The sequence below is a fragment of the Neolamprologus multifasciatus genome, chromosome 15, assembly GCF_963576455.1.
Source record: "Neolamprologus multifasciatus chromosome 15, fNeoMul1.2, whole genome shotgun sequence".
Lineage (NCBI taxonomy): Eukaryota > Metazoa > Chordata > Actinopteri > Cichliformes > Cichlidae > Neolamprologus > Neolamprologus multifasciatus.
The window spans coordinates 29,829,326-29,901,414 of NC_140453.1; the positions used below are offsets into that span (position 1 = coordinate 29,829,326).

The 72,089-nt window shown below is 43.4% G+C and overlaps 1 protein-coding gene, 2 long non-coding RNA genes and 1 pseudogene across 4 annotated transcripts in view; 3 read left to right on the top strand and 1 right to left on the bottom strand.

The window, feature by feature from the left end:
* The window catches only part of ttll7 (tubulin tyrosine ligase-like family, member 7), a 91,599-nt gene extending 81,286 nt beyond the window's left edge, over positions 1–10,313 (top strand). The window contains 4 exon segments of the mRNA XM_085132035.1: positions 824–997; positions 2,172–2,275; positions 5,726–5,830; positions 6,607–10,313. Of these exon segments, the coding sequence (XP_084988161.1) occupies positions 824–997; positions 2,172–2,275; positions 5,726–5,808 (361 nt within the window). The 3' untranslated portion in view covers positions 5,809–5,830; positions 6,607–10,313.
* A 6,173-nt stretch (positions 10,314–16,486) lies between these two features.
* On the top strand, positions 16,487–17,028 carry LOC146502412 (uncharacterized). Its single transcript, XR_014869559.1, has 2 exons — positions 16,487–16,698; positions 16,742–17,028. It is a non-coding gene; the product is annotated as an uncharacterized LOC146502412 (long non-coding RNA).
* LOC146502413 (uncharacterized) lies at positions 16,869–25,952 on the bottom strand (annotated as a pseudogene). Its single transcript, XR_014869558.1, has 2 exons — positions 24,043–25,952; positions 16,869–23,642 (listed from the first exon to the last, which is right to left on the bottom strand). The product of XR_014869558.1 is annotated as an uncharacterized LOC146502413 (transcript).
* A 1,423-nt stretch (positions 25,953–27,375) lies between these two features.
* On the top strand, positions 27,376–37,788 carry LOC146502414 (uncharacterized). The gene is made up of 2 exons (XR_014869394.1): positions 27,376–28,290; positions 28,419–37,788. It is a non-coding gene; the product is annotated as an uncharacterized LOC146502414 (long non-coding RNA).
* Positions 37,789–72,089: the final 34,301 nt, after the last annotated feature.

Genomic DNA, 72,089 nt, shown 5'->3' on the forward strand with positions numbered 1-72,089 from the left:
AACCCTAGCCTCAGCCGCCCCCATCATGCTGCACCCCGTCCAGCTTTTGTCTGATCACAGCCTGCCCAGGATCATCCAGCTAGCTTGCTAGCCTATTGTCTGGCCCCTCCCTACAGCGGGCCACGGCCCCAACATGGATGAACCCAACAGGGGGCCCTGATATCACATGGAGACAGCGAAGCGGCGCACCTCGGATAGCACACGCCAAATCCAAGGGGAAGCGCTCCCCCCGCAACCTCCTCTCTGTCTGTTGTTTGATATTTTATCTGAGGGACTTAACAACAATCAAACAGCCTCGCAGCTATTGTTGCTGATGAATTCAACAGGCTTTGAAAACGACTTTGAGGAAGAGAATGGAAACGCACACTGTTTTGAACCCTTTCAGAGGAGCCACCCCCCACCTCCCAAGAAGTGAAACGGGGTAGACATCAAAAGTACCCCCCGGGGTTGTGTTTCTCAGTTGCTGAGGCTCTCTCACAGTCAGGGGTATGTCCGGGGATGTAAAGGGGGTTAACTGTACCAGGATTTGTTTTATCCCCCCTCAGTGTGTCTGTCTTCCTGCATGTCTGCGCTGTGCACGCACGCGTATGTGGTTATCATGCATACACTAAACACTGTACATTAAAACGATACTTTTTAGACGCCATTGACATCCAGCTGGTAATTTTGTGCCTGGAGGGAGACCGAATCTCTCGACAAAGACTTACAGGGAACTAATTTAACAACAGCGCTGTCATTACGTTGTGCAAGCAACATTGACTTCATAATGATGAGTTAAAGCGAAAAAGAAGAATTTAAATATATATATATATGTGTTCTGCAGTTCGTCTTGGGAGACCATCTTCAGCAAGAGCAGCGAGGTGGTGTCGCCCCAGGAGCTGCAGTGCTGTCGCAGGCTGGTCCAGCTGTGCCGAGACTGCCTGTTGGTCGTCTACAAGTTTGTCTCCGAGTCTCGCGGTTCTTTGACCGGACTCAGCCCGGAGTGGGATGACACCAGGTGAGATGGACACCCGAGCATTTCAGCTGTATTTTTGAACGATTCTTCTAGCTTCCCGCTGCCATAGAGCTAATTATCCATCCTCCATCCTGTATAAGATCTGTTCAGATGTCATAGGTATCCTCGTGCACAATGTTGAGATTAACTCCTGCAAAGAAAATTGAATTCAACTGTTTAAAAAAATGGTAATGGATTGGTCCAGGAGGCATATTTAGAAATGGGTCTCGAATTCATTATTATTACAGTTAATTACCAGCAATAGTTTAGCCATAATGGTATCGCAACAAATTAAAGGAATTAGACATGATTTGCTCTGCACATCTCTCCACTGGGCTTCTGAACAAAGATACTTATTTCAGTGTCTTCCTCCAACATTTAGGTGTAGCTGGAAACTTGTTAAAGCACCTATTAATAAACTTACAACTCTGACAAAAACCCACTGAAACAAAACTGATTAAAGACACAGACAGAGAAGAATTTCCAGCCCTATCACCGTTATACCTCCGTCAGAAAACATTTCCTCTCTCGCCTCCGCAGAGCCTTAAAGACATCATCTTCATTAGGAGACCCTGATAAAAACAAACAAGCCTCATTCTGTTTTTTAAGGTTGATCCCCGCAGGAGACAGCAGCTTGGGTTTGTAATGAGTGAACTTTTAAATCACATATGCTTTGGGCTGGCAGACAGGGAGGGAGCTGGGTCGGCAGTGGGAGAGAGGGAGTGTGCTGTTAACAGGAAATAATGGCCCACAGATTAGCGCTCAGGTTAGCCCGGGGCCCCTCGAGGCCTGCTTAATTCAATTAGACCCCAGATGAGCCTGTGCAGCAAATGACCTTACGAGAGAGAGCTCCTTATTTCCTGGGGCCTCACTTTACATGATTCATAACTCTTGCGCATATTTTAACAGGCTATCACTTTGCACCTACTGTATAAAAACCTCAGCTGTTAAAAAAGTATTAAGGGTTTGTGTATGGTTGAAGAGCCGGCTTAGCTTTTGACTATGCTGCTGTTGCCGCTCATGTTTTTCCTTAACTCAGATGTGATAACGCGATGAAATAACTAACAAAGCTCCATCGAGCCCAGTGTGTCCGTATGCTCACTGTAGGTTTCCACTAAGCACGCGTTGGTGTGTCTCTCCCTATTTCTTGTGTCTATATATGTCTGTGTAAAAAAAGCTTCCCATTTGCTGCTGGACCAACCTCTACCCATGGCTCCACGCCTGCTGCTGTCGCTGCCGCTTCCTCCTCCTCCTCCTCCGTCTCTTCGCCCCTCGATGCAGGTCTCTGCTTGGTTTAGTTCTGCTAAACCCCCGCCCCCCCCTCCCTTTCCCCACCATCTTCCAGCACTGTCCCTACTCACTGCTTTCCGCTGCCTCCACCACCCTCACAGCTGTAACACAGGCTTGATCCCACTTGCCCAGAGATGGTTGTTTTGGCCGCACAACCAACAGTCTAGCATGGTCTCCTCTTCTGTCCCTCACTAGCATTTGATAAATAAGCTGAGATTAATCGATACGGCAAAAGAACAGGATGTGTTTTAAATGCTCAAACAGACCAAAATGTGTTCAGAGGGAAAGAGGTGCATTCAGACTGTTTGGAGCTCTGCCGGTCAACCCCGCAACCATTCGGCCAGCTTGCAGCGCATCATCCTTTTTTAACTACATGCTTTACAACTGCGCCTTTCACTCAGTGCTTTTTATCAAGAGCATCTCACCCCGAGTGTATTTTCAGTACGAGTGGCCTCGGCGGGAGCCGAGCGTCTCACCTGCACCGCATCAGTGCCACGATCAACCCTAAGCACCCCTCTCTTCTTGTCACAAGAAGGCAGAAATTGGCTCGGCTTCACATCGCGTGGCTCGCAGTTTCACGGCACAAGTGGCTCGCATCTCTCCATCAGGCATGCAGGGGACAGTTGCAACCCACCACCACTTCAGATAGCTGAGAAGCAATTAGGATTATTTTGTCATTGATGCATAAGCTTTTTATGAGAGGGTAAATCGTGTGTGTGAGAGCGCGTGGGTGTGCATGCACGTGTCATGTGACTGTTACACAACGATCATCAGTCCCTCTTCAGTAACTCGCACTCCACTAACCTCCAACTACTTTTCCTTTGCTCTGTTCCCGTCCAGCTGCACAGGAAATGTGGAGGATATGTCACTGTTTGACTGAGTCTGTTTTTAAAGCAACACCTTCCACAAAAAGTGAAATTCACACTAAACTTTGGAAGCTGCTTGTTTTTGTTTTCTTGGTGATGCGACATCAGCTGCGTCTTTGCATGACAGACAGATTGTGGATTTTGCTTCTGTCCATGTCTTAAATGAATATTTGCATCATTAAGGACACATGTAATGACCTTTACACCTAAACATCAGAATGTGGTTAAAGGTTGCTTTAATTGAGACTTTTAAATAAACACATTGTTACTAATTACTTTACAATAATAAACTGAAGCTTTCAGAACTTTTCAGGCCTGAATTAGAAAAATTAAAGACACTCATCCACCTGCTGTTGTCAAAGACTGCAACACTGCAGTGTAATAAGACCATATTCATTATTGACACTCATAATTCTTATTCCTCAGAGGCTTTTAAGGACATGTTTTTCATAGAAGGATCCATTTGTAAATCTTATAGATAGCGATGATGGTCTCAAACAGTTTGCAACATTTAAATGAATTTTGTGCTGTAAATTCAACCCACTGTCTCGTGTGCGTGCACACACATACACCAGCCTTCGTCACACATCAGCGTCGATCGGGTCCACGGGGTCTCCATTGTTGACCACACCTGCCTGCTCAAGTTCAAGCATCCTCCCCGTGAGAAGCGCCCCGATCAGGTGTGTCAACAGCCTGCCGGGGTTATAGGCAAGTCCTTCGTCCTGTGTGGGCAGATGAGAAGAAGTAGCCAAACAGCCCCGCTAATGACTTTCTTGTTAAGCTTGGAATTGCTGTCAATACCCAAAGACAATTTTCCCATGATGACAAAAGTTTCAGATCCTATTAACTTTCATTTGTCTGAAAACGGTGGCAGTAACTAGGGTTAATTGGGGTGTGGAGCTGAACGAGGGCTGCAGATAACCTTCGAGCCTCTTTTGTACCTCTTATTTCTGATTGCATCAGCTATCGCAGCGGTCTCCTTCTCCTTCCTCAGTCACGGTGTTTTGTTTCGTCGGGGCCTCTGTCGTTTCACTGTGGCAGTCGAATTTTGATGGACTTAAGATCGGCCTGTCAGGAGGAACTGCACTAGATTGTTGCATTGCATGTATGGATTGGTGCATAGAGTGTGTGCCTGTCAATGGATGAATTGAAGTAAAGCACAAGTGCATGAATGAGCTGCAACCCTCTGGCTTTCAAGCATGCACGTTGTTGCCAAGACCTTCTTAACAATCAAACAGAGGACAAACCTGGAAGAAGCTGAACGAGGGTCCAATTAAATGCAGCCTGCAGAGATGACAGCCATTTGGACATGAGAAGAGCCCCCCCTCATCTCACCCCATCTCACCCCTTGCCAGTATCACCACAGCGATTCTTTTTATGAGCTGAATATTCTCAAAGTGACTAGCCGAGGATCTCAGAGAACACACACTTGGCCCCTAATGAATGTTCAGTATTCAATTTTCTCATCTTTTTTTCCTCCCTCGTGTCTTTTCTTGGAGTTTACAGCAAAAACTTTGGAAACGAAAGGAAGCATGACACTGCAAAGCTACAGAATTCCCGGTGGACATCGGGTGAATCTTTACATGTTTTAAGGTGTCGAGCGCAGAGATGAGAAACATAAGTAAAGCAGGAGTTAATCCAAAGGGTGGCACCCAACGCCGTGCTGTAAAATCGTTAGAAGGCTCTTTTAAGAGCGCACTTTGAGCTACCTGCTGGGAAAGGATGTGAAAGGCCGAGAGCAGAGCGTATCCTGCAAACCTCTCTGGGGTTTAAGTGGAGAACTTTGAGATGAAGTGTCGGACTGAGCCATTGTTCAGCCGAGTCCAGTCACAGATGAAGATGATGTGCTGGAGGGATACCTGCGGCCCACTTGAAGCCGTTTCAAGGACACTCTCATTGGAGTAAATCAAGTTAATTTGAATCCGTCCTAACTCTCCTGGGTCTGGGGCTGTGTTGAAACAGATGCCCTCAGCGACATGCTTTTTTTTTTTCCTCCCCTTTTCCGGTCGACTTCAGAAGAAGCTGCTCAGCTAATTTATCCAAGAGCTATTTCACAAGAAACGAGGGCTGTCAGAGAAAAAGTGTGCTATCGCTGCACTGGCTTAAAAGGAGATATTATTTCTTCGCTCTGTAATCCTCAGCGCCAGTGGCTCCCTTTTGATTAGATTGTCACATCTTAAGAGCTTCCATGGGGACCGTTCCCTTTGACCATTGTGCTCATTTAACTAAACGAATATTAGATGTATTTTTATTATTAGCTTAGGATTTTTGCCACGGATATAGCAATAAGATCGCATAATGTCTAATATCGCAATATGAATGTGTGCTGGGAAAGCCCATAAATGTAAATCGTGTTCTCAGCGATCAGTCTAGAAGAATCCAAGCATCCCGTCTCATGTCTTCTGAACGCTACCCTAACATTTGCATAACCTTCAGTTAACCTTGTCCAGGATCCCGATCATCTCATCTGACATTTCTCTGACAACCATACCTGACTCATTTCCCTTAACTAAGGAAGATGGAAGCAGGGTTCAGCCCTCGCCTTGACTCAACCTGACACTGGTCTCATTCTCAGGTACTGGAACGCTGTTAGCAGGAGCTGCCTCACTGCTCTGTCTCGGTGGAAGGTGTCATAGAAAAGTCTTAGAAAGGTACTGACGTCTGTGCCTCGGAATGATAGGTGAGGATTTTATGTTCATGATACCAAATAATGTAAGGATCAAAGCTGAAAACCCCCAAAAACAGTTGTACTGAGAGAAAAGACAGTCGGTATGAGGTCCGTGATTTATTACTGTACGAGCAGATGCATAATTACTGCATATAACCTAATTAAACAGGACCGCAGCTAAGAGCTCTGTGTGTATGATACTTTAGATTTGGTACATTACACAAAACTGGAGCTGGAAAGATTAAAAGATTCGAACATAAATCATTATTTTGATAAACGCAAGAATCGCCAAGCAAAGAGCAGAAAGCCAAATGTTGATTATTTTCAGCTTTTTCAATGTGAAGATTTTTGTTTTGGTTATATGTGATTTAAAAAAGACTATTTGGGGCTTTTGGACCGTTGAACAAACAAAACCAAACATCTGAAGATGTCATCTTGGTCCGTGGTGATATGTACAACTGGCGTTTTTTACTTTCTTCAAAAAAAAAATAACGTAGCTGTTTTAAGTGCTGCAGTTCACACGGATCTCACAAGTCTCCCGTTTTTCATTTTTTCCCTTTTCTTTCCTTTTTTAATCTTCAAACTTCCAAGCAAATATTAAAGTTGAATTGTGCAAATGGAGATGGTCATAAGTGGTAGAACCATTAATCAAAAGTTGGCTATATGCTGTCTCAGTGCCTACTCAGGCGCCCCGACCTCTAAATTGCGACCTTTGCATGACTAATCCTCTCATTATGTTCATCCTCTCTCCTAATCCCTCCGTCCCTCGCTCTTGTCCGTCTGTCCAGGTATCTGCTGCCAGTGACCTCCCAGTTCATCATGAAGTGGCCTTCGTCCAGCTTTGGCAGCATCTCCTCAGCCGTGCCACGCTCCCGTAACCTTTTTGCCGCCAGGATGGGCCACTTCTGAGGTCACCGTGGCAACCCTGGCCTTTTGACCTCCCCTCTCCTCCCCAACCTCGCCTCCCTTGACTTTTTTAGCCAAGCACAGATCTTAGGTGTCCTGGTATAGATCTGAATTTGGTGCTGCTCTGGACCCCAGGATGGGGCCTCGTTTTGGCCCAGTCTCCTTGTGGAAGATCAACAAAGCAAGGCTGGATGATTTGGGATCGCTAAAGGGAGCTGCTCACTCTGCTCAGCAGACCACCATCACCCTCGGTCCCCACCCTCTAGCCCCTCGAATGCCAGGCGATGGGCTCGCCCCTCGTTTCTCATTGTAACTGCTGTATTATACTCACTGTACAGTTAAAGTCATGGTACTGTAAAAGAAAAGAATAACAAACACTAAAACAATGCAAGGATGATTTATTTATGTACTTATTTATTTTCTAAGGTTTTTCCATGACTGCAGTGAATGCTGATGCATAATGCACATGGACTAACAAAGCTGTCCATCATTTAAATTTAAAAAAAAGTGGATGTACAAATCTTATTTTTGCCGACTATAATCAGTTATTTTGTTTCCATTTTCTGAAATGTTGAAATGTTATTTATTTCGTAACTTATAAGAGAGGCTTTATGTTAACAACGGTCACTTTATGTTCTCGCTTTTGGAGGTTTTTTGCAGATGTGGTGCCCGGAGGACCTGAAAACAGGTCGCCTTTTGAATGCTAACGCTTCATGTTTTCCCTGTGTGATGTTATTAAGTGCGGCACTATTGAGCAACACCACGGTTAGAATGTCAGTGTAGTAAAGCCAAGCCTATTTGCCTCTTTAGAGAATGAGACGACTTTAATGCCACAGCATCAAGAGCCAAACCTCTCAGAGAGCGCACACCAGTTCCTAATATGCACTTTGCAGTTTGTAACAGAGAGAGAAAAGTGGCTGCACATTAGTAGTGCTTGCATGCCTAGACTTTAGTCCCTTTAGACTCTGATGTAGTGGTTAGACAAAGGAGCTGCGTTTGGAATATACTTGAAGTTCTGCGTTGACATTAATTATTCTCATCTTCTTTGTGTTTGGCTGCACTGAAAAGAAGACACTTCACTTTTATATTTGTCGTCTCGAGTTTGGATGCGTCAGGGATGACGAGGATCTGTTGCACGATTTAGAGATTGTTCGACACGCTGAATTACTTGGCTGATCTGTTCAAATGTATTGTACTGTAACAGCAGAGATTTAGCTGGGATGAGCAGCTAAAGCCCCCCCCAACACCCACCACCGCACTGTAGTTAAGTGCTCGGGCTTCACAGATGTGCCAATAATACGCACGTCTGCATCATGTGTTGGTTGACTTTTATTTAAGGTTAATGTGTCATGAACTACTGTAGGCCTTCGGTTAAATGATTAAATGTTAATAGGGAGAAACATTGTGTCCATGTTTAGTAGTTTACTGTGTGTACTAGCCCATGAGCTGATAACTAGAATTTCAAAGATGGTAGTCTGTACGCTACGGTGCATTTTGTAACAGTTTTGACTAACAGGTGTAGCAGCAATGCTAAATCTGCTCAAACTGAACTCTCCCCTCGTCCCCGACATCCGTTCATAATGCCAAACATTTTTATTTTGCCTGATTGATTTGTCTTATTTAAGAGCCGGACTTTTTCATTGGAGGTATGAGATTTTTAATTTTACATAGCAATAAAATATTTAAACAAACTGATTTCACCTTTTTTGTCATTCATTAATATTATTATTACTTTTTTACACTATTTTAAAAAGTGGCAGTGTAGTTACAGATTGTGCTCTGCTTTTCTTTTCAATCAAATGTAGCCTTGGTACTGAAATTACAGAGAACGCAGATTAAATGGAAGATTGTGAAAAGGAGACTCGATAAGCCGAGTATGACTTACATTTTAAAAAAGAAAATGTTAAGAGGAGTTTTGCTTTTACAACCCCGTCCCTAAACATTTGAAAGCCACATGAAAATGGGAAATAGGTGCAAAGTCAATATTTGTTATGACCACCAATTCAATTCAATTCAGTTTGTTTTATAGCACCAAATCAGAACAGCTTTGTAATGTGACAATGCTACAATAATAAAGAGAAAACCCCAAAATCAGATGACCTGCTACGAGCAGTGTTGGGAAGGTTACTTTTAAAATGTATTCCAGTACAGATTACAGAATACATGCCCCAAAATGTATTCTGTAACGTATTCCGTTACGTTACTCAATGAGAGTAACGTATTCTGAATACTTTGGATTACTTAATATATTATCATGCTGTTTACAACTACATGAATGTACTATTGCTGTGATTTATTACAGTTACTGAAGGTCCGCGGCTCTGAACCGTAGTAAAGGGACCTCTGGCTAATACGGTGGGTTCTGTGTCGGCTCGTAGCCAAAAACTAGCTTTACTTTGTTGTCTGGGTCAACTTTGCTAGCAGAGACAGAGAGAGGCGTTGAAAGGCTGCTCCAACGGAACTTATTGTTTTTGGAGGAAAACACGAACACGGTGTACAGTCGAGTCTTAATAGCTTACTTACAACTGGGCTCGTCAGGCTCTCTTCTTGGCTGCAGTGGTTATTATTATATTTACATGCTTCAAGCTCCCGTTTCTGCTCGATGACAGCTCGTACTTTTCCTTTTTCTCCCTCCCTCGCTCACAGACACATAACGTGTATGGCAGTCCATTCTCCCTGCAGCACGGACTACACTGCCTATGATGCTACATTCTTTAGAGCTATACCTGTAGCATTCTGCCTATTAGCTTAGCACAACAACAACAACAGGCGCTCTCTCACCCAGGAAACACGCAGAGAGAGAGTGTCACCCTGTAACCATGGCAACCGTAACGCTGCCTGGAACAACAGAACGTAGCTGTCAAACAAAACCCAAACAGTCCTGACCCGCCACAATATGAAACAGGGAAGTACCGCCGTGTAATCCATTTATTTCAACAAAGTAACTGTATTCTAAATACCACCTTTTTAAACGGTAACTGTAACGGAATACAGTTACTCATATTTTGTATTTTAAATACGTAACGGCGGTACATGTATTCCGTTACTCCCCAACACTGGCTACGAGCCAGCACTCGGCAACAGTGTGAAGGAAAAACTCCCGTTTGACAGGAAGAAACCTCCGGCAGAACCAGGCCCAAGCTGATGGTGCTCCATTTCAACCCATTTATGTATTTACTGCAGTGGCTGAAAAATGAAAAAAATTTTCTGATGGCACTTTTTTCTTAAACTCAGCAGATCCCCAACACCACAGGCTGAAATGCAGAGGTGTGGACTCGAGTCATAAATTTTATGACTTTAGACTTGAAAAAATGTTCTAAGACTGACTTGACTTGGACTTTTACACCAATGACCTGGGACTTGAATTGGACTTGAACCGGTTTACTTGAAAAGACTTGATATTTCACCCCAAATATAAAATTTAACACGCATATTATATAGAAAGTGTGCACCATTAATTCACTTCATTTATTCCAACCACACTCCGTACGTATGTGTGCGTGAGCTGTAGCACAGCCAATCAAATTAACCAGATTTTTTTAAAAAAGAAAAGAACAAAAAAACGCTCAAAAATGTTATTTTTTTCAGGTACATAAACTATGAAGTAGTCAACAAAAAACCGAAATGCAACATGCAAAACATGCAAGAAGGGAATCACAGACAGAGATGGAACAACTTCCAACAGTTGAAGTTGCATAAAGAACGATAGGTGGTGCTTCTCTTTTGCTACGATGAGATAGCTGACTTCATCTAACTAGCAAACGTTGTCCAGGCTACGTTGGTGATACAGTCTTTTTTAATGTGCGTGATATTTTTGTCATGCGATTTTAAAGCCGGCCCTACAAGCGCATCCAAGAATAACATGCAGCTTATCTCAGAATTTTATTCTTGGAGCTAAGTTTAATTGAGCTGCATTTTATAGAGGTGCAATTTCACAATTTGTGTATAAGTTCACTATTTCGTCATGTGTTGAGAAAAACACAGATTTAAAAATTACATGGTCTAATATTTACATTTAGCATAACTGCAACATTCTTTTTTCATTTTCTTTAAAGACTCAAAAGGACTTGAAATTCAAAGTTTCAGACTTGTGACTTTACTCTGACTTTTACACCAGTGACTTGAGACTCGACTCTGACTTGAGGATAAAGACTTGTGACTTGCAAAACAAAGACTTTGTCCCACCTCTGCTGAAATGCAGTTCCAAGCCATGACAGAGCCTCTGCCATGTTTCACAGATGACTGTAGACACTCACTGTTGTACGTCTTCTACATATTGACAACGATTTGACCCCAAAACTTCTAATTTGTATTCATCAGTCCATCAGACCTGCTGCCACTGATTTTCAGCCCTCGTGTAATCTTAAGAATGGCTTCGCGCCTTCCACTGAGAGCATTTCTGATGAGGCTTCAGTGAACAGTAGATGGATCAACTGCAGAGACAGATGCATCTCTTGAGTCCTGTTTCAAGTCTTTGCTGTATTTTCTTCTTAAGGGCATGACTTTCAGATCCGTTCACCTGCTGCAGATCAATTCTAAATTCAAGCTCGACACTTCTTCTTTTGTCTTCCACTTGTCCAGTTCTCTCAAAAGATTTAAGAACACACTGCACACTATGCTGAGCTATGCCAAGTTTTTGGCTAATAGCTCTTTGAGAATCACCTTGCTGTTAAAAAATACTATTTTATGCCTGTCGAACTGAGTTATCTTTGGCATTTTTCATAGATTCAGCTAAAGAAATTGAAACAAAAGATGTTTTGTTTTTTTGTGAGAGGCTGCTAAGATGCAGTTTAGTCCTTTACTGAGTTTTTTCTGTTATATGTAAACACACAACAATGTGCACCACTGCTCATTCCTTGTGTTTGGTGCCTTTTTTTGTTTGTAAACGAGTAAACGATAAAAACGATAACAAAACGATAACAAAATAACACTGAAAACCGATAAAAACCCTGAAAACTCTACATTTCACACCTGAGCCTCAACTCTCGCGGCCCGGTACCAAACGACTCACGGACCGGTACCGGTCCAAGGCCCGGGGGTTGGGGACCGCTGCTCCAGACCACTTAAAAATTACAGGTGGCCCTGTAGTGTAGCAGTTATACATTTGCAAATGAAAACAAACAAATGATTCCCAGTTTGATCCTGGGATAAGACATCAATCCATTTGGGGGAAGCATCAGGAAAAAAGCCAAGTGTAAAAAGTCCAACCAATCAAAATATGCAGAGCTACCCGCTGTGCCAACCTCTTGGGAATAAAGGAGGATATAAAAACTGACCAGTCTGGCTCCTTGGATGCAAACAGTACTGTACAGGTGGACAGGATCCTCTATTTCTCGCAGTAACTGAGTCAAATACTGTTGTGGTATTTGAGTTGATGTTACGTTTTCAAAGGCGACTCTGAACGACTCATGCAAACTTTTTTTCTCTCCTGTATTTGCCTTATTTAACTTTTGAACTGTAGCCTGTAGTTTAGGGTGTCAAACAGCCATCCATTGCTGGGGTTGGTTTCCAGGCTAAACACATAATTAGCTGCTCAGCTGCAGCGCTTTTAACAGCATCTAAATGTAAATGCAAATGTCACTCGGGTCTGGTTAGATGCCGGTGTGGTCGTCACTCTTCACAAACACACTGTCTGCCCGTGACACAGGAGAACAGCTTTCTTTACTTTGGCGCTCGCTCCCTGCTGCAGCGCTGACACTTTGGCAGCAGCTGGCGGGACGCCAATCAAACGCAGACCCTGACGCACCCCCTCCAGTCAGCTGAGAGGAGGAGGACCTTTTTTTTTTCTTGCCTTAAATTGTACAAAACACTCAACAATAAACACAAAGTCAGACTTTTTTGTGATGACTAAGTGGGAGTGGGGTGACTAAATATGCTTTTAGCTTTCAGAGCCTGAGCACAACCCAACCACGACATCAAGTTCAGGCTAATTACTGCAGATGAGTGTAAACAAAAAAAAATGCTGTGAAGTAGCTTAATGGCCTGCCACGAGTCTGGGAAGTCGAGGTGTGGATAACTTTGTCTCTTATGCTGACCTGAGACAGTTATGTTATAATTGAGCGAGAACCATTAAGTCAAAATCTGTAGGTGTTGAAATGGAAAGTGAAAAGAAAAGAAACAAACAGGCAAATTCAAGTGTAACTAAGTGCAAACACTTAATTTAAGTGCTGCTGTACTCTAATGGTTTTCAACTTCCTGTCCATTCGATATCTATGTGGGTTAACCTCCAAGTGATATTACATTTCACAGCAGAGGCCGTGCTGGACAGGTGACACTCCTGACCCGCCACTTGCCTCAGAAATGAGAGCGTGTGTGCATCAGCTATTTGTTGTTCTGTGTTGACCTGTAGATGCACTGACGTCTGTGCGTGTGGAGACAGAGGACAGAGGCAGTTTTATTTAGAGCTGTAACAGCAGCTAACCTTACAGATTCTCGTGCCCTTTCTACCTCGCCCTCCCGTTCCTGTCAACAGAAGAGTTGCAGGGCGTGACCTTGAGGCCCTCTGGCCTTCGCCTTGGCCCCCACAACCAGACGAGAGCAGGGGCAGTAACTGTCTGGCTCTGCGACCCTGCCGCGCCATCCAAAAATACCCCCGCCCCCCCTTGCAATGGGACTGCACTGTTCAGTCCTGACCTTTCTACCCGTCACTCCCCTCATCCCCATCCCCACTGATTGCTCCATCCCTTTCTCCCCCTACCTGTGTGTGGTCCAGGCAGCTTTGCAGCCAGAGTCCAGCCTGGTTTTTTTTCTTTCTTTCTTTTTTGAGCTAAACCCAGATGACCCAGTTTCGGGGCCCTAAGCCGACCTCTTCGGCTTGGAGAGTACAAAAGCGACTGGGAGCTGTTTGAGAGGTGGATGGTTCAGATGAGATAAGGAAGCACACTCTGGTGCAAAACACAGATGGCAAGGCTTCAAATCTGCTCTTAATCCACTATTCCAAATGACATGGAGGGAAAAGAGCAGCGTGGTTTATTCTGTAATTATGACTGCCTGAGCGAGGTGTCCGGAAACACAGCTGCCCTCCTTTTTCTTTCAACCGAAGCTTTAAAAGTGGAGCTTGTAGTGGTCTGTGTGCATTCGAATAACAAAAGTGACCTTTCTTATCAGACAAATATTGCCTGTTTACTGCCTGTGTATGACATGGGGTTTGTGTGTGTGGATTATGACTCTCTCCTACCAATGGGGTGTGTAATGGCAGCATGCGCTGTACACCTAAGCCAAAGCATTATGACCACCCTTGCCTTATTTGCTGTTGGTCCTCTGCTTGCTGCCAAAATAGCTCTGACCCACACAGGCAAGTCTTCTGCAAGTGCCCCGTGGTATCTGGCAACAGGAAATTAGCAGCAAATCCTTTAAGTCCTGAAAGGTGTGAGGTGGAGCTGCCGCAGATAAGACTTGTTCTGACACATCCTCTATTGCAAGTTAATGGTTTGTCCCGCCTTGGAGACATGTTGGTAGGAAATCACTGTTGCTGGCTAGGGGGCCATAAGTTTTGCTGTTTCAGAGCGGCTCTGACCACAGACTGTACGCCCCTCCCTGAGCCTGGTTCTGCCGGAGGTTTCTCGCTGTTTAAAGGAAGTTTTTTCTTCCCACTGTCACCAAAGTGCTTGCTCACAGGGGGTCACATGATTGTTGGGTTTTTCTCTGTATGTATTATTGTAGGGTCTGTCTTACAATATAAAGCCCCTTGAGGCGACTGTTGTCGTGATTTGGCGCTGTATAAATTGAATTGAACTGAATATAAAAAATGGACATAACCAACATCTCCCACTCAGGCCTGTCACTCGGTTTGAATGGGGGGATGCCACATGTTGCTGAACTGAATTACGGATCCGGTGCTTCGATTTGCTCGTGCTAAAAGTTGAGAGTAATTCAACTTCTGAAGGATCAGCCATATTATGCAAATATCACGAGATAGCATCATGGTTACCTGTGCAGTTTGGTGTCATAATGTGGGAGAGAGAAGTTGATCACTGCAGTGAACAATCAACCTGGTCTGGACAAACAGAGTTACTAACAGGAAGCTAGCTTGGCTGATGCTATCTGCTAATCAAAGTGTAGCTAACTTTCCTTGTGATGATTTGTTATCATTGCCATGACGATATCGTGGGCAGAGACACCCCCAAACATCCGAATCGCCCACAGTCATGAGTTAAACCCGTGCCTCTGTGTGAGTTCTCTCTAGTGATCTGCGATACCACTGATTTCCTTTCCGATCCGATACCAAGTAATATTCAGGGTGGTATCGACGATACTGATCCGATACCGATACTTTGTACAAAAACGTATTTTATTTATTGTATCTCAAATTCTAGCGTCACAATGATTACAGGACATCAGATTACTTGTTCTTATCACTTAATAATGCAGAGTTCATCATATAGAAATAAAAGAAACTGAAGTTGTGCGCTATTTGAACATGTTGCCTGCCTGCAGCATTAAAGGACTCCGTGAGAGACGTCACCTGTCCCTCTCCTCTTCAGTTCGTCTCAACATACGCTCGTCATATTCTGTGATATGATTTACTCTGAGGTGTTTGATAAGGTTAGTGATGTTGCCACAACCATACATGCCAACCCTCCCGAGACCGGGTCCTCAGGTGGAAGCAGCCTCTGAATTTGGACACCCCCGCTGTTTCCGGGCCGGCCAATAATAACGGTGACATTTAACGTATTTTATCCAATAAATAAACCCTGTAAAATTTATTTATCCCCTCCCCAGCAGCCTTTTTGAATGTCTCCCTAGTATGGCCACAACACCTCACTCTTGGAGCACTTTTTTGCCACATGTACCGCAAACCACGTCTCAGCTGTTTGTGGAGGTAAAATAAGTCCGCACATGACTCCAGTTACGCTCAGCCATTGTTGTGAGTGGGGCTGCGAGACATTTATACAGCCGTATTTCGCACATGACTATGAAAGGCGGAAGAGGAAGTAGTTCCTTTGAATGTAGACAATCCGAATGTTATAGTTTCTTTCCACTGTGTTCCTGTTAATGATAAACTACAAATTTACTCTAAATTACTAAAATATCGATATTTTAATGTGAGAATCGATTCTAGAACATAAATGATTGGTATCGGAGGAATCGATATTTCAGGATCGATCCGCACATCACTAGTTCTCTCCAACATATTTAAGCATCTCAAACGCAGAAATGTCCAGCTTAGATTTTAGAGCTAGAACAGAGTAAATGAGGAAATGATTCAAGTCTACGGGAGAGGCCAAACACACAACTTAAGAAAACACCAGCAATAAGAAAAATGCTGCAAAAGCACACAAAACACAACAGAAATATGAAAAAACACAACAGAAATAGGAGAAAACAGATTTCCAAAAACACAAGGGAAGTGTTTCTGGGGAAACAATAACCCGACGGACCAGTTGCAGGAACTAAAATATGCTAAGACACTTAAAAGAAGTGGAGGATCTGTCGGTTTTGTGAGGAAAGAAAAGATGAGAGGTACGTGTGTTAGCCTAACTATTAGCCTAAAAATCCGTCATCAGTATTATATGAATCATGATAAAACACAGCTAGCATGTTTTGGGTTCCTGGTGACTGCCGCTAACCTCCAGCAACCACCAGTTTCCCGTACTGACTGACGGTTACCGCAGGGTGGGAGGGGTTTACTGACTGCTTTCTAGACTTCTGTGAGCAGCCTCAGGCAACGTCCTGAAAATCAAAAAATGAAAATCAAAAACGTCCTGAAAATCAAAAACGGAAAATCTCCGTTTTCAAAAATACCCGTGTACGTGTGTACACGGGTATTTTTGAAAACGGAGATTTTCCGTTGTCGTTTTAAAAAATAATCCCGTCCACACGTAAAGGCAGAAATGAAGGAAAACGCTGCTAGGAACATGCCAAAGCAACAGGTGGCGCTATATTCCTAACCGTGCAGAAATGTTGGCCAATCAGAAGTCTAGAAGCCTCGGTGGGAAAAAGTAAACAAAGCTGGGGCATAGAAGCAGAACCGAGTTGTATGTGTGGAGGGACAGTAACTGTGTGTGTATATGTAAGCATTTAAACACTGCAGAGAGAACAAGTAACAGTAACAGTATTGTAGAAATTAATTTCACCGAAACAATAACGTGGCGCAAAGTGTGACGTCAAAAAAGGCGCACACCTTTGACGCTGCGTTTTCTGCGTTTTTCTCGTCCACACTTAAATGCAAAAACGGAGTTTTCAAAAATATCCATTTTCAGTGACCAAAAACGCCATTTACGTGTGGACGAAAGGTGCAAACGCATAGAAAAATCTGCGTTTTCAAAAATACCCGGGTACGTGTGGACGTAGCATCAGTTTCACAGCAGCTACTAAGGTTCGGCTGAGCTAGAGGAAAAAGCCTGCAGGTAGAACTGAACTATAAAGACAAAAAGCTCGTTTTTATTGCAAGCCTCAAGTGGGCATCAGAGGAACTGCATTGTTTTTCTACAGCAGCTTCATTTCTGAGGCTGTCGCCCGTCTCTGACCCGGACATATGGCTATAATGACTTTGCCCTTGTTAAAGTTGCTAAGTCCTTTACTGTCCATTTCCACCACATCCAGTTCACTACAATAACTGATTCTACAGCAGCTCTGTAATACTCTGTGTTCCCCACATGTGTTGCTGTGAAAAGAAAATCAATTATATTTTGGCTCATTGTTGTATGTGTGTGTATCATGTTCACATGAGTTGTATTTTATTAGTTTTTCAGGCCTCACACCTGCCTCACTGTCCTGACATCATCCGAGTGTGTGTGTGTTTTTATGTGTATTCTCACTGGGACACACACGCTGCAGTGCATTATGTGTGGTGCCTCGATAGCAACATCTTTGCTCTCAGCAGGGATCCTGCATGTAACTGACACATAAACAAACACGTGCACGCCACGGAGCCTGGACGCTCTCATCCTGCCGGCTCGAGTTATTTACTGCATGTGCGCTTCTGCCTCTCCGCAACAAATTGGTATTTTCAGAGTAAAGTTTTTATTTTCATATATTTTACAGATGAGCAAAAATTTTAAACCGGGTGTAAAATTATTTAAATAAGAGGTCTCCGTTCACTTCCCTGGGAAACTGATTAGCCGTTTTGCCTCGACTTTTCCCCGCATTCAGCCGCCGCTCTGATTTATTACCGCAAAGTAATGCGATCAATCAAAGAGTGTGACCTGCTGAGCTGAATCAGACAGATCCTGATGCATCTCATCCCATCATTAATGTAGTTAACTAGATTATGGTCTGAACAGTTTGCTCACTCTTTAAATAGAAAGGCTCTGCTGTGAGCATTAGCGCATCTGCTAATTTTCTCCAGATTTTAATATATATATGATAACGGCTCCTCTGAAGTTAGTGGAGGGATCTCTTTACTCCTTTATTTCTATAATAACCTGTGGCAGGCTGTGCAGTAATGCTATGAAAATGGGACACAGGACAGGATAATCGTATTATTCCTCAGATGAGTGTGTGTAGGAGCAGTGCTCAAACACAAAGTGCGTGATTACCAACAATTTAAATAACGGCCTAATAGATTAGGTCATTAATTGAATGGATAGAGCCTTTTCATAGTTGTTTCAACAACTCTTTATAAATGTCACACTACACACTTTTAGTTTTTTCCTGTTTCCATTTTGGAAACTCACATTTCACTGTTTCTACAGTCACGAGAAACGACCGAGAGGTGATTTCTCAGCTGGTCCAAAGGCAGCAGCTCGGCTGCTAACAACACTTAGACATCAGCCCTATTCTTGCTCCCCTTCAGTTTCTTCCAGTGAAATTCAAAAGTAACATAAAAATCTTATCAATATCATATAAAGCCCCAAAAGGCCAGGGCGCTGTGTATACAGCAGTAGCTACTAAACTTTGGAACAGGCCAATTCGATCGCCTGAATCTGTGGTTTCTGTGCTGAAAACTCATTTCTGTTTGCACTTCTTTAACCTTTTCCCAGTTTTTGTAGCTGCTTGTTCTTCTAATATGTGTGCATACGACTGTGTGTGCAGGAATGAACCAAAACCATGTGTGTGTACGTTTGAACATGTACAAGACAACCTATTATTAATATCTGTACAGTTTTCAACTACTGGTTAGAGCTAAACTTCCTACAAGTTGTGCAGCTGTTTTCCAGAAGTGGAATGATTGTACAGCATGTGTCTTTAATGACTTTAAAAAACAAGAATTGGTCACACAAGTTTGAATTTATTTGAGACTTTTTCTAATCCACACAGGATCACATGTACACACTGAACAAAATTATAAACGCAACACTTTTGTTTTCGCTCCCATTTTTCATGAGCTGAACTCAAACATCTGAAACATTTTCTACATAAACAAAGGACCCATGACTCTCAAATATTGTTCACAAATCTGTCTACATGTGTGTTAGTGAGCACTTCTCCTTTGCCGAGATAATCCATCCCACCTCACAGGTGTGGCATATCAAGGGGCTGATTTGACAGCATGAATATTGCACAGGTGTGCCTTAGACAATAAAAGGTCAGCCTGAAATGTGCAGTGTGATCAAACAGCACAGCGCCACAGATGTCACAACCTTTGAAGGAGCGTGCAGTTGGCATGCTGACTGCAGGTGAAATGAATGTTCATTTCTCTGCCGTCTCCAAAGGTGTTTTAGAGAATTTGGCAGTACATCCAACCAGCCTCACAACCGCAGACCACGTGTAACCACACCAGCCCAGGACCTCCACATCCAGCATGTTCACCTCCAGGATCGCCTGAGACCAGCCACCCACACAGCTGCAGCAACAATCGGTTTGCATAACCAAAGAATTTCTGCACAAACTGTCAGAAACCGTCTCAGGGAAACTCATCTGCATGCTCGTCGCCCTCATCGGGGTCTGGACCTGACTGCAGTTCGTCGTCGTAACCGACTTGGGTGGGCAAACACTCACATTCGATGGCGTTTGGCGTGTTGGTGAGGCGTTCTGTTCACAGATGAGTCCCGGTTTTCACTGTTTAGGGCAGATGGCAGACAGCGAGTGTGGCGTCGTGTGGGTGAGCGGTTTGCTGATGTCAACGTTGTGGATCGAGTGGCCCATGGTGGCGATGGGTTCTGGTATGGGCGTATGTTATGAACACAGGTGCATTTTATTGATGGCATTTTGAATGCACAGAGGTACTGTGACGAGATCCTGAGGCCCATTGTTGTGCCATTCATCCACGACCATCACCTCATGTCGCAGCATGATGATGCACAGCCCCGTGATGATGATGCACGGCCCCATGCCCCATGATGATGATGCACGGCCCCGTGATGATGATGCACGGCCCCATATTGCAAGGTTCTTGCATGGCCAGCATACTCACCAGACATGTCACCCATTGAGCATGTTTGTGATGCTCTGGATCGGCGTGTACGACAGCGTGTTCCAGTTCCTGCCAATATTCAGCAACTTCGCACAGCGAAGAGGAGTGGACCAACATCCCACAGGCCACGATCAACAACCTGATCAACTCTATGCGATGGAGATGTGTTGCCCTGCGTGAGGCAAATGGTGGCCACACCAGATACTGACTGGTTTTCTGCCCCCCCATAAAGCACAACTGTGCACATTTCAGGGTGGCCTTTTATTGTGGGCAGTCTAAGGCACACCTGTGCAATATTCATGCTGTCTAATCAGCCCCTTGATATGCCACACCTGTGAGGTGGGATGGATTGTCTTGTGCTCACTAACACAGATTTATAAAGATTTGAGAACAATATTTGAGAGTCATGGGTCTTTTGTGTATGTAGAAAATGTTTCAGATGTTTGAGTTCAGCTGATGAAAAATGGGAGTGAAAACAAAAGCATTGCGTTTAAATTTTTTCAGTGTACATACACCCCGACTAATATTTGATTAAATGTCCTTTAGCAAGTTGCACGTAGACCAGGTACTTGTGTTATCCATCAACAAGCTTCTGGCGTAATTCTTGGTGGAGAACAGCTGAAAGAAGTCATTTAAATCCAAACACTGTTTTATTTTGAACAGAATCAACTTAATTTAAATTTTCTTTCAGAAGGTTTGATTCGGAGATGAAACAGGTCAATGAATCTATTCGCTGATCATTTATGAACATTTCTGCTTTTCCATATTGTCTCACAGTAAAACTGTTCAGTGAGAAATTAACTTATGATTAAAATATGTTTTCTGCAGGTTTACCAAATGTTGATGTTTGTTGTTGTTGTTTTATGTCAGATTGCATTCACCTACATCTCACCTCAACCCCGGCGACTGAAGTTACTCCACTTACTTAATCACACATGGAGACGTGCACACGGCGATGACTGCCTTTTTTAAGTGAACATGAAGTAAACAGCCAACCTCATAAAGAAACAAACAGCTAGCCGATCGCACACACAGTTGTCCGCGACGCCACTCGTTGTGTATTAATCTACGCACCCCTGCTTTGCGGGTCGTTGTTGGTTTCATTCATTTTAACGGTGAGCTGGTCGTTAGCGGGCGCTCGCTCGCTCGTCTCATCAGCTGTGTTGTATTTTTCTTTTTATAACCATCAGGGGGAATGTTGTGCTGAGCATGCACGCTTTTCCACTCGGCTTTGTTTCCAAATTACATATTAACACGCTCTCACACCTGGAAGCTGTGCGGCGACTGCTGGCTGCTGTTGGATGCAGAGCAGTCACGTGACTTCTCACAGCGGTTGCTTGAAGCGGATGCTGAGTTACTTGTTCACTTTTCCTGATGGATTTTTACTCACACACACACACACACACACACACACACACACGTGAATAAACCAGTGACCTTCTACCTACAAACCCAGTTTGATAACTTTTTACGGCTCAGCTGAGGACACTACGCAGAGATGCCGAATCAGACAGGCCCGCAGAACTTCTAAATGTTAACCTTTGTTGAAACACTCAAGGTGCCTACTGTACTTTGTTGCAGCCACGGGGGGTTATAGATGAGTGCAGTTCTGCATATGGCCATCATTCACAGCCCGAGGCTCCCCCTGAGTGTGTGTCTGGAGTGTGTGTAACAAATGGAGCTGAGCAGCGAAGGTATTAATGTGAGGGAACAAGCCATGTAGTGGAAGTACAGCGGGAAGTCACTTTCTCTCCCATCTGGTCCCTAACAAGATGGAGAGGAGAAGGCCGATGTGAGCGGTGGTCTGCACCTCCGCCGGTTGGATTAGCACTTCTGATGGGAGAGAAGAGAGCAGGACGTTCCTTGGCGCAGGCTGTCATTTCCTCTCCTTTCTTTTCCCCGTCTCTCCATCCCTTCCCTCATACATCTCCTCGCTTCCTCTGTGATCACTGCTCTCTGCCCCTCGCTCTGCTGCGAGTGTGAGAAGGGAGACTCAAAATGAGAATAAATGAGGTGTGGGGAAGGTGCGCGGGCAGCGTGCCTGTTTGTGCGCGCACGTGTGTGTCTGTGCATGCATGTACCTGCACTCGAGCGAGTTCAGATCTCTTCCTCTGTTGCGATGTCTAGCGGTGGAGCCAAAAGACCGTCCGGGGACTCTTCATCCACTTGCTGCTGAGCGCCCCAGGGGATGGATTGAGCCTTGCAGGCTAGGATATTATCAATACAGCCCCTCCAGGCAGCCTGGGAGACAGGAGACGGAGCCACTGACTCACACTGCCTATTAGTCTACTGCTGAGCATCAGTGTAAGGGGGAACAGCTGGTTTGACTGGAGCTTCTGCCAACTAGTCCTCCATCTTTGCCTCGTCTTTACCTGCTCAAAGTTTATTTCAAAGGCTGCCTCAGTCTCGTCTTTTCACTCTGTTTGCAAACTTTTTTCTTCAGCCTTCGTCGTCAATTGACTTTCAGCTTCAAAGATTGCTTCATAATCTTATTCTACTCTTCTCCCGTGTCTTTGATGGTGCTAAGGTACACCGACACTCACAGTGTGCTGCCCACTCCTGTAATTACACTAGTCCTCCCCCTTTTAAGAGCCTTGTTCCAAAGGAAATGCTTTTTCTTTTTCGTGTGCAGTCTCGTGTCAGTGTCACTGCCCCTGTATTTTAAATCTCCATCTCCACTTTGTTTCAGAGTTGCTTTATATTCCATTTGTGTAATGAGGAGGCTGACCTTGTATTTTACTTGTGAAAATTGCAAATGGTTGAGACCATCCGGGTGCTGAATGAATGCCAAAGAAATGATATTTCTATGGTTTCCTGTAATTTTCTTCCCATTCTACACTCTTACTGTGAATACTGCGCTTTGTCTGCTCAATAATCTTCTACTTTAATTTTAAATTGAAAGAAAAAGCATAACCTTGATCTAAATGCATAACCACAGATACATTGCTGAGACCCCTCAATGATTTGAGGTTAATGGATGCATGACTTGCAACGGCACTTTCCAATATTCAACTTTAAACTTCACCTCTTGGCTTTTGACTAACAGGTAGCAGCAAATCACTCTGAATCTTCACTTTACCCCCTGATGAGTCACGGGGAGCCCTCTCTGGCCTGTCTGCTTGCAGCTCCTGCGCAGTGGAAACTGCAGAAACCTTTGACAGAAACCACAACGTAGTCTCTGGAGCCAGCGACCGTTCTGAATCCCTGTCAAATGACTTAAAAAGCCATCAGTGTGACCTCATTCTGTGTCAAAAAAGAAAAAAATGAATTTATTTGGTGACCCTGCTGACCTCTTATAGCTGGAAGCTTCTTTTTTCCCCTCCACTGTCTGCAATCCCTTTATCTTTTCTGACTCCACATCGCTTGTCTGACTGTCTTTGTTACAGGTCCCCGTGTTTCATTTTGTTCCAGCCATTATCCCGCACCAATAAGCCGGACACAGGTCACCGGTGTTAACGACCTCTCCTGTGACTTTTTCCGGGGGTATCTAGGACCGTACTGTGAAAGCAAACGTCTAGTCTGGTAAATATCCCAGAGTGACTCACAAAAAGCTTTTCTCCCATAGATCACGATGGCCACAATTAGCTTCATAAATCTTAGGTGTGGAGTCACATGCACGATCTGATATCCTCGTGTTGGTGTTGTTCCCAGATCATCATACTAAAGGTTGTTCCAGGATCAACATTGCAAGTGACCAATCAGAATGTTGTGATGTCATACTTTTGCGACTTCGGGAAAACCCGGCGTAAAACAAAAAACTGTACTTAAGCTGCGAGAAACCGCCTTTGTCCGCCGATCAACGGACCCTGACCCTGACCCTTTAATAAACGCTAAGCAGAATTGATATTGTCCTTGCAACATTGGAATTTCATAAATGCACGAATGGGTTGGTGCGCAAAAGAATAACGTCACAATAATGTGATTGGCCACTTGCAATGTTGAACCTGGAACAACATTTTCATGATGATCTGGGAACAACACCAACACGACGATATCAGATCATCCGAGTCACATCATGGACCTTATTTGTTCTCCCTTTTCGGATGTGTAATCTTAGACTTTCTAAACTTAATCTGAAATTTGTGTGCATGCATTTATGTGTAGGCATGTTTCCCTGTGTGTGTCTCTATTGTGTATTTAGGCAACTGGGTGTTTGTGTTTCACTGGCAGAATAGTAATTCGGCATGAAATCACTTTAGTAATCATAGCTGTTATTTTGCTCCCATTATGTCTCAGAAAGCCCCGTCTTTTGAAGATGACATTTTAAATATATGTACCCAAAGGAAGACATGCACCACTCAAGGTCCCTCAAACTTCTGTTTCCTTTCACCGGCGTCGCAGCTGCTTAAAATACTTTTGAAGTTAAGGTGGTGCATCAAAGTGTGTTACGTAAATGGACGACTAAAAAAACGTTCTTTCAAATGTAAGACTGACGTTAATTAGCCTAGGTACTCAATGGGAGCAAATTGTTCTAGAGTATCTGCAGCTTTTCAGCAACTGAACAAGCTCAGTTTTCAATAATTAGCTGTGCATTCTCACAGCCTCTGCAACTGGAAAATAATTGGCTTCTCAAACTGCTGGTGTGTCTGCGTCTCTCGGCTTCAACAGCTTCATCCTTGAACTCCGTGCTTTGTCTACGCGACGTCAGGAGAACGCTAATTGACATCATCACCGGGAAACGACGTGTACGTGGAACACCTAAGAACTTACATATAATTACATAAAACATTGGAAAATCATCTACATGTAGGCTTCTTATACTAATCAAAAACGGGTGTCTGACTGACGGCGGCTTTCTTTCGGGTTTACGTTCTTTTAGTCGTAAACACAAATAAGTAGATTCAACACAGCTTCGTACGTACCCGAGTAAAAACACACCAGCACTTGAGTTTCCATTTTATGGTACACCAACTGTACTACATCTTTTAGGTAAATATTGTTATTTACACTTAAGATCCACTTTGGTAGGTACACCTGTTCAACTACTCATCAACGCGACAACCAAATCAGCCAATCACACGGCAGCAACTCTAGACACATAGATGTGATCAAAACGACCGGAGTTCAAACTGAGCATCGGAAAGTGGGAGAAAACGGATTTGAATGGGTGTATTGTTGGTGCCAGATGGGCTGGTGTGATTATTTTTAGAAACTGCTGATCTGCTGGGATTTTTGCACACAGTCGTCTCTGGGGTTTACTGACAGTGGTCTGAGAAAGAAAATATCCAGTGAGCAGCAGCTCTCTGTGTACCTTGTGATGTCAGAGATCAGAGGAGAATGGCCAGACTGTAACAGGAAGGCAACAGTAACTCAAATAACCTCTCGCTGAAGCCAAGGTATGCAGAAGAGCATCTCTGAATGCGTAACCTTTGGACAGCAGCAGAAGACCATACTGGGTTCCACTCCTGTCAATGAATGAGACTGATAAATCTTTCTGCTGCAATGTTCAGATCGTAGGCTAAGAATTTGGCATTATTAAAGGAAAAGCAGGTCAAAGCCTGGAGTAACAAGATGCACCAAACAAAGAGATGTACCAGTGAGTGTATTTTTAATGTTGCAAATATCTATATTACTACCAGCAGTATTAGCAAAAGATGGAGATGTTCTGCCTTAAAATTTGTGCAATGTAACTGTGGTGAGAATAAAGCACGGCGGGACCACAGATCAACATTCAGAGCCATTTTATTTACACTTCTCACCACAGAAAAAAACCCCACACACCTGAGTCCCCGTGTTTTAACTCGGCGGGCGTGATTACGGATGCCGTGCAGGTGCGTCCGCCCTCCCTGCACGGCAACGCAGACCACGCCCCACCACACACCCCCATCGCCCGATTGAGGCCGGGGAGTCATCCGGCCGAACCTACTGCCCCACCCCACCGGTTCCCAACCTGGGAACAAGGCAAAGTTGTGGAGGCCGCCCATGCTTCAAGTGGCGGTGCCGGCGAGGCTGGTCCGGGGGTCGGCCACGCCTCCAGCGGCAGCGGCGAAACTGGTCCGGAGGCCGGCTACCTGACAAGCCGGCACGACCCCGCCGGCCCGGTAGTGAGCCCCAGCTGACGCTCCGGGGCAGCTCGATCCTCAAACTCGGGCACAGGTCGAGGATCTGGCACGGGGACAGCCGTCTCCCCTCGCGGTTTCTCCACTGCTCCTCCGGTTGGAGCGGATCCTCTACCGCTCTCGGCAGGAACAGCCCTTTACCCGGCTGCTCCCCCTCCTCCGGCAGGCGCCGACCCCCAGCGCGCCTCGTCCACCACTTCTGGCTCCCGAGATGCCCCACGCGGCTCCTCCACCGCTTCCCCACTATCAGGCAACCCTGGCGGGGGTGGCGGCAGCGGTGTCGCCCAGGCCTGGAGCAGCGTCGCCAGCTCCGCCATTCTCTCCAACTTGCACTCGGTCTTGTCCCTCAGCTCTTCCCGGTGCCGGCTCACTTCCGCCGCCTGCTCCCGCTGTGCGGCCGCCATCTCGGCCCCTATCTGGACCATATCCTCTCTCCTCCGGCTCGGTTGTAGGCCCGCCATGCCGCCTCCTGGGTTTCGGCACCATAGTGGTGAGAATAAGGCACGGCGGGACCACAGATCAACATTGAGAGACATTTTATTTACACTTTCTCACCATCAGGAAAAAAAAAACCCGCACACACCTGAGTCCCAGTGTTTTAACTCGGTCGGGCGTGATTAAGGTTGCCGTGCAGGTGTGTGTCCGCCCCTCCCTGTGGTGGGGCGTGGTCTGCGTTGCCGTGCAGGGAGGGCGGATGCACCTGCACGGCAACGCAGACACGCCCCACCACAGTAACCATTCTCTCAGTCTTTCCCTCATTTTGATACATTTTGAATAGTTATATATTGATCACTCTTAGCAAGGTCCATGTTGTTTTTTTTTAAAAAAAATAATAATAATTTTTTTTAATTAATAGTGAAACTCCAAATTAATAAAGCACACTCATGGACATCAGTTACAGGTGGCTAATTGTACATGATGGAAACCTGAGGAAGCCATATTCTCTTACTAGGGAACTAATACAGTTTATTCTTATTTCAAAATCATTTACAAAGGGCTGGATCACAACAGCAGTCATGTAAAGGCACTTATAAATCATGCTGCAAGAACCCACAAACATTATGACAGGAACCCAATAATTCAATGATCCTCTGTGAGTAAGCGCTTGGCTAGAGGCAGCAGAAACACACACCCTTTAAAAAGAAGAAACCTCTGGCAGGACCAGGCTCGGGGATTGGCAAGCCATCTGTCACAACCAGCTATGGTGACGGGAAAGAGCAGAGAGAACGGCGTAGAGAGAACGGCGTAGAGAGAACGGCGTAGAGAGAACGGCGTAGAGAGAACGGCGTAGAGAGAACGGCGTAGAGAGATGGCGAAGAGTATACGAGGCAAAACACTGGGAACGAGTCGACACTGAGTTAATGATGTGCAATAGTGGGATATAAATGGGAAGTGGAAAATATCAGAGTAGAAGGCAAATACTCAGTTATTGGAGTCAAAGAGTTTCATCTGTAGTGTGCGATTGCAATTTTTTATTCAGGTTCTAGTGAATTATTTAAACACCACCACTGTCTATATCGCACCACACTGTGAATTTAATCACGCGCTCCACACTTCCAGCTTGTTTTTTTTTTTTAATGATATTACTGTATTATTGAAAACACATTAATGGTGGTGGTAATACTAACATTTCTTTCCAAGTGCGATAAAACTGGCACTCCATGGAATTGAAAATGGCTCCACACACCCATCTACTTAAAATCGGGTCCTGTGGGGACTCACTTGCTTTTGGAGCCAGTCTCAAGAGGCCATTTGAGGAACTTTAGTTTTTGGCTCTTCATTTATCAGCCCTGGAAGCTGCTGCTTGGGCTGGAGCCAATGGCTCTAATTGATATGGTTTTGGACCACCGTGGTCCTTTGCCACACTGTCTGCTTCAGGGAATCTGGAGGGAGCGCTCCGAAGTCCACTACCACACAACAAAGCCCTATGTGGCTTAAGTGCCTGGAGATTCTTATGGTGTTCTTCATTTTATTCTCTGCCGTTACTCCTCCCGTCAAGTTTTTTGAAAACTTTTGTAGAAGTGTCTTTGTGTTTGTGAGGCTCCAGGATGAGGGCGAACTTACAGGCATTCACAGACACTTAACATAAAATGTATTTTAACTGTGCTTAGCTAGACTTTTTTAAATAGCACCACGCTAACCTGGGAGGTCACACCAGTGGAATTGTGTGTAATTTCAACATATTTTAGAGCTTATCCTTTAAACGCCAAGTGCTTGCTCATTAGGGGGTCATATGACTGTTGGGTTTTTCTCTGTATCTATGAAGCGCCTTGAGGCGACTTTTGTTGTGATTTGGCGCTATATAAATAAAATTGAATTGAATTGAATTAAACAGCAGCTTACAGCATGGCAGCAGAGGGACTGCATTTCGGCTTTCAAAATGATGACACATACTGTAACTTATAATTAAGCTGATAAATTAAAAGCATCACTGTTTACATGTTGCTTATTTTGCATGAGTAAACAAGTTTAAAGTACAGTTTTGCAAGAGCTAGTATTGATTTGGCATGACTGAGCAGTAAAGTGTATGTCTGGTAACTCTTTGTGGTCTTACTGCCAACAAATCCCATTTAAAACCAGTAACAAACAACTGAGCCTCCTAATAAGCATTTCCTGTGTTGTCGAAGCTTAATAAAACTATTGCTCTGTAACATAGACCCCTATGTGTGCTTAACAATACTGCAGCATTTAGCTGTCTTGAATATGTCAGCTGTCTAACACACACGTCCTGCGTGCACCTATATTTCTGGTACTACACTCAACAGCTGGTTAGCTTAACTTAGCATAAGTCCTTTAAATCAGGCTTGCTCTGTCCTAAACAACCAACGTCTGGGAGTGAAAAATGAAACCAGTGTATAAAAAACATGCTATTCCTTAAGTGGCCACTTGAGACCGGCTCCAAAAGTTCTCACAGATCCCCAACTTCACAGCAGAAATAAGTGTTTACAGCTGGCTTAAAGAAAAAAAGGGATTGTGTAAGTTATTGCTAACTTTGTGAGAATGTGTGTTTCAGTAACTGTCCCTCTCAACCATTTTTGTGATGTTGCTGCATGTTGGAGCACTTTTACTGTAATTATCTGTCAATTAATATGATTTGCTTTGTGTTTCGTTCTCCTGCCATTCCCACAAATCTGTTTTCTGTTATCTTACTTAGCAGGTGTCTGTCTGGGTGATGCATCTATTCAGGTTTTGCAGATGTGTGACATTAACTTGTCTACAATTTTGTACATGGTGGCAATTTAGCTCCACCAGAGGCTTCAATATTGTTCGCATACAAGTCAATGTCTTGCATGCAAGCTGGTGACTGCGGGACAATGCTACCAGCCAAAGCAGTCGCAGGAGGTTTTCACCAACCTTTTGGGGAATATAAATTTTTCCTGTGTGACTGGGGCTTTAGCAATCACTGCGACAGCATCTTACACCACCCTCCAGCAAAATTTCACCAAGCAGTCAGGGAATAAACTTTTTTTCCTGGTGACTCGTGGTTGCCAGCAGAGGTGGCAAAAGTACAGACATTTAGAGATAGTGGAAAAAACTTAGTGAGTCGAGCTAAGCCGATCCAAACAGAAGGTACCTGTGGAAAAGTGCTATATAAGAAAGACTGTATGTGTGTCCTCTATCTGGTCGTTAAGTGACGTCACTAGCCGTGTCTGGGCCTAAACTCCGCTGCAGGTCCATATATCAAACATCACTATGGCATTACTGAGAGTTGAAAACTGTCTAAAGTCTTTCATCTTTAATAAAATGATCAGCGTTCTGCTCTACCAGGTGTAACAATTGAGTTTAACATCCAGGCATCCATGAAAATGGAATTTATGACATTTAACGGAGTTAGAAGTTAGCAGGAAGTTAGCTTGCTAGCTTCTATCTAAATACAATATAGCATGTCCTGACTGTGGGGTTTTGGAAACAATTAAAACGTACAGCTCTGTTATCACTTCCAGCATAAATGAAGACAGAAAACTAAACAGCAGTGACGTTTGTAGGGTTACTGAAGTTTGGCTAGCTGGTATATAATGATGTGCTACGTGACCGCTAGCGACACAGCTATGGTAGCATAATATAAACAAGCTAACTTTTTTTCCACTCGATAAAAGTTAACGTGAGTGTTCTCGGTGGTCAGGAACAAATGTAATCGCATGGCAGGATGCTGTAAAAGGACCAAACTTCAGCAGGAGAACAACTGAGATAATCCATCCACAATACGAGGTTAGTCATTCATATACTGCTGCATGGGCTGGGCTGTAGTTACATGCTAAGGTTTTAAAAACTGAGCTTAAATAAATGATTAGCGGTAATAAAAGCAGAGGGAGGTCAACAGTGGTCACTGACTGTTTTAGGAGCTTTTTGAGATTAAATAGAAGAAAATACAAAACATTAAACATGTTAACAACACAAAAGCCATATTAAACACAGACTACTTTAGGCCCGGAAGTAGGATTCGTCACGTCATCACTTAACGACCGGATAGCAGCGGTCCCCAAAGCCCGAGCCACGTGAGTCGTTTGGAGAGTTGAGGCTCGGGTGTGAAATTTATCGTTTTCAGGGTTTTTATCGTTAACTCTGTTTCCCTCGGTCTTTTCCCATGTGTTATGAATAAATCTTCTTTTTCTTGGTACCAGTACTGGTTTTATTTTGTTTTACTTATCCGCGATAACTTAAAGTCCGGTCCGTGAAATTGAAAATATCGTCAGACATAAATCGCAAAAAAGCAAAAAAGGTTGGGGCCCGCTACTCTATAGGACAGGGATCTATGTTGGTAAACTGTAGGTTTATATTGCTGTCTGGTCATTATGTGACAGTGCAGGTCGTTTTATAAATAACGTGAAAGTAAAGTGATGCACAACACTGACTGATACCACAATTTATGGACATCTGCACCAGAAATGTCGTCCACTTGAAACCCTCACTATAGAGAATTAACCATAACTGATGTTTTTAACTCTTTCGTGTCTGTTGTACGTGATAAACCCCGGCGTTCTGTGTTATTGCTCCCTCCATTCAACAGGTTTGATGTTTGAAAGCGTACGCTGATGTGAATAGCTCTCCTCAAATGCGGTCAACCCGAACAAGCATCTTTTTAAAATGTAAGGAGATATTTGTGTACAAATACATAATTAAGTAAAGTAGAGATACTTAAAAAATTGTGCCTCAGTTGAGTATTTGTACAGTGTTACCTCAAACCTCTGTTTGACAGACCAAGTTAACGCCATGTGGTTACCGGTCGCATGAAAATCTGGAAATGACCCACAAGTGACAAAACCAGTTCACTAAAGCGCGTTAATTCACATATTATATACTGTTTGTTTATTCCATGCATAAACTGATGTTTCAAAACATCCGTTTAGTGTTTTAAGGGGGTTTATGAGCATAATTATTTCTTGGCTGGGAGCAGCTGCCATGCAACCAGTGCAGACTCCAGGAAGCTTCTGCTGCCAGCCAAGAAACCGTCCAGCACATAATCACCTATAAAATGACAAACTGTTGTTTTCACACTTTGTTTTTTTTGCCTCGACTAAACGAGCTAGCAGCTAGAATGTGTTACTTATAAATCTGTGGTAAGAACCTGCCAACGGCACTGACAGACAAACCACTGCGACTTTTGGTCTGATGAGATCTGCTGCCACCGAGGGTTACGCATCGCTTGCAACTGAACATTTCAGCCCTTAAGTTGTTTAAATGAAAACGTGTAGCTCCTAACATGTTGTGGCCAGCACTCTCGGAGAGCAGTAGTTAAATCTTCTAAGTAATTTAGGAAGTGGCATGGATAGGATGCCAAGGTAATCGGTAAGAGTGTCAGAACAACTCTGCCTCGAGGCTTCTGGACTGAGCTACCGTCATCTGTAGAAGCAGATTTGTTGCATAAATCTGGAGGATGAATGACCAGATTAATAACCCATTTCTGCTCTCTTTTGTCTTAGAGGAAAATGTGGCCTTGTGGTATAGACTCTACAGCTCCAAAGGAAAGGACAGTTTCTTGTACTTTGTGTTTGCTGTATGCAAGAGACAAGCAGGAGTGTCTCCAGTTCAGAACTTCAAATGGGGGGAGAAAAAAAATCCATTTGATTTAAAAATGCTGTGGAGTACTTTCAAAGGCCTCCAACAGATGTAAATGTTACAGCTCATCTGAGGGTTTCAGGAGGTTCAAACTTAGCTGATGGTGGAAGGCAAAACTTAAAACGAGCTGCTTTGAACTTTGAACTGTGCTCCTCAAATATATGCAATGATGGATAATTAATCCCAATCATCTCTTTTCATGCCTATGATCAAATGATCTTCGCAGTTTCAGTATTTAAGGGGAAAAAGAAGGTTTGAAGAAAGACACTGAGACAAATAGTTGGCTTTAACTGACTGACAGACTGAGAGACAGATGGGGAGCAACAGATTTTTTTCAGTAAAGTAAACATGCCAATACACAAGTAATAAGCATGACTAGTACCCCAGTGATGATGCCAGAGCAGGACTGCAATCATAAACCTCCCTTTGATGTGTCATGTTTAAAAATCAAGTCATCAATCAGAAGCCTTCCTGTGTTTCCAACTTGGAGTTCAGAGTACCAAAAATCACTCTAAGCTGGGCAGTGGCAAACTTTTAACGATCTCACGAAGCTACGGGTTTGCTGCCGCCGCGCTAATGTCCCGCCGCGCCGGCTCTTCTCGAAGTGCCAGGATCGTGATTCTCCACCGCTGCCAAGTATCACGATGTGCATTTGTGTGTGCGTGGTAGCATTATGCGCTAAGCATGTTATTGACCTTTTGCAGTGTCAGTCAAGCTGGAAATCACGGAGGGAGGAAGGATAGAAAAAGATGGCTTGAAGAGATGTAGTCAGAGTCAATAGAGATGATTGCACAGCAAACGGAGTCTTTGTTACATTAATGCCAAACGATGGCTTTGAAAAATCCCCTTTCTGTCCCACAGACAGCATTAAAGATGTGTGCATGACATCATGCATCGATAATGGAAGCTTCAATGTCAGCGCTTGGCTGCTGCTGTGTTGTTTTTCGAGGCTGAAGTGACCTTATAGGGTTCAAAGGTCAGAGTGTGAAGTTATTAGCCTAACACTCAAAAGCTTGGTTAGCAACCTGCATTCGTAAACCATAAAGGTGCAATGTGGAGACCCAGATACTGATTAATTAGCGCAAATGTTAATAAAATACAGGAATTTTACTCCCCACAACGTCACAAAGCTCTTATGTTTAGGTTTGTACCACAGCGGTGAAATCCGATTGTCTCCTTGGTCGAAACTGGTTTTTGCAGTACAACTGCCCCAGTGTCTGAGATGGGACTGGCTGAGCAACAAGTACATTTAATTTGTTTTAATATAATTGATGAAGAGATAGGAGAAAACAGTTCTTCAACACAAACTTTTCCATAGCAGAAAACAACGCTGAAGAGTTACCTCAAACCACCGTCAGCGTAGCGTCCACGATGTCAGAAATTTCATTCTGGCACAATTATTGAACTGGGACTAGACGTCAACAAAAATCCACCAGCCAACAGTTATTCACTTTCGAAATGTTTGCTGCAGATTACCCATTAAAAGGGCTTCAAAAGGCTCCAACAGCACACACACACTGAAGAGATCCATTACAATGACTCAAAGAACTGGATGAGGCCTAGCAGACTCTGATGACTCCTGTCAATCGGCACAGCTAGGCCCATAACTCAGTTACGCAAGTAGATGAATTATTTAAAAAAAAATTAATACCCCGCTCAAGAGTTTTTATAAACTTTCCATAGAGGCCGAAATTGTAAAGAAGCTTTTTAATATAGTAAAGTTTTGCATCATAACATGGGAGTTTATGGGAATTGGGGCCACCCCCTAGTGGCAGCTAGAGGAAGTGCAGATTCTGCCTCATTCTTGCCCCTTGTTCTTAACTTAATATCTATTAACTGTAAAGAGATATTGTATAATTCACATATTTATTAAAAGAAAAAAAGCACTGCTTCAACAGGTTTATGAAGCCACTGTCATAAGAATCCTGTGTTTCCTCATTACATCCTATCAGACACTGTTGCTATGGTAAAAAAAAAAGAGAAGAAAGGTCAAAGCTGATCAAAAATCTATTTAACACCGATACATTTTTTACGTCTCTTCTGATGCCGCAGGCTGTAGAGTTTTTACGTGCACACTCTGATACCTTTGTACAAAAAACTGTAACGCGCTGGTGTCAAAGTTGTTTTAGTTCAGGGGCCTTAATTTGATCTCAAGTGGCCCAGTAAAACCTCTGCATAACAACAAACAAAACATCTTATTTCCTCCCGTACTGCTTCTTTTCTGGAAAACAAATGATGAACAGCCTAAAATGTGCTGAGAGAAATAGCAGCAACTTCAGTCTGATGTCTTTATAAAGAAACGCTGCCGTCGTGCATCAAAGAAACGCATCAGCTTGACTCCTTGGCGTAACCCCTTCGGCGTGGTATGATAGGCCACGGGTGATGTTTTGTTAGTAAGAGGGCTGTAAAAGTGACAATGCTTAAGGCTGCATAAAGTTAACAGTGCAGATAACCAGTATGACTCAGTGATCCAGGGTTAATGACTTGCAACAGAAAGCTTCCCGGTGAAAAATACAGTAAAACGTAACAAAATGAAATAAAATGCAATGCAATCAGGATACACTGCTGGATTTACCAGCTTCAGTATTCATCAGGCAAAACTCTAAACCTCCAACAGCTCCGACACAGTGAGAACATGTGACTCTGCGCCATCTATGTCTTTGTAGGCATCCTGTGCTTCCATGTGAGATTATTTGAGTGCGTACTCAATTTGCATGTATGCAAGTGTGTTTCCTGTCACTATGTGTGTGTGTATGTGTGTTTCATTGAAAACAACATGCCCTCTCTCAGCAACCGAAGGTGGATGAGCCCGAGGGGCCCGCCGGGTTTGGTAAAAATAGCCCCGAGGCTGATTAAGAGCGAGGCGGAGAGGGGGGTTTAAAAACCTGCTCATTACCGCACCTGTAAGGCCTCTTTAAGTAGCCCTTCTGCAGAGCCCAGCTGCTCACATCTGCCAAGAGCTGTCGCCATGCCTGTAAACTCCTCTTATACATCCTCCAGGGGCAAGACATCACAATGCAAGACTGTGACAATAGTGCGTAGAAACTATGGCCTCAATACATCCCAACACAAAGAAGTCGCTTTATCTGTGCTAAAGTGGTGCGCGTGAATTGAGTTTTTAATTAGATTCTCATTTTTACTGTTACCTTCTCATAAGGACCAGGAAAAACATCCTCCCAGGTCTCACAGTGCGGCTGTACGGAAAGTCCAGCTGCACTCTGCACACACTGAAATGAAAAACTGACACAGTCTATAAGAAAGAAGTGACTTACTACTCCTTTAAAACAATAGCACAAACAGCTCAACCATGGTTGATTAAAGTTGTCCTCTATAAAGGGTATACGAACTCCCTGAGAGCGGTGCTTGGCGCCATTATTGAACCAGCAATCTGTGGGGTCTGAAGAGGCTACGCCCCTCTGTCAAAGCACTGCTATGAAGTTGGAGTCTGCTCTGACCCCGGTTGACTCCCATCAGCCCTCCTGCAGGGACAGTAAAACAAACTAACCCCCCATAGACAGCCTGTTTAGAAATGCGCTGTACTGAAGCCTGTCTCTGGATGCCTTCGGAGGGTGGGAAAAAAGACGGATACAGTAAGAACACAGGCAGGCGCTGTGATGGCTCTGAGTGAATGAAAAACAGCTTTCATCAGTGGAACAAATGTAATCAAATAACATGTGTTAAGTTAAATATCAAATGTTTTCATACAGTATTATGAAAAAAGAGAAAATCGGAGAAAGTGTTGTGGTTCCTGTGCTTGGATTACCACAGTTTGTCGCAGAAATTGAACAGGGATTTTGCTTTTCATGTTTGGAAATTGACTGAAGAGAATTTTTTGATATTTCGCTCTTGGCATGAGGTTTGGCAAACAGCTGGGCTTGGATTCAGTTCAGGATGTGATTGACTATTTGACGCTGCTGCCATGTTTCCAGCTGTTTGACTTTTTTTAAAATCCATTTTAGTTTGTCTTTGAATTATTCCAACCCACATGCTTCCACACAGACACTATGAAAGTATGGCGTCATTATTGCTGGTGGAAGTGTACGTGCCTTTTCTTGCTGCTAACTTTAAGCCATGTGTATGACTACAGAGGAGATGGCAGCTGAAGGATGCACACCATATGCAGATTCACCATCTCCACACTCCAGACTAAATCCTGCCCGGTACAATTACAGTCATCTTCCTTTTTTCCCTTCCTCTAACCTCTGCTTCCTCGCCAAACGTGCACACGCACACATGAAGCGTGTTAAAGTACGCACGTTTGCATGCGTGCAAGTGTCAAACACAATCTTTCCTTGAGTCTATCACCCATCTTCTAATCTTTTCTATCCTCTCTTCCTCCCTCACACACACACCAGCCACAGCTGAATGCCTTCACCTAATCTTGCTGTCCTCTCATGTTATAACAGCTCTGAACCCGAGCCCTCAGAGAGAGAGGAGCTCGCCCACGCCGTGTTTTCTTAGACCGCAGCATCTGGGCCTGGAGACGTCACTCCTGCGGTGTCCTGTTCAGGGTCAAGGACACATTGGAGGATCAAAAAAAGAGTCGCTGTATATCATGTGTTACAGCTAATAGACTGTGTGAAACACAGAAGATTCTGTGATAATCACACCTTTGTTTTACTTCCTAAACATTTTTTTTTAGCCAAAAATCTAATGAACTAAATCAAATAATGCAGGAAGGCCCCAGCGCTGCAAGCAGCAAGGCATTTTTTGTCTTGCTGATCTCCTTAGCTTATGCTTTTCAAGTCTTCTTTCTGTAGCCCTCCACATTTTCCCCCCACATTTTGTTTCATTGCCTCTTCCATCTCTCTCCCTCCTGGATCACAGCCCTCCTGACCTGCTTTGTCTAGAGCACACAAACATATTTTCTGTGATGTCTGCCAGCTGCCTGGCTTAGCTTGGCTCACCCTAGCTCTGCTAAGACTCCAGTTTTCTGTTGACCAGTGCTGAGCCGTCTGGCCTCACTGAAACAATCAGATGGTCCCCAGCCTTTTCCAGGCATTTCCTGGGTCACCTGAACAGCAAGCTCCCCCCCACCCCGACATCCCCGCACCGCAAGTATCTCGCTGGCTCTTCCTACCTGGCTTGGAAGGTCCTGAGAGGGGTCAGAGTGGCCTGGCGCGCAAGTGGGAGCCATACCGCGGATATTTATTATTTCATTTAAGTCCTCCCTTTGCTCTGGCGTGTAGAGGGCCCACTGATGTCTAACAGAGGTTGAAGGATAGTTCACAAGGTGACCATGTGAACTGTTGAACCCTGAAGCAGGGCTGTGTGTGTCTTTGAGAGTGCTCGTAAAAAAGCCCCCTGAAGAGTTTAGCAACTTTATATGACATGATAAATTCGAAAGAAAGCACATGAACGAGCAGCCGCGCACACGGTCACAGCTCTGTAATTTGGGAGAGGGATGAGTAGTGTCCTTTAGGTAACTGCATCATTTGTTTTAGGAAATACTCACATGTACCGAAACACATTTACAACAACTGCACTAAACTCACAATGATAGCATCGTATAATACTCTGCTGTATTTTTTAAAAGTTTTTTTCTCATTTATTATAGTTTGTACTCCAGAAAAAAGTAAAAAAGTCCAAGGTTATGTGGCGTGGGAGTGGACTACTACTGTATTTTTCGGACCATAAGGCGCACATTAAGCGGGGGAAAAAAAAGTCAGATAAGTCAAACTTTACTCAAATCATTCTTCTTGCTTCCTCAACTTCTGTACCATTGAGTCATTAATGCTGTATTCTATCACAGCTGCTCTATTCCCATGTTGTTGCCGTACATTAATGACTAACCTCGTATTGTGGATGGATTATCTCAGTTGTTTGGTCCGTTTACAGCATCCTGCCATGCGATTGCATTTGTCCCTAACCATCAGGAACCCTCACGTTAACTTTAATCCAGTGGAAAAGTGTTAGCGTTCATCCTTCAGCTTCACTGTTTATACTATGCTAACATAGCTGTGTTGCTAGCGATCATGTAGCACATCATTATATACCAGCCAGTGTTGCCAACTCCTCAGTAAGGAAAATCGCTATTGGTTGTCCTAAAAGTCGCTAGAAGTCGCTAAATGACGTCATCACCTAATTTGCATAATTGGTCATGCTAATGTAATTGTAACCTACGCTGCTGGAGTGAGAAATAACATCGTGGACGAGACATAAAGTGAGCAAAAAACGTCCTAAATGCATTTAGAATTTATTTAGAACTACAAATTAAATTTATTTTAGCAATTATTGTTCTTTGTAATGTCACAATTCCAACCCTGCTCCTTTACCCGGGCTTTGACCGGCAAAAGTGACCCGAAATAGGCACTCTGGTGGAGTTACTTTGTGTGTGTGTGTGTTTATAAGTAGTTTTAAACCTGATCCACAAAACAGCATAAGAGTAAAAGAAGAACTGACTGCGTTACAGCACCCGCTGCTTGTTGAGAGTAAAAGCGATATGCGCTTTCATGTCTTTTTTTAGCGACTTTTTCTAGAAAAAAAGTCGCTAGGGGGTCTGAAAACTCGCTAAATATAGCGACAAAGTCGCTAAGTTGGCAACACTGATACCAGCTAGCCCAACTTCAGTAACTCTACAAATGTCACTGCTGTTTAGTTTTCTGTCTTCATTTATGTTGGAAGTGATAGCAGAGCTGTACGTTTTGAATTTTTCAGAAATCTCTCAGTCAGAACATGCTATAGCAAACTTAGGTGGAAGCTAGCGAGCTAACTTCCTGCTAACTTCTAACTTTGTTAAATGTAATCAGTTCTGTTTTCATGGATGCCTGGATGTTAAACTTAATTGTTACACCTGGTAAAGCAGCAACACTGATCATTTTATTAAAGACGAAAGAATTTAGACAGTTTTTAACTCTCAGTGATGCTGCAGTGTTTGTTTGACTTTGGGACCTGAGGCAGTAGTGATGTGTTATTCGCGAACGAAACGGCTCTTAGAGCCATATGCGATCAATTGTATAATTTAAGTGATCTAGGTAGCTCTGTTTTGGAAGTTCAGTTCATGCTAGAAATGTGTTTTGGAGTTTGTACATGCTTTGTCTCTACTGGCCACCATATACATTTATATATAAACATATATAAGTAAAACCAGGTTTGTTTTTTTTTACATTAGTAATTCCTGTTTGCGCATAATTTTATATTGTTGTTAACAATAAATTAATTAAAGCAACAAAACAACCTGAAGAGCCGGTTGGGAGCCGAAAGAGCCGATTCTCTAAAAAGAGTCGGAAATCCCATCACTATGAGGTGGACGGAGTTTAGGACCCAGATAACTAAATGAGGCTCCTGACTACGGTAGCCGTAATGCTCCGACAATCCATCAAGCAGTGCAGCTTCATAGCTTACCAAAGTCATACTAACACATTTTTTGACAGATTATTGAGCGCCATGTACCACATAAAATGGTTCGTGGTCAGTGACCACAACCAGAATTCATACATAGGCACACTGTCGATTTTTGAGAAAATTAAAGGCTTTTAAGTGCGCCTTATAGTGCAGAAAATACGGTATTTGGCAAAGTTAGCCAAACTTTACCAAATGAGAAAATAAAGGGAAATATTGATCACAGATGATTAGATTGAAGAGATTTTCTTAATCCGTCTGTTTGCTTCTAAGCGGTCAGCTCACAATGGAGTCAGTATTACCCAATCAAGTCGCATCACATTTTTTCACATGTGCCACTCCACTGTGGAGCACACGTTACAAATGTGCTTTGCAGCTAGCCATTTTTCACACTAAAGTTAAATGTCTAATGTTTTCCAGACACCGACTATGTCACCCCACTTACTGGCTAATTATAACGGCATTTGATGTAATTGGTGCAGTCATAAAATAATTAAAATGTCATAAAAGAATATTTAATGTTGTAAAGGTAAGGAAAGGTGTGTGTCTTTTCTGCATTAGTCTATGCACTGCCTCGTGTACATGCATCATTATGTGTGCCTGCAATGCAAACTGAGCCTTGACCCGTTAGGGGAAATTTCAGAGCAGTCTGGCCAATATCACCTCCTTCCCCAAAGCCAAATGGAGCCTGGCTGGGGAGTCGGAGCACGACAAACCAAAGCAGCCCAGAGTCCTAACATCATTATAGGGCTGAGAGAGGCAATAAAGCCAAGTCTTTGGAGATTACCTCTGCTGCGGCCAATGTACAAACCCATTGCTTTCTATTTTGCGCGTGTGATCTTTTTGTCCAGTCTTGTACGACAACATGATAGATGATTTAGTCTTGAGGCTGCATGAGAACTCATCCTGGTTTTCATCACCTAGAAAACCTGCTGATACATTTATGTGTCACTGCTCATTGCAAGTGCATGCTACTACCTTGGGAAACAAAAAAAAGCGGTGTTTTTTTTCTGAACTGACTACAGGCTTTAATTTCAGATTGTAACATGTCAGCATGGATGTAAGCTGCCTCAGTACAGAGGCGTAACAGATGAAGGTATCGCTTAGCGGCGAGAGACGGGGCTAGATCCCATCTGTAACCAGTTGCTCCTGAGAAAGAATGAGATTAATGATTTTATGAACATGATGAATGGCTGAGATGGGTGATGACAGGCCTTGAGTGACAGGTTACAGGTGTAAACCTTGCAACTCCCCCAAACTCCTTCTTCTTCTATGCAAACGAGTGTGACAGCCGCTCTCTTTTACGCCAAACGGCTTTTCTCTTCAGCCGGTCCTGACAGAACGGCCCGCCTGAGGTCATTAGGCGACGCGTGACCTCCGACCTCACGTAATAAACACGATTACCCAATTCCTAGAAGTCTGGCTGTAAGAAGTCACCAGCTGAAACCCTGGGACTTTGCTGCTTGTTTGCGGCAAGAAACAGTTAAGCTGTCACACATCACAGAAGACAAGCAGCAGCCTTTTGTGCAACGCGGTACCAGTTGGCCCAATTGTTGAGAAGAAAAGGGAAAATCAAAGGGCTGCGAAAACAGCTGCAGATGAGGTTAGGGTTACAAAATAAAGATGACGAGGACCAGGCCAGACTGTGGTCATTTGTGGGAGACTGAAAGTCAAAGTTTTGAGGCCATTAACGGGCGGCTGCTATTCGAGTTGTGACAAGACGTCACCTTTCACTAACTTTTGCTGCTTCTGATCTGGAGTGGCGTCAAAATTAAGGCGACAACTGAGAACACACTGAAACCATAATTAATGCACTCTGTCATTTCATTTATTGCGCTCACTTAATGCAAACCTCTTTTGTCACTGAGGATACAAATTTCTCTATGTTCAGTCTTTTTGATGTCTTACTTAGAAGATAATTCATCTTTTTTTGGGAGACTGCAATTGTGCTAAAGTGTACAAACAGCACTTTTTAAGCAATTTTTAATAATGTTAGCTGCATATGACTTTTTGTTCATTGACTAACATTTATCTACTAAATATCTACTAAGCACACCCATATGGAAAAGAAATAGTAAAAACATACATGATTTACTCATGAAAGTGGCCACTTTCTCATTACTTTCATATATTTTGTTAGTAAGTATCCAAAACATACAAGTTTCATTTATATAATTTTTCAAGGGATCTTATATGTGTTTTCACTCTTGTATGCTTTTCATACAAGTTTCATACAAGACAGATACAAACTATAAGATTTATATATATCTTTTCCATATGGGCAAACCCAAACTGTTTGGATGACCTGACCTAAGAACGCATTTTATGTTGTGAAGAATAAACATTGCATTGTGCATTACAAAATCTAACAAACAAGCAAGTAAACAAACAAAAAATCCATTATGGATGGTTGAACTTTGGGCCTTCATTAGTGCAACAATTAAAACATATTTTTAAAGGACTCGCTATTATATTTACTCCTTAATGAGAAAACCTTCCACTCTTGAGGACAGCAAATGGTTCTGAAAAGGTTGGTGGCCTTAATGTGGTGCACGCTGCCAGAAATTCACTCATCTGGATTGGAGCCAGGAAGAGCTCGGGGGTGGGGGGGGGGCTCGGACAGGCGAAGGGATCAGGTAAAAGTATAAAAGCTGTTATTCTCTTATGAGTTCCCGTACAATGGCCCTCTACACTGCAGTCGGAATGAAAGGCAGCAGCGGGGAGTTTGGGGGGCCTGAATCATGCCGCTGTGTAAACGGACCTGACATCCTCTGATATTGCATCCTCCTTTTCCTCTTCCCCCGAAAGGTCCTCACTTTCCCCCAGCTCGCTCGCCCTGCCCTCGTCCTCTGTTCTGAGACCCCGCAGCAGGCGGAGGCTGCTCAGTGTGAAATCCTTCACAAATCTATGCAGGATGCATCAAGTGCGCAGTAACACAAGATTACACTGTCAACACTTACGTGTTGCAAAAAACTCCTGAAAATTCAGCCTAATTCAATCTTTCCTTGTTCTCTTCCTGTTTTCCTCCTGCATGTGTAATAACCAGCAGACGACGGCTGATATGACAGCGAATCACACAGTGATGTCAATTCTCCTTCTGTGAGAGGATAAACTTGTCTAAAGTAACTGCGAACCGAATGCCCTCACAAAGACAAACAAAAGCAGAAGTCACCTTGGATACAGTGAATCTTACCCTCTGATTTTATTTTGCAATCACACAAGCAAGTCTGGACACACACACACCTGCAAACACAAACACTCAAGCACAAAGACTTGCCCCAACTCAAATATACTTTCCCTCTCCCTGAGAAGGGAGAAGTGCACACACACACGCGCATACACAGACACACAAACAGCACACACACCCACTGGGAGGCTTTACAGAGTGCCCGCCTCGATGTCCAACCTCGCTGTTGCACAGAGCTCATGAAATCTGGCTGTCATGCGCCCGCTTGACAAGTATCCTTGACAAAGCAAATCCCAATCTATATGCAGCATGGCAGGCGGAGACCTTGTCAAATGCTAATGCCAGGGACACTTTAGAGGTTGTTGCCCTTTGTGGCTATTTAAAAAAAAGGAAGAAAGAAACATATCTCCCTGCTGCGGCTCCTGTTTGTGCAGCAGTACCGGAGCCGTCCAGCTGGTGGCGGTGTCTGCACTTGCTTCATCAATCACTCCCTTTCACTTTCTCTCCCTCTGCCCTCTCTTCTTGTTATTCATTAAAGCGCCTCGGAATAATAAGTCCCCAAGAAACTGGGAACATGTGATGAAGTCGTAGTTAATAATGTATACGCCTCACCCCCACCCCTTTATCCCCTCCACACCCCTCTCCACTTCTCCCTCTGCTTCTCTTCCTTAACTCCCCCCCACCAACACCTCACCAAACCCTTGCACCACACAACAGCGTGCTCCACCACACTCAATGTGCCCGTGCCCTTGCGGTGAATGGGGGGTAAACACACATTAACATATTTATATCTTAAGCCCCCAATCTGAAAAAAAATTGCAACAACAACGGGGATGTAAATGGGCTCATTTGAAAGCCCCGAGAACACAACTCCTTTCACACTTCAGCGCCGCTCTTTAATTATGCCGTCGTAATGTGTCGCTGAACCCCCGTGCTCCGGGACTGGTCACTTTTTGTGGTTTTTACAGTAAGGCCAGTCGAACACTAGCTCACACGCTCGCTCTCGCTCGGTCTCTCGTGGAAGATGTGCCTGAGAGGCCCCTTCTCTGTGATGCTCTCAGTGACGTAGCGAGCGGTGCGTCTGTGCGCGCCGCGTCCACGCTCTGCACGCAGATCTCACATGCAGCAAACCAACACGCTCCTTTTTTGTGGCACTCTTAGCCTTTTCTCGTCTCTTAAAATATTCCCTGTAAGGAATCAAACCTGAATCTTGAACACAGCCTGACTGAAATCACCACTACGGCCCTTTTATTTTTTTTTTGCTGATCTCACAGGCAAGCCTGGTTTATTCTCAGTGAAGCCTCGAGGGGAGATGCACTTTCAACGCCAAAAACAAGGAACAACAGGGACGTCATTGTTCTGCATCGGCGGCTCAATTATTGAAGCACGAGAATCGATACCATAGCTTCAGAGTTGTTTTTTTAAATAAGGAGCGGACTAATGCATACTGCTCATGACACTGTCACAGGAAATGGAGGATAATACTGTGTACACTGTGGGGAGAAAAAGCAGGCTCAGGAGAATCCAAATCAATTTAATTCAATTTGGGTCAGCCTGTCTTATTTCAAGGTAGCTTTTTTCACTTATGGGCAAGAAAAGAGAATCTGGACATAGTCGCTCTCCTCGCCTACTTCCCACTCCCCTTTCTTCTTTTATTTGTCCTGGAAAGAAATAACTTGGGTTACGGGATAAATTATTTATTTCCAAAATCAACTGTATCCTTCATGCTTCTCTCTTTCTCTCTCTCTCTCCCTCATAAGCTCCAGATGCAAATGTGACTGTCTCTTCCCTATAAATAGCAGTCGCCAGAGGGTTTCTTCCAGGAGTCAGCCACACTTTCTCTAACATACCAAAATAACCAGGGGAGGGGAGAGTGTGCGAGCAACACTTTGGCGATACAGTCATTCTCACATTCAGTCAGAATCCTCTATCAGCATGGAGATAATGGAGAGTTAAAAAAAAGAAAAAGTTATGAGCGATTCGTCAGCACGACCTGCAGCTGGCTCCTGATTGGCCCACCTGCTTTAATGATACTACCCCATGATTGGTTAGTGCAACATGCCCCAGTTTGGTGCATTTCTTTCTCTCACGCTTGAAGACTTGAATTTAATGAATCTCATAAATGTCCATGGTGTCGATAGTAAGAACTTCACAATTAGCCTTTTAAATGACGATCTCGTGTATTCGAGCATGTTATAAATATGCACAGCCTAACAAAGTTACTGGCACACTGATGATGACCTAAAGTAACTTTCAGAGATGGGCGACTTTAAAAGAAAACATGAAGTGATTGTGTCCTTTTGCTCAGTTGCGATTGCCTTGCAAATATATTTAAATTCATTTATATCTGCAGTGCAAGATTTTGCAAGATTTTTTCAAAGCTGTGTCCACTACTGCTTTCTATATTTTATATGTGGCGAGCATCAGTTTTTTAAAATGTATTTCAGTGAATTTTCAGGTACAGGGAGGAGGCTGGGCTGTTAATGTTCCTGCAGCAGTGACAACCCAGCTGAAAACATAATGTGAAGGTGTCGTAATCCGGAGGGTGAATGTGAACCAACTGTAACTGCCTCACTGAGCAAACGAGATCTACACACGTGTGTTTTTATTTTTATTTTTGATAAAATGCAGACATTTTAAAGCATAAACTCCATCTAAAACATACTGCAGCAATACCACACAAACTGCAATGGTTTCAATGTATTATATTTTATAGGCTTATTGTATTTTGCACAACACAGTTGAATTATGTTATTGCTAAAAAAAATATGATAAAATTATAGTGGCAGTATTTTACATTTCAGTGCGTTCGCAAAAAATATCCTGTGTGTCAGAAAGTGGAATAAAATATTTTATTTTTTAAAATTAATTTCCAATCTTTTTTTTACTAAAATGTAATCATAAATTAAATGAAATGAAATAAAAATAAAAATAAAATAAAAAAAGAGTCAAATTGAAAAACTAAATTCAAATTGCAACTTTATAAAAATGTGAAATTTCTGTATTTTTCTGATGCTTTTATACGAGTTAAGCATTTTTAATTTTTGTTTTACATTTTTGTTTTGTGAGACCTTTCGCACAGAAGGGTGCCACTCACACTGTCCTTCACTGCAAACGTTCGCAATAATTAAACTTGTAATCTTTGATGGGACTTGAAAAATTAAACTCAACAACACTCAAGTGACAGTTTGAAAGGAGAGTGATTTGATTCTTTGCCTGAAGGTCGGCGTAACAGCGGTGCAGAGTTTTCTGATTTGAAAACTTTCTGTGAACGACGTGGGGGATCTGAGCGACTGTGACGTAAACCCTCGCCCCGTCTGATTCCTTTGGCTTTCATTTCAGTGTCGCAACACAAGCAAACAGAGCCGCACACAAACGCAGCGCAGGTACGCAGATGCACACACGCTCCCTGCCTCTCTGTCCTCATTAGGGTGGCTGCATTGTTTCACAGCTGATTGTGAGGACTGCACAAAGTGATCTTGATGAAGTCTTTATTTTCCATTCCAGCTCGCTAATCAATTTCATATTCTCTCTCCCCCCCATGCCTCACCCACACCCCCACTCCATCTCTCCCAAACCCTCTCCCCGAGTCTCTCTGCCACACAGCCAGGAGTGAGACAAACACCCATGGAAATCATTTCAATAAAGACTCCCATCATATATCCGTGGTGCTAACACTGTGATAGCAGGATTCATGGCAATTTAATTAGCTAAAAGAAATAGAGTGATGGAAACGTCTGCCTGATAATATTCGCTTCACTCGCCAAGCTTTGTGTCAAAAAAACTAAAGAGGAACGTGTGAGGAAACCCTGCTTTCAAGCAAAACACAAGTTATTTATGAAAATATTCATGTGGCGCTGGTTTTTGGGGATCTCACAGCCATGTGATTGCTTGGGTTTATTCATACATTCAAATCTGTTGTAGACTGTTAGAAACCAGAAATGAGGTAGGCTCATTTACGTGGAGAACAGCTGGATGAACAGCGATGCAAACGTTGGAAAAAAGAAATGAATAAAATGCAAACAAAGCCATTTTGCACGTGTTACCAGAACAGTGCACAGCCCAAACACAGCTTTACAGCAGAGCCTACATAAATGGCTCCTGGTTACTTAATGTATTCATTCAAACCAACCTGAATTGCATTCCCTGTGAATGATATCACTGTTGATGAAAATGCATGAACACTTGTTCGCAGAGCCAACCTTTCAGTGGCTCATCCCTATAGAGTGCAGGCCTGAATTGTTTAGAGCTCGCTCCCTCTCTCCCCTCTCCCCGTCGACTATCCCCGCAACATGACACGGGCGTGAGACCCGTGTCACAGTGGAGTCAAGCCGCTCGAGTCCTGAGACAACGGCGTCTAATCCAGTGGTGTTTTCAAAGCAAGATGAAGGGGCAATGGAGTGCACACAAGTGCAGATTTTAGTGGAGCAGCTAAGCTATGCTAAAATATTTGGAGCCAGCAGAGCAGGGATTTTGCTTCTGAAGCAGCAATGCTCCACTCCGCCAGGCGCCATTTTCAGGGCGTGTGAATATATGGATAACATTGAAATTTGTCAGCCTGAGTTTGTGCTCGTTTCTGGCGTCTTAGCGCTTTGGAAGAACGTAAAGAAAATCGACAAAATGACAACAACACAAAACATGCGAGTGACGTCCCCGCTTTAATTCTAATTTTGAAAAAAGAAATAGAAAATACAGATACAGTAGACGCAACTTTGTAGCAAATAAAAAATACTAATAATAATAAGGGGAAAAAGGAGAATATTATATTATACAGTATTAATACTGTTTTTTTAAAAATTACCAAAACTGGTGAAGCAATGCTGCTGCTATTACTGCCAATAATAATAGTAATAATAATAATAACTTTACTCTGTAATGTGCATCTTGTTTCTTCACGTTCCGTGGGGAAACTAAACTAAATGGATTTCTATTTCGCTCGCAGAGGTTCCTGTGCGCTTGCTGCTGCCATTTGCAGCCCTCTGAAGCTCCATTAGTTGGCTTGGTGAGCTCCGGCTATGATACCTCACGGGACAGCAAATAACAGCTCCACTGAAGGCTCTTTGAAAATGACCGATCTCTCATTTGTGTGTGTGTGTGTGTGTGTTGGGGGGGCTGCAGCCGAAAAAAGAATCCCATTGTGATTGTCCACATTCATTGAAACTGGGGCTTATTCTTTGCTTCTCGACTTCTGCGCCATATTTGAAAGTGATGAAAATGAGATTTTAAACTCCAAAGGATATTTCTGTTGAGGGACGGCCGATACGTATCTCTGGGTCTGTTTCCCTGTTTTTTTCTTTTTTCCCCCCACCGGCAGGAATATTAACAAGAACCCAACATTTAGTGCTCTAGTAATCCCAGTGATTAAGACCTGCTGACAGTTGAAGGTAAAGTTTATTGTTACTCTGGGACCCAGGGTGTGCTGCCATATTAAAAACTGGCTCCGCATGCAGAGCTGGCCGTCAAACAGACACAAGAGACGAGGCGAGATCAAAGGTTTGCCCGGTGAAGATCTCACCGCTACACTGGTACCGTTGAGCTTGGGAATGTGTGTTTATGGAAATGTGTGCTGTGCGAGTTAATCCAGGTTGTAGGTTCATTTGAAAACGCACAATAACACTGCGTGAGTGGACTCGCTCGAGGAAATTGTAGGTCATATTAGGGCTGTAAAAGCTAAGTGATACAACAGATATCAATAATGTGCAAAAAAAAAGAAAGAAGAAGATGTTCTGAAAATATTCCAGCTAGAATAATTATCTATATTCTTTTTATCATCTAGCCTGTGTGTATTGTACAAAATCAGTGTTTACTTACGAAGACACAGGCCGTCCCTGACCTTCAGTTTGGAAAAAGTTTTTTCAAAGAACTACAAAACGAGGAATAAAATAAAAGCAAAGAAAAAAACAGAAGAAGAAGAAAAAACTGGTTTTAGGGCATAAAGCAGACATTGCAGCACAGTACGATCCCAACTGCGCTCGCTTAAAAAAAAAAAAAAAGAGCACAGCATCCATTTTTGGCTTTCCCGCCCAATGTCCAATCAGATGCTCAGGTTGCAAGATGAAAATGCCACTCTTCCTGGAGGCAGCCCCGGGCATGTCATTAGGAGAAAAATTTGATGCCCCGCACAAATGCTTGGAACTATCAAGTGCAGTAAAAGTGAAAACTCATCAGTTTTCCTCCAAAATTTCCACACGACCTTGATTCAAGTGTCAAGTGAGGGAGTGAGAGAGGGTCTGTGGGATTAGGCCTTTAGGTGTCACTGTACTTTCAAGAATCCGTCCTGCCCCCCAAACACACACACACACACACACACACACACACACTGTAACAAAATGGTGTCACGTTGGGGCATCTATTGTTCAAGAACGCTGGGTCTGGCTTTCACTCTATTGTGGTGACACAGAGAGGGCTGCGTGCTACACTGAGTTCCCTTCTCCAGGGATGGATGATTAATGGGCGAAGCAACAACTTCAGAGTTGTTCACAAAATCAAATTCCTCACCGACACGTCAATCCGAACCTAAACTTTGACTGCCATCGAGTTTTGTTGTCCCCCATGTGTACAAATTTAGCTCCCCCTCCTTTCCCCCAAAACTTTAGTCCCTCTCTCCTTTTTCCTTTTTTTTCCACTTCTTTGAAACAGCAAATTCCCACCACTGCAAGCAAACTGCAAGCGAGCAGGACGCGCAAGGCGTAATTGTGACAAATTATACTAATGTTTACTCGTAATATGCCTTGTAAGTCCATTTTTGTAGCGTAAAAGGCTTTTTTTCTGAAAACCTGAGCAAAGTAGGAAGAAAGAGATTTTCGGGGGAGAAAAAAAGAGATGAAAATAGGTACTTTTAAGTCTCGAGATTACCCATTCAACACTGCAGGAACAAAGTGGTGCCATAAATACATCCATATGCTCTGTGTTTGTGGCTACGCATATTTCTATTCAAGGAAAAACATGCGGTTTTATACTGAAAGACTCACTATTCAGAAAATAACCTTTGTAGATGAGAAGATTCGAAACAGTTTCCCTCCCTTCCCCCCGATTCCTCTCCCTTCTCTGTGCTTCCTCTCGTCTCTCTCTCTTGCTTTCTCCCAGCGTGATTTTGATGCTGTATCACCCCAGATAGAGATCTGCCGTCTATGCTGCGTTCAAGTCTAATCAGCCCTAGCATTGTTATGTTGTTAATATTCAGACAACCCTCTGCCAAAAAAACGACAGGCATAATCACAGGGCCTGAGCAGCAGCAGCAACAAACACAGCCCCAACGACTGCAAATACCAGCCATAAACACATGCTAATAAACCGAACGCAGGCTGTTTTGAGTCACTGATCTCGGGGGATTGGGCGAGGGGGGGGGGGCTGGGGTAATAGGGGAGTCGGGGTTAAACAGACCTAGCTGAACAAGGCCTCAGAAACAAATCTGTGTACGTATTTGTCGTTGAGGAAATGTCACCTCTGGAGGCTGCTGTTGTCATTTTGTCCTTCCCAGCTTGTTAGGGTTTGCACGCTGTGCTGCACCACGAAGGCGTCTCACATGAAAATACTGAGGGTCACCAATTTTTGGGCCCAGATGGCCACAGGCTGTCTGACATGCTTGATAAACAGGCACACACACACACACTGCGCTGCACGTAACAGGCTGTATTCTCAAAACCTCAAAATTTAAATTGCATCATTGAAAAAAAATGTGTTGGCCTCTTAACTTTTTACTCCTGCAATTTTTCTTTTTTTTGCATAAGCATTGAAATGTCTTCTTTATCGCAGGAGATGTGACTAAAAAAGGAAATGTTGTTGTGGGACACACAGCTCTGCCTGCTGAGCTGAAACGAACACTTCTGACAGTGTTTGGGTAAAGTGAGGACACTGCTCCCTGCCCTGCTCCGCCTGCGATTCTCATACAACCCCTCAAAAACATTTAGCAGCCAGCGAGAAAAAGCAGTTTTCTGCCTCTCTTCTTTTCCCACAGTCACCCCCCCCTTTTTGCTTCTGTTAGAAATTAGCTTGAAGACAAAGAAGCTATGTGTTGCGACATGGCATGCTTACTGTACCCATGTGGTTGGGATTTCCGGTGCACAACCTTCCAGGCATGGCTGCACAGGTAATTAAAACTCATTTGGATTCTTTCTACATCTCTGCTGACAGGGCTGTTTGGGGCAAGACTCTAGGAGACAAAAGGTAGCTTGGCACATTTTGACGATGCGACTCCAAATCAGGATGTGTGGAAGAGAGAAAGAGAGAATCGAATGTGGATGCTAAATAAAGAGAATGCCTGTGTGTGTGTGTGAGGATAGAGCAGTCAGAAGAGTTTAGGGGGCAGTGTGTTTAAGCAGAGATAGGCTGAAGCCTGTTCAGGAGGACTTGTGACCTATATTGAGGTGTGAAGGAGCGATAAACACACAGCACAAGGGAGACGAGGGGAAGGGTTAGAGAGCAAGAAGCAGAGAAAGTAGTAAGTGATAAAGAGCTAAGAGACAAATTAAATAAAGTATGAAAGAGGGGAAGCGGGGGCAGAAAAAAGGCTAAAGAAGGACAAAGGATGCAGGCGTAAAAGTGTTGGGTTTCAAATCCAGCGCTCCCGGCAGTGGCATGTCAGATGACCTTGGGCATGTCACGCTGCCATCTGTTCCCTCTGTCTGTTCCCCTGTCAACATACCTCTAACTCCAGTTAAAACACAACATTCCAGTTTCCTTACACGCTGACGGCCAGCCGTCATCACCCCGAGCGAGCGAGACAGACGCACACTCGCACACGCAGAGCGGGATGGAGAATCCGGAGAGGAATCACGAGATGCAGGGAGGGGAGAGAGAGAGGGATCCGGCGTGGGCAAGAAAGGGAGTGACCTTTTCTCCAGCAGCCCATCTTTATGAGCTGATATTGTTATCAATGTATTACTCCCTCGATGGCCACTAGAGCTACAATAACGCCATTGAACTGACAGTCCATCATCATAGGACAAAGAGGGGCGCTAACACTGACATCCTATGGGGCATTGGGTTGCAACTGATTGCACTCATAAATGAGCATGGCTCTCATAAAATCATGTGGTAACTGCTTAGCGGTGCACAGGGTGATGGCTTTTGTTATCAACAGCTCGAGTGGCGCGCGGCTGCCTGTTTGCCGTAGTGTCCGGGTGGCCGACTCGTGCCTTCAGATGTGAAGTTAATCATGCATTCATTGAAATGTGATATTACAACAGGGACGGTGGGAGAAAGAGGGAAGCAGTTAAATTATTTTCTCCCCTCCAAGTTTAATTTTTTTTTTTTACATTTGATTTTATCATCCATTTCACCGGCGATTCGATCTCTTTCTCAAATTCTTTTACTCTTCTCTGCATGCTCGAGCAACACGCCGCTTTCATTTTTATTAAGATTTTCTGGCAGCTGTACAGGACAGAGCACTGATGGGTTTCGATCTTAGCGGGTCAGCGGGCTCCCGAGGCGAGGGACTGCGTAACTATCACTTTTTTCCCCCTCTTTTTTTTTATATGTGCCAATAAATACTCCTTAATTGTTAATGATCGGGCAGAGTGCATGCATGGTGAAACCTCACGGCTGCTGCCTGGACATGAAAGGCTGTGTAGTACATTTAGAAAAAAACAAACACACATATGGAAGAATATCAAGGGAGACTCTGATGTTCCCCTTTGCCCTTGGATTACTTTGCTTGCATAAAAATGAGCATTCAATACTCTCCCCTATAGTGAGTGGATCATGTTCCAAAAATATCGATTGAGCTGTCTTAGTCCAGAGGTAAAGGATACGTGGATGCCTGAATTGAAGCTCCCCCCACCCTTCTGAGATATTAAAACCCAAACCAATAGGTTTCTCATTTATAAAGCTCATCGCTGGAGGGCTACCAGTGACTTGTCCGTTGTGACGATAATATAATATCAGCTGGCTTCCCGTGCCCTTGTGCAAACTTCCTGGGCTGTGGAGTGACAGTCAGAATCAGACTTAGCCAGAGATGGAGGGATTTACATCTTTATTACGGTTAATCATCGCTGCAGTCTACAGAAACGTCTGCCAAGCAGAAAGCTCGACGATCCCTAATACATTTTGAATTTGTCAAGAGACCAAGCAGAACTCCGGGATCAAGGAATTTAATGTATTGATGGTGTTAGTTTTGAGTTTGTTAAATTAAGTCCCTCGACATCATCTGTGGACGGTTTTAGGTTTGCAGCAGTGGCCCATTAACTTCACACAGGTGGCTTCTTCTCTTTTTTTTTGCGAGGGACTGTATTTCAAAGCAGCCCGCTGAATGACCACACTGCAATGAATATGGAGTATGTTTGGACTGCTACCTCTCTTTGGGGAATCAAAAGCGAAATAGTGAGAGCGAGAGAGAGAGGCCTGCTATTTGGGTCAAGGAAAAACACAAAAAAACACAGAAAGAAATCGGTAAAATAATCCCTTCTACCGCAAGCTACTTAAATCATTATTGAGCTCTTTTCAGGGGCAACGTTTTGCTTCCACCGTTAATGTATTCGCTGTCAGTTCCTGAGCAAAGCAACCTCGTTCACTTACTGCTGCTGAGTGAGGTTAGGTGACGTTAGGCGAACAACTTAACGGAAAGCATTGTGGCCCATTCCAATAACCAGAAAGATAATGACACCGGCGAGGAAATCTCACTCCAATTATGAATGCAATAATTACATTTTAAGTTTCAGACTGAAAAGTGCCATCTATAGTTCAAATTTCCCTCATGCCCTGCTGAACAACAGCATACTTCCCTTGCAGTATTGACACTCTGGGGATTAGGGGAGTTAATTCTACAAAGAACAGGCCCTGCGCTCGCCTCCTCATCCTTTCAATGACTGATATGTAAGGGAAGTGGGACCCTGACCCAATCCTGACTTGGGGAAATTACTCTGACCGCTTTGGGAGGAAGCCACAGCTAGCAAACACACACAGGGATGCTATGTCAGCCTATTCTGACCTCGGGGACCTTTCGCTCGCCTACCCCCTTTGGCCATTCACTCACACATGTAGCTTCTGCTTAATGGATTGGGTTACCCCTTAACGGCAATAGCTGCCTCTGTTTTGAATGCTCTCCCTATTTTCGGCAAATGCCCGGGTCATTAACACCAGCAGCCTGCCTGTACCTGCAGCTAAAGGCTCTGCATTCATGGCGGCGGAGGGGATCCTGGAAACCAGATGTGCTGCGCTGTGCTGTGAGAACATGTGGGTGTTTGTGTACACGCATGAAGTGGCTGCTAGCGAGCGGCGGATCAGACCGTGTGGTCACCTCAGCCTGGAGCCCGAGTGGTGCGCAGGTCACGTGGGGATGGGGTGAGCGGATGAATCACACTCTCACGCGCTGTAAGGCAACTTGTATTTCATCTGAATCAATCAGCCTCCTAAAAAGTGTCGATTCTCAGACAGTCCTGCTTAATAAGCAAAGAAATTCTCCACCTTTTGGTTTCATTTGCCAACATTTTGAGATCTTACCAGTTAAGAAACCCACAGAACAACTATCACTAAAGAAAACTTCAGTAAATAAAACAAAGGTGGCTTTATGGTGTGAAAAATAAACGTACATTTCATGAACTAATGCAGTGAGAATTAAAAATCTAACACTGGCTCTCTACACATCAGCCGTTCTTCCCAGAGTGTAAAATTTATGATTTGCAACCAATATAATTTCCCTAAATGTGCTCTTTGGGAGTCACTAAGGTAATCTTCACTATCTACGCATAATACCTGGAAAATGCAGCTGAACTGTAGTCATCAAACGCACCATAGGCTATCGTGAAATACTATCCGCGGCTCTAATTAGGCAGTTTTAATTCTTTAATTCACTTTTCCCACACAAATCCAAGACTGAAGACACCAAACACTGCCAACTAATTTCTGCCACCCGCAGAAAAACAACGCAGTTGCCAGAACTAAAACAAAAATGAAAATACATTGAATACGTTTCAGAGTCAATTATTTTCCTCCAGTGAGAGCCCTCCTAACACTGGGCAGAACTGTCCCATTTTGAAGTGGCAATCCATTTTGGCTAAGTGATGTCAGGCAGCCTGTCACGTTAGTCTGTGTGAAGCAGTGGGCCTATTCCTCATCTCAGCGGCTGCTCGCTCATGGTGGGGACAAACGACATTTCTTTCTCATTTGGAAGGAAATAACGGGGCCAGAAACTGCGCTGGCAGCCAAACAGAAACTGCGCCCTAGAGCTATACTGAACCAAGGACACAAGCCAGTCTTTGTTTGTTTTTTCTTCTTCTTTTTCCTTTAGTAACACTAAAGGGCTGTGTAGTTGTGTTCTGATACTGTGGGGTCATTTTACTTGTTTTCTTTTCTTTTTTTGGCTCTTTGTTATTTCAGGCTGGCCATGTGTTCGCTGCAACTGGGCAGTCATTTCCACTGGACACCACAAAAACTGTAGCAGTGACTTTGATTGGGGAATAGCAAGCCCCTTAGCCCATTTTGGTGGGTACGGTCACATATCTATTCCCTCTGTTCCAATTTTCATGACCTGCACATTGAAATCCGCACGCCGGAGACAGCTTCATTATTAGCGTGCCTTGCACAGAGCTCAGTGGCAGGATATTGCATAGAGGAGCATATAACAGCTGAGCAATCTGAGTTGGGCAGCTGGGCATGCAGGTATTGTAATTTTAATTCCCTTCTCAATTCCCACGTGCCTCTACAGTGGGCTGTTGTTCTTCTCAAACGAGTTTGAGGTAAAATGTCATTGAAAACGCTCCGTGCGCTGAAATTGCGAGGGAACCGCAGATGTGGGTTGTGTGATTTCACATAATATTTTCACTCAAAATAGAAAACACTTGCTGATTTCCACTCGACACTTTCTCACATGCCCTCTATGATACTGTCAAACCTATCACACGTCGACTGCGAGCATAAAAGGGAAAGCTAAACAAATACCTTTAGTTTTTCTGCTGTGGCAAAGTAAGAATAATTACCCGGCAACAAAGCCGCTGTTGCATACTTGAGTGTACGCAAAGTATGCAATTCCCTAAGAAGTTTGAAGCAAGCATTACCAAAAACGCCTGCCCTTTCCTTGCTTTTTTTTGTGTGCGAGTACAATTCAAATACGTGATAGCGTCTGCTTCCATCACCACATTTGTGGAGTAAAATGCCTCCCTGTTATCCACCATCTAAATGGCCATTAGCTGGACTAACCCAATTAGCGGAACAAGATCTAACACAGGCTTCCATTGTCCTTCCATCACAGGAAACAGTAGAGGTTTGCTGCATTCTGATCAAATGTATGGTGATTAATGACTGCGCCCTCACTGTGTTGACAGGCTGTAACAGCTCCGAAATCCAGCCACACATCGAGGCTACACATATTTGTCTGTAGAAGTGACACTTGTATGAATAATTGGGCAATAGCTCCATCACCGACCCGACTACCTATACAAAAAAATCTTTCCCCCACAAATGAAGAATAGGAGTGAGATGCTGTCAAGCCCGCCCTCCAACCCCCTTCAACTCCCTCCTTGACATTCCACATCTGTGTATCGGGAATAATGACCAGGCTAAAAATATTAGAAACTCGGCAGCAAATTGCTTAAAGGTCGTTTTAATTATACGGATGGGCTGTCGAGCAGTCACGCCTGACAGGAAATGGAAACAAATGATGTAATGGCTGAATAAGGAAGTGCAGTTTATCAATAGATTGGTGGGCACTAAGCGCAGGAAGCCCCTTAGCAAGATGCTAAAGAAGGGACGCGTAGAAGTCAGTCAAAAAGATCTGATCCACACACGCAGGCAGCTGCTGTGGGAAAACAAGAGCGACCATAAGTCTGGGGGCAAGTGGGTAAAATGGACAAGATGTAAAGTGTGGGGGTCGCTCTGTTAGCCTTCTGTCTCAAAACATTTGCGTTTTGCCCATAATGCACAGCGAGAAACATTATCCATGTGAAACAACGTATAAAAGCTCACGAACAGGACTTACAAACATACGAGGGAAAAAGCGCTGGATGTGTCACGTTGAGATTAGACAGAAGCCCACAGGGGAAAAATCAGAAAAAGCAGAGCTGAAAGAAATAAAATGGAACAAAACACAGCAAGACTGAGAGAAACAGACGGACAAAAAGCTCAGGAGGAGGAAAGAGGGGGGGCTCTGTCTGCTTGTGAGGTGTACTTAAATTAACTCCATTTGGAAAAAAAAAAGAAAAGTTTGAGGCACTTATCAAGTCATAAATCTCCGGCCCGGGAATTAAAAAAAGTGAAAAAGAAATAACAAACACCAAACGTCATGCTGCTTTAAATGTCTGCCGTCTTTCCCCCACACCGCAGGAGTTCAAAAGAATAATAACTTTGCCCTCACTCATCACCACCCAGAGAAGCGTTAGGGCCGCTTGTAATATTGTTTTTTTCCTTTTTTAATTAGTAACTCTAATCTGATCATTAAGGGCAGCAAAAAAAAAAAAAATCAGCATAGCTATAGTACAACTGTGAGCCAGGCTAATAATTGAAGTGACGGCGGCGTCGTAGTTAGAAAAACTCACATCTGTCTGATGACACTTTCTGCCATCTCTACCAGATTACGTGCTGAGACCAGAAGGCAAAAGGAGCGTTAATAGGGAAAACATTGTGTGGGAGGGGAAATAAAACAGTGACAAAGATGGAGTGCATGAAAGCATCAATGTGTTGTGTTCTAGATATGTTTTAGTTTAGCAGCACGAGCAAAACCAAAGTTGACACATGGAGGGACAAAAACCCCCAAAAACAAACCAAGAAGATTTCATCGCCGATCTTCTGCCACTTGGAGGATTATTGTCCTCATAGCTGCTGTTAGCGTCCAAACAACAACACCGACATCCAGTAATGTCAGCCGGCTAGTTAGTTAGCTGGGCATGCTAACAAGCTTGCTTTGCCTCCATGCATCAGGTTTGTTTTGTTGGTCTCATTCAAGATGTTTCCACCTGCTGCTGCACTGAAACCATTTACAGAGGGGTCTAAGGCGTGCTCAGAGGTGACGCAACACCAGCCAGGCTAAACGTTAGAAAACAAAAAAGGATGAAGACACAATTAGAGCAATAGCCAGGAGGAAGAGCGAGAATGGAGGTGAAGTGGTGGAGAGGGAATACGAGGCTGCTGATGGAGAGCAGATGGAAGGAGAAAGGGATTGTGATTAGTGCTACGTGGTGACGAGGCCACTGGTAGTTCTCCCCGAGGCGGCGTCCTCAGCTCCCCTCCCATGGCACCGCCGTCGCTGGCCAGAGAAACGCAGCACGTCTGCTTGCTCTTCCGTGCATTCGGCGCTGCGCAGCACCGAGACGGTTTCCCAACATGTGACATAAACAAGACGTCCTGTTGGCACGAAAGCATCCCTGAAGGAATTACACGCTTGGTCTCATTGTTTACATCTCCATGCTGGATGAGTCTGAAACGCACTCGGAGACCACGCATGCTATGATGCTGCACGTTTGGCGCACTATTACCACAGATATTGCCGTTGTTTTGCATGTTTATTCATTTAATCATTATTCTGATTTCCCCCCCTCCCTTTCCACACCAGATCCAGTGCTGACCCCCCTGGCATATTCAATTCAACCATCACTCAGCACAGCACAATTTCAGCCAGAGTCTCAGCCGGCCGAATTAGGGTAACTCGAGCTCCTCAAGATTGTAATCAAAGCGTAAATAATGAGTGCAGAACCAAGACCAGCGCTATTACTCAAGCCGGCTTAACATTTCTCTCGATTTTTGTTCCTTTTTTTCCCTTTTTTGCACTCTGTCTCCTTCCTCTCCCTCAGAGTCCAGAAACACAAACAAACCAAAGAAGAGAAAAGGCAACACAGAGAAAGAGGAGAGCAAGCAAGGCTGCTAGTAAAAGATTAAGACAGAAAGAGGGTAAAGACTAAAGAGAGAGAGGCAGAGTGTGGGGCAGAAGGCCTGCACTAGCTTCAACAGCCTGGGACTTGCAAATGAACTAATCACCTGAGGGGATTCTTCTCAGCTTACTTAAACAACTAGTAAGTTAAACACACACGCCTCACAGTCACCACAGTGTGGATATGTCTGTGTTTGTGTGCGAGTGTGTGCCCATGTGTCCTCGTGGGTATGTGAGCATTTGTGACCTGCTGCCCAACTGACTGAGGCGAGCAGCAGGCCGTCAAAATAAGAAGGCATCTGTTCCAGCAAATGCTGGCAGGAGCAGAGACGGTTAGTAAGACGAACTGGGAAGGAAGCCGGAGTCGGGGATGGGACCAGGGTATAGTCCCCGCATTTGAGCTTTCCTGATTGTTCTTCTATGGAATAATAAAGGGAAACTAAATGACACGTGACTGCAGTTTCTAAAGAAAAGATGAGGCCTGCTTTGAATTAGGAATGCTCCACCGCCTCCACCCGACTCTCATGTGAACACATGCGGTTTTAGGTCATGACGGGGAGAAAGGAAGGGAAGACGGGCAAAAATAAATACATTTTAAATCAGTCTGCTTAGTTGTCATGTACAGTTTATGCTCATCATCAATGATTGCTACCTAGAATTTGGAAGCTATCGCTAATTTTACTAATCTTTTCCTTTGTCCTGTTTGTTACATGCAACTGCAGCATTACGTACTTATTAATGTACTAAAATCTGAAATTAGCGTTGGCTAGTAGGTAATAAAGTTCAGCATTTACAAGACGCTTATAAACAGTTTATATTCAGGAGCACAAAACATTTTAAAAATATAACAACGGACACATTTCTTTATGTTATTATTAAACCTTTACTGCAGATTTAGCAGCAGCTCACAGAAAGAGGGGCCGAGGTTAGATGTGATGCATCTGCACCTACAAAGAGCTGTGACTTCAACATAAGCACTGACTTATGGCAGCTGCAGCTTTTGCATCGCCGCTGCTCTCATCAGTGTAACGTCTCTCTGGTGAACAAATCACAATGAAGGGGCGGGACTTATAAGAATATATTTTTTAGCAATGCTCAGGTAAATCTGATGTAGCTGAATGAACTAGAGTTAATCTTGACAACTACATTTTGTCATAGCCCAAAGAAAAAAGAAAAGGTGTGCCATTTCCCCGGGACAGGGCACGCTTAACCTTACTGCACAAGGAGATTACTCCTGATTGGATTACTTCCAAACTCATCCCGCCTTTTTACGCAGCTTAAATGGTTTTGATTTGGTCTCGTCTCTCAAGAGCTCATTTTTATTCGTAGATGAAGGTGTCAGTACATTTCATCAGTTTTTTTTCCTCTTGCATTATTTTTTATTTAGTTATCGTCTTGTTGTTGTCAGAAAAAAAGTCATTGACAAAAACGATAATAAAAATTATTGGTCAACAAAATTAATTATTAATAATCCAACAATACAGGAGGTCATTCCTGTGCTGAGAGACTCAAGATTTAAAATTTTAATATATTAATATTACACACATAACATGCTTTTTGCATATCACCCATCCTACATCCTTCATATTGATGATGTATAAAAAATTAAACAAAATTAGATATAAATACAACATATTTCCTTAGTGAAGAACAACAAAACCACACTTTAAGTTCTTTTGAATTTTCCCACATCGTAAGATAAAAATGCAAATGTTCTGTTTACCTGGAGAAGAACTTGATACCTTCAAGATTCGCAAGATCTTGTCAGAATCCATCGTACACACATTCAAGCAGCATCTTCCTACCAGCAGCTACGGGCGTGTTTTAGGTATGAGATGGTAACATAGCAGGCATTTACCTAATCACATGACAATTAAAAATAAACTTTGAAAATGGCATTTGTGCAAATTTTCCTTTCAAAGATAAGATCATCTGCAGCCATGCTAACTATTTACACTGCCCGCCCGCCTGCTCGCTCCTGTGGCTGGGCTCATCGTTCCTACTCATGATTTTAACTGTTTGAAGTTAGATCACCAGTTTTTCAAATAAACAGACAAGCCACGTTTTCCCCTAAAAAGCCATCAATTGCACACGGTTAATAAACAGCAAATATAAATTAAATAACTTTACACAGACCATTAAAAATGTCTGTTTTTAATTGCTTTGCTATTAAAAGGCAAAATTTGCACAAAAGGTAATAATCAGTTGTGGACGTGACTAACTTGCTTATTATTATTATTATTATTATTATTATTGTACCACCAAAAAAATCTCTATAACCAACTAAAATAATTTTTTATATAATACATTTGAAGCTCATTGCATAAGCAGTTTTTACAGGCGTGTTTGAGGTTATTCTCTATATTTGCTATATTTTGTTTTTTATCTGCCATATATGTAATAACGTGAAGTAAAAAAATTAATAAATAAAAAAAATACTGATTGAGTGTTTTTGTAAGTTCATTAAATATTTTACTTTTTGTACGTGCTACAAAAAACTAAATGTTAACTGCAAATAAAGGAACAATGACTTATAAAATAACACTAAAAACAACAATAGGAATAAACAAGTACTAAGAAACTGAGTGCTGTCACCTGCCAGGGGAAAATGTTGTAATCATCCCATGCCTATCGTCTATCTGCATTGTAGGATTCTGAACAAAAACTGGCAAAACATCACATCTGAATTCTTCCGTTCTCTCTATCCAGCCCTCTAGTCTCCTTTCAGAGCTACTGTCTGACAATACCATCGTGTAGGCACAGAGGCAGCTGCAGCACCAACATAAGAAATTCTGTGAATTTCACACTCTGCTGCCTGCCAAAAAAACCTGGGCCCAGATTCGGTGATTGGCCTCTTGAGTGTCATTCCAGCCCCCCCAACCACTTTCTGCCTGCCACCAGCAGAGGACCCTGCTGCATCCCAGCTTCTGCAGCCAGGATGACAATCTTGAAGACACCAGCTATGGGGTCATTTAAAAAAAATGCTGGAGCAATCTTATGTCTGCAGCACTAAGCAATCTGCGTTATGTTCAGAGCACCAAAAAGGAAACCAGGAAATGACAATAATGGCGAGTAATGACAGATTTTTATAATCCTAAATGCAGACGCCAGTTAGCTTGTGATGGGATCTTACGCAAGATAATAATTACACTGGATCCCGTCTAACTGACTGCAGTATTTCCAAATATAATACATGCAAAATCACACCATAACCTTGCATCTGTTAAGTTGGATATTCTCCTTTTTTTTTAAATCATAAATAATGGGTAACATCCTGAAAAATATGTAAGAACCCCCTTTAATTTTACCTGCGCTTATTTTAAAGACGAGCTGTACTTTGTTAATACCATCAAGGGATTCCTATGCATTTTAAGAAGGGCCAAAAAATGTATTGATGGGGAAAAAAAGAGGCTTTTAGCCACGCAACTCATAAGTCCTTTATTTTCCCATATGGGGGGAAAGGAGTTAAGTAAATCACTTTGCACTGTGGTGGTCAGAGTTTCCAGCTGCGGCCCCTATGCATGCTTTCGTGAGGAGCGTTTAGGCTTCTGTGGGATACACACAAATATTAAGTGCATTCAATGTAATGAAAAATGCATATAATAAGAATTTAATTGTTTTGGGATTTGGCGTGATGGCCTGAGAGTACGTGAGTAAATAAAATGGGTCCGAAAATAATTAGCAAAGAGTGTGTGATGTGTGAGAAAACCATGAAAAAGCGATGGAGGTTTGAAGGGAAAATGATCCACAACCCTGTGTTTGTGTGAGTGTGTGTGTGAGTGTACAGTATAGTTTTGTGCCCACTTTTTCTATGCATCACTAGATTGAAATAAAGAGCAGATTTTTCCAACCGAGCTTCGACATTATTTGCCTTTTATAGCCTAAGCATGTTTTAGGAACAAGGAAACCACTAAATATGGTATTCCACAGTCGAGTTACCTCTGTATTTCCCAGTCACTGGGGAGTTAATAGCTGGTTGCATGTTATGTTACATGTTATGTGACATATTTATTGTGTCAGTTGTTGTAAAACTGCAAAAAATAGCAGGCTATGGCCGAAACCTGGAGATTTGCTAAGCCACGGCTACAACACTGTAAATTAAAGGTGAATAAAAAAATTGACTTTAAAAAAAATTGAAAGATAATTTCAGAATCATTTGAAGCATAAACATGGAGACTAATGATTTTTACATATCCACCAAACTCTGCACCACTGATAAATCAGCATCGTTGTTTTGCTGGTCAAGTCATGAACCACTTTTGCATTTGGATGACAACAGCATCTTCTGTTGTGCTCCAATCAGAAACTGGATTTGTTATGCAGCATCTCGGTAATTAACTGATTGATAATTTCGGGGTTGCTTCCCCTTAATTACGGGGCTGATTGTAAATGAACATGGTGATCCAGTCCATTGGAAGTGACCTATACAAAGTGGGACACCTCTTGCAGATTTCCACCGTGTCTGGTGACAGCCCACACTCTGCTGTGGCTGCCCAGAAGATGATGAAGAAATCTCCCCCTGCCTGGCCCCTTTTTACCACACTTTTATTATCCTCTTAGAGAGACACGGAAAGCTTGTAATGTACGTGCAATTATCCACAGTTATAGGTTTTGGTTTTATTCAAAGGCAGTTTTGACTCCTATAATTTAAAACATGCCAACAAACATCAATTAATGCAAGAATATGCATTTAAATGATTGTTTGTATAGGAAGCACACAAAATTAAAAGTAAATCAACTGTATGGGGACAGCATGTGGTAGAGTGACATTGTTCCAACAGAAGCAGCTACCCTGCTGTCACAGACCAGGGCTTTAACAAGGCGACATGATGTTCTGTCTAACAGGTAAACAAGCAGCAAAGTGTTGTGCTTTTTTTCTCAGCCTGTAAATAAATGAATGTTAAGCAGGTTGAAGATTCAGGCAGAAGCTACGTCCACGTCGTTTTTTGTGATTTAAAATAAACACTCTCGTCACGTCTTTCGCTCTCTGTAACGCACTGAACATATAACAGGCAACAATTAACATGCACAGCGACATGTCAATTAAAAGCTGGCCTTCTGATAATGGCTCAGCGCCTGGTTGATACAAACAAACAGAGGTCAGCTACCAACACAAGCCAAAAAAAGGTGTGCCAACAAATGTTTTACAATATCAGTGGAAAATAAAAAGGCTGCTACAGCTTTTTATTTAACACGGTTACAGAAATGTTTGAGTTTCTCTGTGTTTTTATTGATTGTCCCACAGTTTGTTTTCTTATGTTGGCTCGATAAAGCTGTGACACCGTGAGTGCATTGGGTAGTAAACATGTTTAAGGCGAGTTTATGTCAGAATAATCCACAAAACTTAACCATTACCTAGTTAAGCAAACACAGAATTGTAAATAAAACCCTGCCCTCCCACATGGAAAAGAAATAGTAAAAACATACATGATTTACTCATGAAAGTGGACACTTTCTCATTACTTTCATATATTTTGTCAAAACTTACATTTAACTACTGATTTTATCTACTGCTCTGATTTTATCTGTTTTGATTTTATATACTGTTTTGTTTGTTTGTTTGTTTATTAGTTAGTTTGCTTGTTTTAATCAATTTTAAATCATGCTTTTTATTTGTTTTTGTTTCTAATGTCTCTGTAAAGCACTTTGAATCACCTTGTTGTTGAATTGTGCTATACAAATAAACTTGCCTAGTAAGTATCCAAAACATACAAGTTTCATTTATATAATTTTCCAAGGGATCTTATATCTGTTTTCACTCTTGTATGCTTTTCATACAAGTTTCATACAAGACAGATACAAACTTTATAAGATTTATATATATCTTTTCCATATGGGCTCATATGTAATTAATGTAATGATTTATACTAAACGTATCATGTTAACTATATTATAGAAGGAATTCTATTTGAAGTAGAATACCAATGGGCACTTCTTCAACTAATTGACAGCAAAAAATTAATAACTAAATATTTCATGGGATTAAAGATTTCATTTTGTGCTATTGGTTGGTTTAAGTAGCCGATCAATGAGCGATCTAATGAGATGTCACGTTCATGTCTATGAAGCAAACAGATAATTGAGGGACTTCCACAGTCACACAGCCATGTGGAGGACGGTCTAATGCAGCTGCAATCAAGACCTTTATGACGGCTGATGGGAAAAACTCGTCATTATGGCCGTTTGACAAGGATCAAGGCCAGTAAAACCTCTGAGCTACTCATCGCCCAGTTGCTCACCTTTCAGTGACATCAACAGGAAATCCAGGAAAGAGATGACAATGATGGCATTCCTTACACACTCTTGTCTCTTAATCCCCGTAAATGAGAAGCAGTTGTACGGCAACCGTGTTTGTAATATCTGGTAATAGAAATATCAGTTTCTTCTGAGGTTCGGAGCTTCTTTTGTCTGGGGAATGCTTCTTGGCAAAGCACTGGTGAGCTATGCTTTGCAGGATGTCTCTTCATTTCAACATATCCTGGAAAGGTATGTGGAAAGTCTTTTGATAAACAGAGCTGAGGGGGGAGAAAACCCCCCCCAACTGAAATTTAGACCAGGATAGTGTACACTGAAGCATATGTCTGCAATTCAGTTTTAAGTCCAGATGAAGTCACAATGGACATTTGTTTACGCTATCATCAACATCGGAGCATGCTTTGGCAGCGCTTGCATTGCTGCAGAACAATTGCATAATTTGTTTGCATGTGAAAGTGTTTTTGTCTGTTTTACTGTGTGGGTGAGGTTTTCCTCAATGAGTCATTGTTTACTGTCTGAAATAAAGAATCAAGAGCTAAAGACTATATATGATTTATCTGCTAAGATGCAACGGCAGAGTTGAAAGAAGAATGCATGTTGCTGTAATAGAGTCTGCACGAGTGTGGCCCCGAACGCCAGAAAATGTAAGAAATTCTGAGGTTGAAAAGCTGCCTCAGACAGCACAGCAGGGGGGGAAAATACATTTACTGTAAACCTGTATCTCCTTGAGCTGCTGCCTTAATCTAAAAAAGAAAAAAACTCCACTGCCTCTCTATTCTATGAGGGAACAAGGAGCCATCCATCACTATTTTCCACAGCGCTTTACTGCCCAAAACAGCTCTCTCAACATAGAAATGAGTCCTGTGAGCCTATGGGCCTGCTGTTATATAAATGATACATATAAACAATCAAATCTGCTTTAAATGTTTTTAATGTAATCAGATATTTTCATTTTTTTCTATATTTAAAATTACTGGTGGTTTCAAAGTTGTGTAAAGTGCCATTTATTTGTTAAAACACAATTTTAATAACAGCAACGGATTGTTAGCTAGAATTTAATTCACTCAGTGATGCAACATGGATGCGGTTCGATTTGAATGATAAAACAGTGCAAATAAAATAAAACCAAGAGCTCCCCTAAAATCTCTTAATTTTGTATTCATAACACCAAACCCGACCTTAGGTTAAGTCTCGGTCAACATGCTCTCCTTTCAGCGTTAACAGAATCAACAGTAAATTATACATGAGAAGCAAGCCTCTTCCTAACCCATTAAAAAAAACACCCTAACCTGCAGGTCGGGCAGCAGACAGCAATAACAGAATCCACCATCACACCTTTCCTCGTCATGTCAACCGAGATAATAAGGGCCTCGGCTGGGGGCACGACACGAACACATTCTGATACTGCAGCAGAAGAAAAGTGGGGCCACTGAGCGTCTCTGTCAAGTGCCAAAGAATAGAAATACAGTCGTTGAATAGCCATGCAGCCAAATCCAGTACCACATTGCCCTCAGACAATGGGTGCGCTACTAATCCCCCTTCATGGGGTCTGCATCCCCTGTCATGCCCAGTGGCGAACCATGCTGAGACACTGCGTTGGGGAGTGACACCTCGACAAAAGCATCGCCACAGGCCACTGTTGGGCCTGTGTGCTCTGCACTGCTGTGCATGGAATCTGCATTGGGGGGAATGAAAGCGATGAGCAGTGTGTTAAACAATAAGCCGCCTGGGTGCCGAGACCCCCGTCAAGGCTCGGTGTGGCCACCCATCAAAACCCTCGAGCCCGGCGTTTGAGGCTGGCAGATAGTCCGTCCCACATCCACCCCCTCTGCCACGCAACCCTATCAGCCTTGTGTCTGGGTTGGGCCCAGCTAGGCGTGCTCTTCTGTCCTCTGCTCTGCTCCGGTGGATCTGACAGCTGTTACCGAGAAAGGTTATTCACTCAGCGCATCTCTCCGCACACACACAATGACCCTATTGGCCCCGCCTGTCTCGCCAACCAGCTCTTACGCTCTGCGACCAACAGACAAGGTGGAGAAAAGGAGCTGACAGTGTCACTCGCCCGCCACTTGCATTTCACGCTACATGTGTACCCACAGACGGCTCTTTTGCGCCCCGAAATAACTGAGCTGACTCAAATACAGTGATGCCGTTTGTGCTTTTTTTCGCCCCCCTTTTACACATATAAGGCAAGTGGGCAGAAAATAGGTCAAACCCTACATGGATGTGGTTCAATGGAAAATGGCTGCTTTCCTCGTTGGAATGGAGGAATGCAATAGCGCCGAGAGGAGACGGGTGGCGCTCTTACTGTACTTACAATGCAGAGCAACATCACGCTATATTGCACAGCCTCTTCCTGGTTCGTGAAGAGTAAAGAAGGCGCAAACCACTTTGTTCCTGAAGCGATACAAAAACACTTTGTACTGCAGTAAATACTCAGCACCTGATGACATCATGAGCCTTAAACATTTAGGGCGAAAAACTTCCTTTAATCTTCATTCATGTCCCACTTTGCCACTCACCGCGCCATCTGTGCATCTGTCCGCATCTCAAACTTTTGTCAGCCCTTTGCGAGGGTGTTGGTTGACTTCTTTACGCTGGAGCGCTCCATTTAAATGATAAAACGTTTGTTAATTCACTGTGACAAAACAAAGCGGACCGTTCGCTTTACAAAGATGAAAGAAAAAAAAAGACGGGTGAGTTTTCTGCTGCGCTACCTCTGATATTTCCATTTATTTTATTGTTTTGTTTCTTTTTTCCCGTCATGCTGCAGAATAAATGTTTCTAATTCAGATATTTTGTTATTTTCTAGCCTTGGATGGCTCCTGGTTTGGGCTGCCATACCACTTCATTAACTTTAATGCATTTTATCCAGGCTCAATGGAATTGTTTCTCATGCAGTGCACTTACAATGATCTATCCTTTGTGGAGTCTTTTACTGCCTGGTATTGGGTTTCGTGTTATTTACAGATAGGAAAGAAGGTGTATTTACGGCACGGTAAAGTACTTGATATTTCTGTTCCGTGCTGATGTTGTGTACAGTTTGCTAATTGGAAAATAATGAGGGCAATAATGGCCTACCACTCATTAAAATTCATCTGTTGAGCCTTTTGTTTCAGCTCAGTATTGAGCATGAATTAAACGACATGACACGGAGAAAGAAGATATTGGAATATCATCTCATTATATTGACACACTTAATTATGTGAAAAAAGCCACTGTTGGTGTACAACCTTATTATATCAATGTACTTAACGAGCATGAAATAATTCCTTGGAGTGATTGAGGCCTTACCACGCTGGTTAAATATGTATTCTGTGCAAAGACTTTACAATTCAAGGACTACATGCGATGCAACACTGATGATATTGCAATACAGTTCTATACTCGTATAAAAATGAACGTGTTTACCATCACACATGATGTTAAATGGAAAATATGTATTGCATATTTCATTTAATGCATGTATTAAAAATTCTCCATTCCCCACGACATCTAAACAAGCATGCAGGAGTATGAACGTGTGCACGAATATGTTTTCTGCACACTGCATATTCCCCACATTCACGTACAGCTGAAGCCACACGTACAAATGTAGAACAATGACGGATTCGCAGCCATCACTGTTACTGCGGTTATTATTATCGCCACCATCCTCAGCACCGCTTTTACTCGTATGACCTCCAAAGTGATTTTTCTCGGAGTGCTGCCATTCTCTTATTCAGTTTCCGGGGCTCAGTCAGCTGAGTGGGCAAACCTGCAGACACACACACACGCACAGGGAAAAAAACAAAATCCGGCAAAACAATTCAAGTGCACACACAGGTGCCAACATAAGAACACACATACTCTCTCAAGCGGCAGGCCAGTCGCACATTGTTCGCTTCGCCTCCATCCCTGAAGGCAAAGCTGTACTGTCAGTTTACCTTGCCCCAGGACATCCACGGGACAGCCTATCAGGCTTCTCCCTACTGCCAAAGACATGTAGCCCTGTTTATCTCCTAATTGACTCTCAGAGGAAGGCTGAGATTGACAGTGTCGCTCCCACATCACTTAAGTCCTTTTTAGCCAAGCGAGCCCTGCATGCAATCATCTGTTAATAATACATTGCAGCAGACTTACTTTATTGATAAGCGCTACTTCACCTCACACTTTAGTCAAATACAGCCAAGAGAAGAGTCGTTAGAAGCCAATCACGTCCTCTCATTTGAGGAGATGACTTTCTCTGCCTCTTTTCCCTCCGGTTCGGCCTCAGATCTACGATCAGAAGGCTTCGAAGCGATTGAGTTTCGGAGAGGCTAGAGGGGAGCAGCATGTCTTGACAGAGCCAAACAAGTCTGGGGTTTCATTTGTTTGCCATTCTTCCCTGTCATGATCAAATGTAGCAGCGCTCACTTTGTCCAGCACGGCATGACAATTACGCAGGGCCGCCGCTGCCAACAGCTGACAGAGATAACATATATTGCAAAGCATATTTATTATGCGCTGACTGATGGGAAGACAGACTGGAGTTGCCATAAGAGTCCTAAACACGAGTGCAGGGATTGATTGAGGCTAATTGACAGCATAAAAACGTTTGGGGCGTTTTCGGGGGCGTGGGGAGGAGGGGGCGGTCAGAGTGATGTTTGATTTTTCCTCGCCTGCCACTTACTTGTCATCACCTGACAAGAAGCCCCTTTCCTACTGGCAGTCCACGTTGCTTATTTGACACATTTCCTAAAGCCGTCCTGATGCTTGCGACGGCAGCGGAGGGGGTAAGGGGCGTGAGGTGGGCACGCGCGCCAACGTGGTCCTTGTCCTCGTCTGTTGGGGGATTATTTTGTGGGCATGCTGCCATTTTGTCACGCGCCGCTTGCGGTGATGTCACGAAGGCCACCCTCGCAGACCTTTGGCCAGCTGGGCGCCGTCACTAAGACTCGTCACGTGTAGCCGCTGACTGCTGCAAACCCCGAGGTGTTCAGAGATATGAATAGAGCTGCACAGCAACACGATCAACAGGGATATTGGAAAATAGTTGCATTAGAGGTTCTGCTCTGAAACAGGTAAACTAATTACTCAGGCTCCTGGATGAAGCTTCTAGCTGTCACGATCAGACGGGGAGACTTCTTCATGATTTTAATGAATAAGCAAACTCCAGACATGCGCAGTAGTTCATTCATCACTTGTTTGATATCCCCGCACGCTTTGTCTCAAACCCCCAAGGGTCTTTGGTTGTCTTTCAAGTTTGCAACAGCATGCTTCTGTCCTGTGTTGTAATTCATTCAGCCGACCAGCACATTCCTCTTTGCTGTGATACTTTTGTTTGTCAGTGAGGAAAAACAAAGCAAAAGAAAAAAAGGTGCTTTTCATGCCAGCGTTATTGTGAGGGCTGAGACTTTGTAGGTGCCGTTCTCACATCTTTTGAACCCGTGACCACGTAGCTTAGATCTTCAGCATGGGTCCTCATAACGGAAGCGATGGGCCGCACAAGAGAACTATCAAGACCCGAGTACGTGACTGTCAGGGTGCCAAAAGGCTTTGTTGATGCTCTTAGCCAGTGTGTTTGAGCGATACTTTACTTCAAACACGCACACAGACACAGGACTCACCTGGGGGAAAGAAAAGTTGTCTGAAGCTGAGAGAATCTGATTTCCACCTTTTTGTATCCGTCTCCTTAAGCCATCGCTTACTGCGGATCTCCTGCTCACTGCCCAAAGTACTTCAGCTCATTATACGCTAACGATCTGTCTGCTTTTTCAAAGTGTCCCCTTTGATTGCACCAGCACGGACACAAACTTCTTTGCACAGAACACAGCTGAAGTACATAAAAATTACCTTCGCTCACGCAGGTGAGAGCTAGTTTCACGGTGGGTAGGAGAGCAGGAATAAAGCAAAAGATTGTTTTTTATGGAGACCTTCAAAGGAGCCTCAAGTTTTCCTTTTTTCCCGCGATGGAAAGAATGAAAATTGCAAAGGTAATCTGCTGCATCATTCACACACTCACAGCTCTGCGCATTAGCCTGACCTTGTGTGTTTTTCTTAACTTCAGATGCTGTTCACTCTACTCCAGTAAGTTGTTAAATGGCACACTGAAAATTTCCTCGCGGCCCTTAAGCGTGCAGGTTCCCTGTGTGTGTGTTGCAAGTGCGGTTGTGTGGAGGAGTGTCTGTTGGAAGGGGAGGGGTAATCTCATTCTCCTTTTAAATCTGGTAATTAACTTGACAGCATGACAAATGGACATGATCAGCTGTCTGCCCCCATAAGACACAAATATGCCATATTACACGCTCCTATATGTGGGATTGCACTCGGCAAAAAATACATTAGAGAGAAGCAACTCAAATGGAATCAAGCTGACTTTCGTCTGGTTTTTAGAGTTCTGTGTGTTTGCAGAGCATCCTGCAACATGCCGCCATAAGTCATGTGTGCAGGCACATGCAGAAATGTACAATAGACACAAACTAAGGCAGATGATCCTGTTTATTTGATAGCAGTCCTCTCTTTTACTTCTAGGCCCTCCCAGTCTGCCTCCTGTTAGGCCTAATGGCACACAGGAGTCGACTTGTCTAAGTAGGGCCTCCTGTATATCACTGCCCTGTCTCTCCCCATATCTGTCCCTCCCTCCACTCCACTCCATTCCACTCTCCCTCCATCCCTGCAGCCATTAATCTACCCCTCCATTCCTCTATCTTGAGTACCTGATTCGGATGAGAGCTTTGCACTTCACAATACTGCAATTCTTCAGGCTTGGTGTGCTGCACATGTGCCAGCTAAAAAAAAAAAAAAAAGCAGTCACACATTATTGAAGCCTTATCTAATTAGCTCCACATACACACAGCTCTAAAAGCCTGGACTGACCTGTGGTGGCTTTCTATCTAAAAGCATGATGTGTTTCACTGATACCCTATTTTTGGGGCTGTGTAATGTATCGCAGGTGCCTGTAGTGTTTTTTCTTCCCCTTCACATTTAAGGATGTCACTGTAACGCACAGGCGAAAAAACTCTAGGCATCAATATTTATGTAGTTGCGGGATTACATTAAAATAAGAGCGTAGCATCGAGAGATCTTCTGATAATAGGCAGCATCAGATATAATCGTGGAAGGACGTTTTTTGACAGCATTAGAACAAAATAAATACACAAAATAATCCTTTCCTGGCAAAGAGACCAGGCATGCTCCAGTTACTGATATTTACACAGGACAAAATAATAACAATGCTAATGTCAATAGAAACACAATAATGTCGCAATCTGATTAGAGAGACTGTGTGTGTGTGTGTGTGTGTGTGTGTGTGTGTGTGGCGAGAGGAAAATTAAATTTGAAATTTGAGAACTTGCCTCTGTCTGTAATGTATTACAGTGGGGGGTTGGGTAGTGGGGTGGAATTTAATAAAC